General features: G+C 36.7%; 1 long non-coding RNA gene across 1 annotated transcript; it reads right to left on the minus strand.

Moving 5' to 3' along the window:
- Nucleotides 1–1,290: 1,290 nt before the first annotated feature.
- On the minus strand, nt 1,291–37,018 carry LOC149918951 (uncharacterized). The gene is made up of 3 exons (XR_016464675.1): nt 36,964–37,018; nt 6,313–6,447; nt 1,291–1,412 (listed from the first exon to the last, which is right to left on the minus strand). It is a non-coding gene; the product is annotated as an uncharacterized LOC149918951 (long non-coding RNA).
- Nucleotides 37,019–72,089: the final 35,071 nt, after the last annotated feature.

Genomic DNA, 72,089 nt, shown 5'->3' on the forward strand with positions numbered 1-72,089 from the left:
CCAAAAGAAGGTAGTGTAAAATTCATACAAAGGAAAGGAGCGAGAATCTACCTAGTCTTAAAAACATAGTATTTTCATATTTCCCACTGTTCACTGGAACAGATACTCCACTATTTAAGGTAACGGGATTGACAAAAAAAATGCAGGATATATTAGTATCATGTAGTATTGGTCCTTGAAGTCTTGCCAATCATCCCAAAGACAATCAGTTCAGCTTAACTTTGCTTTGTTCGTTCTTTTGGTTTGTTTGTTTTTACTTCATAGAAAATGAAGTAATTTCAATATTGCAAACAGTGAAAACTTCTAAATATAATTAGCGATTTAGACGCAGTTATCTCATTTTTCGGATTTCTTACTTAGGTGGATGGGAGTAAGCAGGCCTGAATACTTGGCCTGAATAAGGGACTCTGATAGCTCTGACTAAGAGGTATTGCCTCAGATGTCCATCTTCTGAAAGTCCTCTGCAGACCACTGAAACATTTACTGCAGGAATGATGGAGTAAATCATTACTGATTGTTGCTGAGCTCCCTTTTCCTTTGGTGGGCCAAAGAAAGGGCAAGATGAGGCTGGTGAATCTGAGCTAAGGGTGAGCAAGTTCTGTCTTTTGATTTCAATAAGCAGTTAATTACTGCCCACTTGTGGCAAAATGGCAATGGCTTGGTTGGGCTGAGAGGAAGAAAATGACAGTCGACAGCTGATACTAGGCTTGACTGTGTCAGATCTCCAAGATTTGATGGTGAGATCATGGTTTCATTCCTCTTCTCATGTCAGGGTAGAAGTCATCATCAAAACACTGAGAAAGGTGGCTTGTTGGAAGACACCCAACTACATAAAAAGTATTTGTGCTTCAAAAATTGAAACAATTAAATACTTTGCACAGCACCAGCACATAACAACATTAACACACCCTTGCGAAGGAGAATAGTTCATAGTAAAGAATTCCTACAAAAAGTTAAAGAAAAAATCCTGCTAAAGAGTTATATTTTACTCTCTTATTTACAGTGTAAATGTGAAGATCCTAGGATTATTGTATGTGAATAATCTGCTAGCAAATACTGTTTTAGAAATGGTGGGCCCACATTTCTTCCAGCCAACACATAGAGATGAATGCGTGTGAATGATCTATCTCCTTATACATGAATTAACTTAAAGTAATTTCAGCAGCTTAACATTACACTAGTCTTTTGAGATAGTAGTGCTAGCTCCCCTTGCAAATCAAGAAACTGAGAACTCTAAGAGTCAGGCTTGTGAAATATTAAAAAAATTTATTACCTGAAATGTTTAACTGTTTTGTGAAACGAGCAGCAACTGAAGACTGATTTGTTGTTTTAAGGCCTATTTCATGGGATCCTGCAATTCTCAGCAGCATACATCAAAGACCTTTCAGTTCAGACGCCTACAAAACTAGAAACTGGAAAATTCAAGATCAATGAAGGGAGTGGAATAGTATTACATCACTCCTGAAATATTATATTACATCTGTTATGTGTAGCACTTCTCAGCAAGGGTAGCTTTGCTGGAGTAGTTACTATGCCATTCATTCTCAAATGGTGATTTCAATACACTTGATTTTTTTTTTTCCTCCTCATTTTACAATATAGAAACTAAGGAACAAAGCAATTAGATAGCTTATTTTCAAAGATGTTGAGCATGTTTGCTTCACCTCAAGTTAATGGTACTTTTCCAAATCAGACTGTAAATCACATCTGAAATCAGTCTTCTGCTGTATTAACAACAGGAATAGCAGCCAGAGCTCTTGTCCCCTTGTTTTTGCTTTAGCCAGCAGTTTTTACAACAGACTTTTTTTATTTTACTAGAAAAAAAAATGGAAACGTTTGGCTGGTGATACCATGTTAACAAATGATTTGGGTCCTCTTTGATCACATTCCTAGCTCTCCGTTGGCAGGAAAAGTGAAGCATTCTTCACAATGGTAATTCCATGAGATGAGCTTGTAGAGCACACATTTATCAGTGATAGTCCCTAAAACCATTAGCCAGATAACATTACATTGTGCATCCATTATATTTGCCTCATCTACTTCTTTATCTACTCTATCAGCAATTAACAGCTAAGCCAAGCATACATTCTCCAACTCAATTCATATTAACACAGATCTTTAAAAACTATAGAGGAAGCATACAAGGTGTTCGTGTATTGCAGTGATAAATGTAGGGCTAATTAATTACATGATTTCATAGCTATAGGGCCAGCTATAGCTCCTACTATTAAAATGGGTTCCAAAGAATTTCCAGTGATGAAAGTGAGGATTTGCAATATATCTGTGGCACGAACTACCCACGCAGAACTTCTATTGATTCTGATGAGCGTGAACAGCAAGAAAAAGCTAGCTGCAAGAGTGTAAAATGAAAAACAGTCATAAAGGACCAATGTTTAGGGAATGTATAAATTAGTTAAAGAGCTCTAAATCAAAACAATGATGAAAAATAATGGAATAAAATATCAGAGAGTCTATACTCTGTAGGAATCACTGCAGTGGGAGCATTTGCTTGAGCTAGTATTTTATAATAACACAAGGTTGAATATCTGAAAATAATGAGCCATAATAATTGATCCCAGCTGTAATGAAAACATCACTTAGTATTTTTATTCCAGTCCTCTTCAGCACTGTTCTTGATTTGGGAATGATAAAAAGAAGCTTTAGCATTAAATAGAAAGTGACAAACAGCTGCTGACCTTTAGACCACAAAATATCCATGACCAGTATTTGAATTTTGTCTGATTTTCCTGTTAAACACCGTTGTTGTAGACAGGATGATGTTTGTTTTGTCCCCAAGACTGAAAACTGAGGATGCGAATATGGATTGGGGGATGAAATGGATCCCAGTAGGAGAGGGGAATAACCCAGTCCTTGTCAATGAGAAACGTTCCTGCCAGACTTCAGCTAGAAGAGAACTAGGACAATGGTTCTAGACTGAGGAAGATTCAAGACTACAGCTAATCTTCAATGGAATACATCTGATCTGCTTCAGGAAAGTTATGAACTGGCACAGAATTCACTGGACTGATGAGTGAACTAAAATCTCGCCAATTTTACTTACGAAATAAAATATCAATTGTTTTTCTCTTTCCTGCAGTGATCTAACATTCCAGGGTAAGATGATAGAAATAATATCAATTAAGGTGCAAATTTGCTTCAGCATAATAGCATAAGGTATTTTATTTCTACTAACTAAAAAAAATGAAAAGTTACCTTTGACAAGTAATGGGGACACTGTAGAAAAACTGGCTACAGAAAATTAACTCAGACAGACTGATCAGGAATTAATTTAGTCCAAATTCATAACTGAGTAAATTCATAGCTGGGACTCTTTTGTTCAAAAGAGAATTCTTTTATCAAAGAACATAAACCGTAGAGTTGAATGAATGAGAATCTTAGGGATTTGAATAGAGGGGGCACCTAGAATTTTAATTGGATAAATATCTTTTTTAAAAGCTATCCAAAACTTGAATCTTGATCAAGGTAAACAATAAAGCATTGTTCCATACTTGCACACATGAAAATCATATAAATAGCAACAGAAAAAATAAATCTATAACAAAAAAAATACAGAACAACAACAAAGAAATCATCATGCTGATCAGAGAAGAAAGATAAATATTGGAAAATGAGAAGCAGGGATATAAAGTTAGAATTTCCAAAAAGCCCGGTGAGTTAGAGACATATCAAAGGATACTAAAAACAAAGATGTAATGAATAAAAAGCAAACACAGTCCCTCAAAGACTATTCTGACATTAAGTATTTCTAGTAGATACACAGATAAAATTAAAATAATTTACTACACATTAATAAAGCCTTATCTAGAATTTTGCATGCGGCACTGGTTCTTAACACAAACCAGCTCCACAGCAAGTAAGCAAAGATTACATTGGTGGAATGATCTTCTGAGAAAAGACTAAGAAATTTGGACTTGACAAAGTCTGAGTGAGACTTCAAGAGACTGAGGATTCTGAAAGCTTATCCAAAGCACAGAATTCACAACAGAATAATGACAAGACTCATCAAAGAAATAAATACTGCCCATAAATAAGCTTACATTGGATAGTTTCTAATCATAAGAAGAAAAGCTGAGAACAGCTTCCCTGTAGAAGCACTGAGGCATGAGAAGTGCTCTTTACAGCAGTAATTATATATCTTTTAATATCAAAATTCAAAATCATAGAATGGCCTGGGTTGAAAAAGACCATAATGATCATCTAATTTCAACATCCTTGCTATTTGTAGGGTTGCCAACAACTAGACCAGGCTGCCCAGTGCATACAATGAGAAGATGAAGAAACGTCTCTGCTTTCTCTGTTCTCGTTGTCTTTCATACCATACAGTTTTCCTGTGTTTGTGCTTTGCCCCTATCTTTATCACTCATTATTTACCATGAGACAAACTGAGAAAAACATATGCTATTTTAATATAGCACATAACTAGCCCAGAAATTTATTTCTTTGATGTAGTAAAGCCAATAGCTACCAAAGGGTCAAAACAATAAACATTTATGAAGATAATGAACATAGTTAGTGCAGCTGTAGAGAAACAGAATATGGAAAAAAGAAACTGAAAATATAGGCAGATTAAATGCCAATCTTCTTGCTTAGGTTCATAAGCCAGCTGCAAATTGCTCATTATAACAGGCTAGTTCATTATCATCTAGCATTTCCTACATCTTCTTCAGAAGCAACTATCCCTAGACATTTCTACCAAAGGAACAACAGTTTTAGGTGCTTAAATGAAGAGGCTCAGCAGCGTGTATTTTTATGTGAGTTTTCCATTATCTTTGTTAAGAAGGAGAGCAGCAGAAGTTCATTTATCCATCAGTTACATAATTACTGAGTAGGAAGGTGTTTCCAGTCATTCTGGCAATTGGTAGTAAAAATGATAGAGAATGCTGATAAGCAAAAAAGAGAAGCTTGATTTTCCTGTTTGGGGATATTTTCTTTGTTGTTTCTTTTAATTCATTGTTTTTCATTGTTTTTGCTTTCCATCTTTTCCATCTTTTTCCATCTTTTGTACCTTCCAGAATGGGAATATCGCTCCCCTGCTGTAATAAAGCCTTGATCTACCACAGTGTACAGGTATAATTATTATCAGCTACGCAAGACATAAAGCGGAGAAGAATGAGTATTACATCTTCAGGTGAAAAATAGATGTCTGCAGAAAAAATTCCAAAAACTCAGCCATGAGCACTGCTTTCTCCTCGTGCTGCTGGAATAGCAAAGGTAGCCATGAAGTATGAACTAAACAATGAGTGAAGTAGAATAAAAGTAAACTTAACCTGACACCTAGGACTAAAAGATTCATAAATAATGAACAAATAAATTCAAAATGGTAGGAGTTTGAATTAAAAAAAAAAAAAAAAAGGCAATACTTTCATTGTGAATAATTTCTGCAACAGTCAAAATTCTTTGCATTTTAGCATCTTATACTTCATAATGGGGTCTAGACCTCAGTTTTAATACAGTTTTCTCCACTTCAGTTCAAGCTAAAAGTTTTCATTAGATTTGATAATGTATTCAGGAGAGGTACTATAGAAAGTCTAATTTAAATACTTTAGAATAAGAATAAAATGAATAAAATACAAATCTCTCCATTTAAAGACTAATTATTTTTCAGTGGCTATTCATTTACATCAGAATGAAAACAAAAAGCAAACATTAAATCAAAGATAATTATCAGAAGTATTATATATATATAGATATGTAATACCAACAAGAAAGTAGTAGTAGAAAAGATCACATTAAGTTACATGTTCATTTTCAACTCAGTAAAAAATAGATAAAACATTGTGTGAAAGTGATACATCTAAAGTGATGTTCTTTCTATGTGCTCACTTAAACAATTCATTATCCACAGAAAACAGTAAAAAAAACTCTGTCACTCACACTGTTTATGTGAGAGCAGAATACCTGCTCACAAATAATAGGAGGGATTACGACTAACAAATCATACAAAATCTCAGAGAAGTCCAAATTTATAACACCTGCAAACACAGCTTCACAGGCTACTATAATTATCTCTGACACACTGGATTATATTCAGGTGAGGGCACCTATTCCTACTGGGACTCCAAATATGTTAAGTAATTTCATAGACCATATTTTTAATGAAGGAACAACCATCAGCCTCACCGTTCCCACTGTTTATCATTGCTTAGATAGATCTGTGGCTCAAGGAGAGGATTTAATGTACTTTAGTTTTCTTTAATGAGACAAGAGTCCTTGGTGACATTTATTTATCCTTCTATAAATATCTGCATCCCTTTTCATCAAAGCCATTGATCCAGATAAATGTTAGAATACCTGTTTCACTCTATCCTCTTCTTTCCTTTAACTGCTATGATGTTGATGGTTCGTGCAACCTCAGTCCAGCTGCTATAAGAAGAGTTTTGGTTCCTTTTTTCTTCTCAGAGATGAGCATGTCACTTCCCTTTGAAACTAAAAAAAAAAAAAAAAAAAAAGAGAGAGAGAGGGAGAGAGAATCATGTGGTGGCGAATTGCTGAAGAAAATAAGTGTTCTACAATGGCTGCTTCTGAGAACGATTTGAAAGCAGTTGTCCTGAATTATTACTTCTGCACAACAGTGACAATAATGTATACATTAAAAAAGAAAATTTGAAGCATTGGGTTGTTCATAACACCAAGAAAAAAAAAAAGAAAGAAACATGCACTTAAAAATATCATAACAAAATGCTATGACTCGTGGAAATGGAATTGTTAGAGGGGAAAAATTTCTGTACCATTTGACAGAAATAAAAAGTGCAAGTCCCTAACAAGCTTGATTTCTGCTTTTTGGCAGAAAAAAAAAAAAAAATCCAGCTGAAAAATTCTTAACCCAGCCCTGATAACTATTGCAAGGAGAACTAAAGCTGCAGGCAGAAGGTTTCAGATCAACAGGAGTGTCTGGCTGGAGCTAGAAGCAGGAAAATGAAGAGAGTTCTGATGAAAGTAATGTTGCGACAAATGAAATTGATTGTGATTTTAATTTTGTATCTTGAGGAGACAATGCAAGAGAGAAAGAATATAATGAAGCAAAGCTTAGCCAAGAGAAGTTAACACATACATTTTCTATGGATGAAACAGTTTCTGTGGGTCTCCAGTGGGAGTTAAACAGTCATGCAAAGGTTGCAGTCATAACTCAAATGTCAGCTTCCATCGATTAAAGAGAAAAAAGCTTAAGACCAGCATTCAATGAACTTACAAAAGATGTTTCAAAAAAGGCTGATCCCACTGAAGTTTCCAGGATGTTTCTCTGTAAAAAAGTGAAGTGGTGGGCACCAGAAAATGAATCTGAACCTGCCTGAGTGCAAAGACACTCCCAAGATATGCCCTCCATGGAGTGACGTTACTGAATCATGGCATCACAGAATGACTTGCGTTGGAAGGGACCTCAAGGATCAAGTTCAAACTCCCCTGCCACAGGCAGGGTTGCTAAGCTCTAGATCAACAACTACATCAGGCTGCCAAGGGCCCATTCAGCTTGATCTTAAACACAAGCACCCAGGTGCAGATGACTCTGCAGACTCTGCATATGCTCAAATCCTTCTTCTGGAGGATCATGGACCAAAATCATAACCTACAGACTCAGAGAATCTCTGCAGGCATGACCATGGCACGAGTGAAACACCAGATAGATAGGTTTGAGGAAATTTGGCTTTCACAGGTTTGGGGTTTGCTTTGTTTTTTTTTTTTTTTTTGGTTGGTTGGTTGTTTTGTTTTGTTTTGTTTGTTTTTTAATAAAAAAAAATCAGTGAAATTATTGATTTTTTTGTGTGTGCTCATGCAGGCTGAGTGTGCAATTATTACTGCACCTGGACTAATAATAACTGTTTATGGTATTTTGATCAGACTGGTTCTGTGGTTCTGTGACTCCAGTGAGACTAACAGGAAATTCGTCAGCTCACATCAATTACATTTCTTTTCTGCATGTAACAGGATTTTGAGAGTAACACAAGCAGGTGTATGGGTCAATTTTGTGATACAATGAAAATTCACAGTGGAATTCACCTCTCTTAGTGGCAGGGTAGGTGCCTGCAGTGAGACTAGTCCCCCAAGAGTAATGGGGTTCAGAGCTTGATTTGCCTGAAAACACATGCATTGACTTTAGGATAAGACTGATTGCATTAGTGACTTTATAGATCTCAATTGAATATTGGGTGATAAGACTTGCTGCTGGTCCCTATAGTGAATATGCTTACTTTTAGTCAGAAGAATAGAACTAGTGAAGACCACTGGACTGTGCCAAAGAACAGGTGTGTATGAATGATGTTATCTCATGAGCTGGTATCCCTACCAGTAGGGTAAGTAGCCATACTCCTCACAGTTTCCTCAAAAAAAAATGGCAAATGAATTAAATAGATGGCAGAATATCTTTCTGAGAAGAACAAGGCTGTTAGTTTTTTGAAATCCAGGCATTCAGTATATAATAATGAAAGCTCACAATTCCTGTCAGCACCAAAAGAAGAACAGCCACGTTTTATAGGATTTAGGTACATTTCTCAGAGTTATATCAATTTTCTCCTTTGAAAAACTGGTCCCTGCGCAAGAATTTTATCTAATAGAAAACAGACTCTGAAACCACACAAGATGCACTGGAGCCTATCATTCTGGTTTTTAGCCTCATATTTATTTCCTGGGACTATGCCAAGTCAACTGACTCTGTTTTACAAAGTGGAATGCTAAAGCGCATAGGCATCTCCTGTCTTGCTCCACAGAGGAACTGGCCATGTTCATTAGTGGTAATTTTAAAAAAGGGCAAGAACTTTAGAAACTCCTATCTTAGTTGTTCAGATTTTATTTTCTTTCCTTTTGGGGCAGCAAGGGGGAGGAAATAGATGGGGCTGCAAGCCCTTTTAGCGTTGTTTTATTTTTCATTCAGAGATGACATTTGCTGCAGACCAGCCAGCACCTCTCTGTCTCTATTTTTTTCCCGAGTGTACAACTGTAAGAGTTTGATACTGCTTTTCATGACTTTGCTAACCTATGTTAGTTTCTTTAGTCATTTTTGACACCTAGATTCCACTGTAAAGAATATAGATAATACTGTGATGCTTATCTCTGCTTTGAATGCCTCTCATTTCTTCACCACAGACTTCCTCAACAGGCATTGATTCTAAATAGTTTTCAGCAGTTCATTTGCCTTTCTCTCAAAGACTTCTATGTTTGGGCCAGAGCTCTTCTATGCCGCTGCTTTCTGAACACATATAGATATTTTTATGCAATAAGTATTGTGATGGACTATCTATTATTCATTTACCAGGATGTGTGAACATAATTTCTTTTTCCTGTTGGTTCATTTGCTACATTTGTGCATAAGTAGAAATAAATTCAAGTCGGACACAATAACACTGTCAAAGAAAACAAATGAAGGAAGTCAACAATAAAAAAGTGTTAAAAGGGGATCACTAATGAGATGGGTTTTGGAGCAATGATTTTCAACTACTTCCCTATCCAGGCCTGATTGTCAGAACTGCATTTATCTAAGAACTTTACTGAATAGGCAAGAAAATCAATCAAAAATAATTTTTCTAACAAATCAAAGACAAAAAAATTCCTTTTCCCACATTATCTGCAAACCCCCAGTAATTTACCTAAAAATTTTCCATTTCAGAAACACTGGATTTGTTCCAGAAGAAATTTGGTATCTTCAAAAGAAAATAAGTAAATGGAAAACAATTAAAATTATTTATAGTGTTCTTCAATTTTTTCCTTGGAGATTTTTTGTAGCCCAACAATCTCTGAAAACATTCTCCAAGTTGACACTCAGGTTCCAGAGAAAAGATTTTCACGCCTAATAAATCAACCAGTTGACTGAATTGATTAATTAGAAATTAATTTGGGAACAATCAAATCGTAATGATTTATTACTCTGTACATGTTTGTACATGCATGGTGGTATCTGAGGGGGCACGATGCATTTATAGAAATCCTTGTTTTTGTATTTATTTCTTTTGTTCTTCTTATGAAGATTAGCTTGCATGACAAGCAAGAGAATTAGTAGGTTAGACCTATCATTTCACAGGAAGGCATTCTAAGGCAAATATCTCACTCCTTGACTTTGAGCCTCATCCTTTTGGTCAATAGTATTGCTATTCTCTCAACACAGGGTTTTCTTGAATAGTTACATTTTGAAATATTCCTCTGGCCAACTGACTGAAGGCTTTCAATAGCAGTACTGCTTCAGCAGAGTATCAGCATTGATACACAGGATCAGCCACACCATTATGCTGTCCTCAAAACCACAAACTTTTCTTGTGCTTTGAACTTAAGAAGATTGCCTGCAAACAAGACCGTATCTACAGTAAATCAGCAGGAAAGTGTCAGTTTTGTTAAATTACTGTTATAGAGTATAGCCTAAGACTGTTCTTACCATCCTATATTTTTAAGGTAAGTGATGGTTTTGTGCAGATTTTTTTTTTGCTGAAAGAATATCTCAAGGGAGAGAACACTCCTTTTAAAGAAAAAAAAAAAAAGAAAGAAAGAAAGAAAGAAAAAAAAGCATAAGATATAAAACATCCATTAAAATATTCCAGCTTTGATGCTATTTTTCCTTTTCTTCTTTGTCTTTCTTTTGATTAAAAGTTTTAGTGTTTTCAAAAACCAAGAAAGTTTCCAGTTTTCTCACAAAATACATTTTTAAAAAGTGAAGTAAGGGGGGGGGGGGAAGGTATTATTTCTGAGTGTTTGTCTAGCAGACTCCTAAAAGTGGCTGATCATTCTACAGAGCAACACATCCAAGGCCTGTGATTAATAGAATGGTGTCTTGATTTCCCATGGGAACTTTCATTAGACTGAATTTCCAGACTACACTCAATGCTGGCCCCATACAGCAGCTTGATGCCACTGTACTCAGAAGAGGGAAATGGAAGATCATCTTCACTGTGACCTATTTCCACATTGGAGATATTTCTCTGAGGGAAACAATAGACTGTGGGTGACCTACAAAAAATAATCCTTCATGAATTAGCTTAGAGTTTAATTAAAACACGTGAAAAATGATCTGTGCTGATTTACACCTCTAAATATAGTAAAAACACTGACATTTCTTTGTCCAGTTCTCTCCAGCATTTCTGAGAGGCCACTTTCATCAAGCAAAATAATTCTCAATACACCAATGAGGTACTCAAAATTTCCTTTAAAATGGGTCTAAAGTGTTCAGCCTCCACAAGGCATGAATCTTTCCCAAATAACACCCCTAAGTAGTCTGCATGTTGCATGGTTTGATAATTACTTCTACTGGTTTTGTCTGAGATAGGTAGCATAGCACCCATTTTTTGCTATGTTTTGGATCTGTGACTAGATACTTTAGCTATTTCTGAGTAGTGCTTATACACTGCCATTTCTGCTTCTGATGCTGCCACACCAAGAAGGAGGCTGGGTTTACAAAGACGATGTACAGCCAAGATAGCTGATACCAAAGAAATGCATCATATGATACATTCAGCAATAAAAGGTGAGGGGAAAAAGGAAAAAAAGAGAAAGAAGAATGGGAGGATATTCAGGATCGTGGTGTTTGTCCTCTCAAGTAACTATTATGCGTGATGAGACCTACTTTTCTGAAAGTAACTGAAAAACTGCCTGTTAATGGGAAATAGATAACAAATTCATTATTTTGCATTGTTTGCAACTTATGGAAGTCGATATTCTCTTGTAGAGATTATCTGCTCTTTCCATTCATGAGTTCTTTGCAGGTCCTTATTCCTCTAAATCTATTCATTAGCTGCAAATACTGGCAGAAATGTCTGAACAAATGTTTTTCAGACTGTGGCTTATTTACAACCAAGTCTGCTCCACATTCACTCCCATCATTTAGCAAAACATGAGAATAGGGGGCTGAACTTACAGCAGAGAATTTCTATGGTGTCAACCATCGTTATGCACAATTTTCTGTAAACAAGTTTACTCTCAATGAGAGTAAACTCTCAGAAGCTTCTTTACATCAAAGACAACACAGATAATCTAATTTCTGTTTGCTGGATAAACATCAGATAAAAAAGTAATGTTGAGAATAGATATTGCCAAATGTCTAACAAATTGTCATTGTAATAACATTTAGAATTCACAGAGCCTTCCATGAAGAACAAGGGACTGTCTGCATCTTTTTGTGCAGCTGTGAGCTTGATTCCACACATCAGAAGAAACTATTAGCTCCTTTATTTTAAAATTCATTTTGATTTTATTTATTGCTATTCAGTTCCACTTAATTTATAATCAGAGCTGAAGAGAAAGTAAATTAGCCCGGTTTATTGAGGACAAAATTTCTCCTTACATGCCAGTTTATTAAAGTCAGTGATTAAAGAGACAAAAATCAATGTAAAGGTCACAGAGATCTTTAAAAGAGTTGTTATAACTGACAGAATCATAGAATGACTGACATATAAGGGATCTCTGGAGGTCACCTGCTCAAGCAGGGCCACCTAGAGCAGGTTTGCTGAGGTCCATGTCCAGATGGCTTTTGAATATCCCCAAAGATGGGATCCACAACCTCTCTTAGCAACCAGTGCCAATGCTCTGTCATCCATACGGTTAAAAAGTGTTTCTTGATATTCAAGTGAATCTTGAATATCCTGTGGTCTAATTTGCACCTATCATTTCTTGTTCTGTACTGAGCAGTACTGAAAAGAGCCTGGATCTGTCATCTTTGTGTCCTCTCTTTGGGGATACCTATACACTGATGAGATTCTCCTGAGCTTCTTCAGGCTGAACATTGCCAGCTATCTCAGTCTTTCCCTATAGGAGAGATGCTACAGACCCTGACAATCTTTGTGGCCCCTCATTGGACCACATAACTCCAGTATGTTCATGTCTTTCTTGCAATGGGCAGCTCAGGGCTGGACACAGCCTTCCAAGTGTGACCTCACCAATGCAGACTAGAGAAAAGAAACCTCTCCCTTAACCTGCTGGCAATGTTCTTCCTGATGCAGCCCAGAATACCATTGGCCTTCTTTGTAGCACAGGCACAATGCTAGCTCTTGTTCAACTTGGTGCCACCAGGACACCCAGCTTCTTTTCGGTAGAGCGGTTTTCCATCCGGGTGGCTTCCAGCAAGTACTGGTGATCCCTGTGTGCAGGGATTCCTGTCAGCCCTTTTCTCCAGCCTGCTGAAATTCCTCTTAGTTCAGTACCTCTAAGAGGGCTGTAATTTTAATCTTACAACTGTAATTTTTTCCCTAGAGCTTGAGACACTCATCTAACATGCCAAAAAAGATTTCTCATCTTTCTTAGGATCCCAAGTTCAGTGCATCAACTCACTTGTTATGGAACAAGCAACTCCAATCCCACAGGCATGCTTTTATATATGTTCATAGTTCACTTGTCATTTCTGTACTCCAATCCTTGTCACTCCTGCTCAAAATTAGGTAAGTATTCTGCTAAATCAAAACTTGCACACTGCCTCCCATGTTCATTTCCTTTCTTATTTGTTAATTGTCTCTCTTTTGATGAGGATGCTGAAGGCTGAGCTAGTGTTTTGGAATAAAGTGTGACATAAGCACTGTATGTTCATCACAAACATATTAAAAATGATAATAATCTTGTGAATTAATACTAAAGTACCAGAGAGTAGCAGTACCAGAAGATAACAATTTTAGTCCCATGGGACTTGTTACTTGAAGATATAACCAGACACAATATATTATATGTACCCAATAAATATATTTTTTTCCTCCAGCTAGCATAGGTGCTTTCCCCCACCCCAGCCTGGGAGATGAAAATTTACACAGAGGTAAAAGGTATTTTCATTCCGCGCTACTTGATATGGTGGACCAGCAGTGCTAGTCAGAGACCAGACATCATTCTCCTGGCATCCCATTCCCCTCACACTGCAAATGCAAGCAAAGTCACTACATCAGTCCCAGTCTCCCTATCCTTTATCCTTTTGTTTCCATCTTGAAACCATAAGGAAAGGGAAGGTTTCCCTGGGAAACATCTGGAAAGCAGCTTAAATTTCTGCAGAACAAAGAAACAGGAAATATGTCCGTAGCAATGCCAGTATCTCAGAGATTGAAGAGCAGCACCTGGGAGGGCTTTGCACTTGCCAGGCAGGTCTCTTCCATAGACTTCAGTGTTTCTTCTTTGCTTGAAATAGAATTAAGTCCAAATAACACTTATTTTCATTTTCCTCCATACTCAATTTGATATTTTTATGTTTATATGCTTGAACACTGGGGGAAAAAGAAGGTTTGTTTCTAGTTCTGTAGATAACAGCTTGTAAATAATTCAAACAGGCAGCTCACTAATTACTTGATCAAGGGTTGTTTCAGGCATGTTTTCTAGTGGTCTATGTGAAAAGCAACGGAAGTGTGAAAACCTTTGTTAGTTATAAACCAAGAACTATGATCCATAAGTCTGAAAAAAGTATTCTAGCAAAGTGCTTTCAAGAAAGTGCCAAATAAGAAAAAATGAAGTGTGATAGAGTGGGTCAACTAGAAGAGATATGATGTTGTGTTCCTGACTCACCTGTGAAAAACACAGTCCTCTGAGACTTTTGTTACTCCTTACAAAGTGCTTCTAGCTCAGGTACTGCACACCACTGTCACATGGCTGCAACAAATCTTCAGTGTATAGACTCTTACTCTATATCTGTTTTATCCTGGCCAAAGGACAGCTTTCCCTGAAGCTGCCTGCAGCATTGTCAGGGGCTGTTTAGCCACCTACTGGTGAATGTCTCATCCAGAGCATTTCACTGCCTTTGCCTCCAGGTCCACAGAAATGAGGACCCGTCCTATTTCAGGTGTCAGTGTGAGAACAGTAATAACTTCTCAAATAATGATAGAATCACAGAATGGCTTAGATTGGAGGGGACCTCAAAGCCCACCTAACCCCAACCCCCTTCCATGGGCAGGTCTGCCCCCCACTAGCTCAGCTACCCAGGGCCCATCCAACCTGGCCTTGAGCGCCTCCAGGGATGGGGCACCCACGGCTTTTCTGGATAGCAGTGCCAGGGCCTCACCCTTTGAGCAAGCAATTTCTTCCTAACATCTAATCTAAATTTTCCCTCTTTTAGTAGACATTAATATTATTCATCATTCTTCTGGAAGTTTGTTTGCACAGCTTATTGTTCTGTTTAAAAGGATGACTACATCTGTTTAGGGATAATTTATGTAAAATAAGTCGAACATTTACTTGGCATTTAAGTACATTTAAGTACATTTAACATAAAAACTGTAATGATATGTCTATAAGGGCTCAATATTTTAACTATTCTAGAATGCTGGAGAAAGCTGACAACTTGGAGATGACAGCTGTAAAAAGTAGAGGAAATGATGGTGCATGGTCAAATATGGTGGTATGTAAAGAGGAGAAGAATTAAAGAGTAAAAGGTGAATCTGGAGTAAAAGAGATGGTTTTATGATAATGAAGGATAAGGAAAAAGTAATGAAGAAGTTAACAAAATAAATAGAGGTCAAAATAGTAGAGCTATTAATATAAAAAAGATTAATAAAACTGTTTTTCTTCCATTAAGTAATTATCATTAACAAATGATTTCTCACATAAGACTTAGGTATTAAATATTTCTTGCTGCCCATAGAACTAACATTTTTCTGTGCAGACACATTTTGAAGTATTTTTTCAATCCAGGCATGTAAATGTGTGTTACAAACCCCAAATTGGTAGAGATGAAATCTGCTCTTCTCAGGAGTCCCACTGAAGCTAGTAGGACTTTGCATAACCAAATACATCACACATTCATGATTAGCACTGTGTCCACAGCTAATCCTGAGTTTTTCTTGGCTCTTAACTTCCTTTCCCAGAACAAAATCTGGACAGCTTTCCTTTTGTTTAATCCAATAATTTATGGCAGTATTTTGAATGTGAACTCCTTTTAATACAGTCATATCAAAGATAAATGCAAAAAGTACTCATCGAGGCTTTCAAACCGATGTTTATACTAATACTTTCAGTTACAATAGAGCTGGGCCTTGAACTTGTTAAATCTTCAGCTCTGTTATGAAATTGATAAAAAATAATAATAGTAAAATAATTTCTGACTTTAAAATATTAGAAAACAGAATGGAAAAAAATATCTATCAGATTGCAATTAAATGTATGCTTTATCTGTATGTGGAAGAAAATGGGAATCCTTATTTACTAGGTGACTGACTGATTGATCAACGGGAAAAGAAATTTTATCATTTTATTTGCACTAAGAATCCAAGAAATCTAACTTCTACACCTTTAGTTAATGTTGGAAGGGGAAGCAATATCTGATTATCATTTGTAACATAAACAGGGAGTTAATCTGGGAAAATCTACCATACTGATGCTATCAGTATGTATATCACTCTATCAAGAAGCAGAGCTGCAGTTGGGCACGTCCCACTATTAGAGCATCCCCAAGGCTTTAGCCACCACATGCTGCTCTGCCCTGGGAGGTGCCACACAGGATGGAACAGCCCTGGAGCTTACATCAGATCTCAGGCACATCTGAGATTAGGCAAGGTGAGTGAAAAAAAACCCCACAAAACCAGCTAAGTGAAAGGAGAGGGAGCGAGAGAAAAATATTGCTTGTATTAACTCCCATACAGTAACTGTTATGAGATTAAATTCAACAGCATATTATCAGCATGTTCAGATGAAGACTGAGGAAGCAGAGGAATTGGTTTGTCCTGTTTACTAAGCCAATAAAGTAATTTATACTTTTGAAATTATAGGAGGTTTATAGTCATTAGATTTTTTATCAGATCTAAATCTAAACTAAAATTAATGGAAGTTTTTCATATCGAACTGCTTTTTAAAAATACCTTGAAAATCTTAAAAGCTCTATCTCCCACAAATGGTCACAAATGCTTTGCTGGCATTAGTGTCATGATGTAAATTGAGTTTCAGTATATTTGATTGCCATGCTACTACTCTCCATTTTAGTGATAACTTATTTAGTGTGTCCCTTGCTGTCGCAAAAAATGTAAAGCCAAGATGAAGATAATTGTTTTAAATGACAATACATATTCTCTTTATTAATCAGATATTTTTCCAGTGATTTGAGGGCTACATCATTTTGAGGTTCTTTCTCTCCTGATCATGTTCCACTGCAGATTCTAGAATAGATACGTCTCTTCTACAAATGACACATCTTTCACCAAGAGTGAAAATAATAGGAGACAAGGAGAGATATTTTTCTTACGCTGACCAACAGAATGAACTGTACAGTCTATTATCAACATTCACAGAAAAGAAGGGCACTATAAAAAAATAAGTAAAAAGATTATTTCCTTAAATGCCTATGTATTTGACAAGGATTTAGGTAAATTTCTGACACATCATTCTGTTAGAAGGCTGCTTGAAAGAGAAGAAAATGTTTACATCTTATAGACATTTCGCCCTGTGGGTTAGCAACTTGTAACAGACTTAAGTTTAAAAAAGATATATATTTATCACTGACAGGACTTTTTCCTATCAGGATAACCAGATGTGTTTCTCCTGTTCAGTAGCAACAGAACTTATCACAGACTGTCAGCGTAGAGAATAAAATGTTGTTTATAGGTAGAACATTGATCTGAAGGAGCTATTGTCATAACAACTAGACAGGGCCCTGTCTGCTCTTTCAAAGTTTTGTCGTCTTTTAGTAGTTTTTTTGGTTGGTTGGTTGTTGCTTATCATTCCTTGTCAGATTTTAAGAATACACACCATCTCAGGGTAGGATGTTTACTGAGGGAAGTACTGGTTGATCTTTGCAAGACTGAAGCAAATTGGGCAACAAGTGCGTTTGGAGATCACCAGCTGTTAATGAGAGCTGGTGACAGGCCTTGTTAGTGCACACGTAAAACCTGCAGGCTGAGGAAAAGGGAGAATGAGGCCAAAAAGAAAACCTGGCTCCAGACTAGAACATCAAATGAGCCCCTGGCTGCAGGGTAGCTGAAGTGAGAGCCCACAAAACTGGGGGTAAGCAGTCCCATGCTTTCTCAGTGTCTACTGGGAGTGATGAGCATGGGCCAGATTCAGCTGCCTCGAGACCAGCCCAAGCCTGTCATGCTGCAGCATTATCACTACATAAAGATTTCTTACTAACAGCACAATATGCTCATTTCTGAGATTAGATTCATCCTAATCATTATTCTACCTCACTCTTTGTCTGCTAATGTCCAAAACCCCTTTAGCAGATCAAACCCCATCATTTGCTCCACTAATTGTTGGTTGTTAAAATAAGAACTACAATTTACCACTTACTATTGAATACCTAATTTGGCAGTTTATGAAATTTAAGAACAGATGAAAGCACATCAGACATGAAACGATGGATGTTTAATTGCTTAGCAGAGCAGCTGCTGTGTACAGGCCGTGGGGTTGATGCACAATAGCAATCCCTTGACTCTTTCCCTTTCAGAAGTGCTAACTACCATCCTAACAGAGCACTCTTCTTCCAAGAACTTCCCAGACTGGATTCAGTAAGTGTGGAAATTCATACTTATGGGTAGATTTAAGAACAAGTCAACGTGCTCTCTATGAGCCTAACACTCTGGGTCATGAAATTAATGGCTAATCTTCAACTGAATTTAAGGCCAACAGGACCAGCTACGAAACAGCTTAAGAATGCAAGACTTTAATTCATCAAAGGGGAAATTTGTCAATGCTTGTAGTACCTATGAATCACATGAGTTCTGTAATTACTGTTAAATGTGACCTCGGTGATGCACACAAATTCAGAAATTTGTATGGGAAAACATCACAGATGTTTGTGAAGAACTGCACTGAAGACTGTAGGCTAGTTCTTCTGTTTTTACCAGCACTGTATAACTGGATATGATAAATAGTATAAACGTAACTGCTTTCATATTTCTGTAGATAATAACATCAAATACTCATTTGTTATTATCCTACTTCTGAAATGTTAATGAAGCATTACGATAAGAACTAATTTTCCCTCTTTAATCTAATCTGAACATAAGAGGTTCAGAACAGCACAATTATTGTGCTAGAGCGTAGATAGAAAATTACTCATTATTACTGATCTCCAAAGTTGAGAAATACAATATTTCCAAAGACACAAAATGTCTAAGGCTATAATTCTTATTTGCAATAATAAGAAATCTACTCAGTATCACTAACAAATTCATCATCATTTCAATACTTTCAGGTAACAAAAACAAAATCATAGAAATAAACTAACAATTTTGCACAGCATTTGAATTTTACTTTCTTTCTTTGTGTTCATTTTGATCTTCACGTTCTGAAGAACTATATTTACATTTATATATAAATATATATATTTATATTCCAAGTATTAGTGCATGAACTCATATTAAAATATATTATTTAGAATAAACTAATACTCTTGCATAGTTAAGACTTCATATGGAAAGACAAAACTTGGGCATATCTTGGTAAAGTGACTTCTGTCAGAAAAAGCAGAGATAGTAAAACTTATCACACACACAAGCTACTGACAGATTTTTGCTCTGTGTCAGATTACTTACTGAATAGTTTTTTGCCATATGCAAATTGATAAATACACTGAACCAAGTATTTATAGACTTAAAGATTTAATATGAAATGTCAGATACCATAGCTAAGATGATTGCTACACACCTCAATGCCTCCATCTGCAGGTACAGCTCCCTGCCCAGGTCTCAAACTAACATCCCTTTTTTTTCTAGTTCATTTTTTAGCCCCAGCGCCATCAGGCTTCTCACATGTTGATATTAATCCTGAAGAGGTTTTAGAGCAACAGACAAGGAGAAAAAAGAAAATGCAGCAACAGAGTGGCACAGGAAAGAGGAATATCCTCACTGAAAGGAGATGCCTGTGGAGCTCATCCTTAGGTGCAATAGGAAGCGTGGTGGAATGACATGCATGAGAAGGAAGCAAGACACCGCAAGGGGTTTGTGCTGTGCTAATGAGTGCCTTGGTAACCAACACTCCTGAGCTCTCACCGCTGCTAATTGCCCCCATAAGTTTGGCAAGCCGTCCATCCCTGCTTTGGTAGGGAAAAAAACTTGCTCTCTACCTCCTCCAAGATGGGAAGCTTCACAAGGAAAAAGGTTCCCCTCCATGCTGCACATTGTTTCTGTGCATTCCCTCCATATTGCTTTCTGTCTGAGTTACGGGCACTTAAAATACCAAGAAACAGAATAAACCATAAATCCAAAGCTATGCCTGCTGATATAGAAGTAAAGGCAAAAAGAGGGCTTTAGGGTCAGCTTGCTGAAGATCATGAGCGAATAAAGAAATTTTCAGGCACTGCTGTGAGTATACAAGGTGATTTTGATATATCCCAAAGGTAAATGTTGAAGGAAATACGCAATTAACAAATATGCTGTTTGCAAATGAAACAGTAGTTTCCAGGATGTGGTAGGATAACACACTTTCTTCCACTCCCAGTGAAAGTATATGGTATGTGGATCCTTAAACATCCAGCTGTCTGCTTTCTTTGCTCCTTGTGTGGTCTGTACTGTAGACAATTGCAGCAGCAGCCAATGCATGGGCATAGCTGAAATATTTTAAGCCTCTGAGAGAATATTGACTCTGGCACAGACAGTACCAATTGTCATTCCTAATCTCTCACCTCCAGCCTCTCCCTTTTTAGAACATAACTGTATTGCACCAGGGAAAACCTTCAAAAACTGAAGCTTGTATGTTCTAAGCGTCACACTTAACATTTAGTGCCTTAGTGCCTGGCAGCTCAGCTCTTCTTGCTTTGCAGTTCTGTGCATGGTCAAGGGCAGATTTCTTGGAAAACTTTACAAAAATGTAGTCACATGAGCTTAAGGAGCACATGAAGCAAGCAGCAAGTAATAAGCTCCCTTGGGAGCAGACAGACAGCATTTAGATAGTTTACAGATGTGACTACCTTAAAAGGTGCTTAGATGGCTGCTGAATCTGCCTTGCCTACAATCAGCATGGGAGTATGTCAAAGACTTGCAAATAGACAGTCCCAGAGAATAAGTAAAATAGGGAGTTTTCACTTGGATCTTCATGTTTAAATTCAGCACTTATCTCCACTGTGAGACACACACACAAAAAAAAAAAATGCTAGTGGATGAGTTTAAAACCCAAGAAGGTTTAAAACTCAAAACCCAAGAAGGTAGTCATCTAAAAATGTGACATGCAGAAAGGAAGAATCATCCATACTTAGAAGTTTCCACCAGCCTTATTAGCTCATTTTCCTCTTTGCTTTCCTTTTCACATTTGCTCCTATAGAAAATTGGCTGCTCTCATATAGAAAGCCCAATTTTTTTTCTTCTTCCCATTCCTTAAAGGATTCTAGTTCTGCTGTAGTGATTGTAATAAATGAAAATCCCATGGAAGTGTGCCATGTAGTCTTCTCAATATATTTCAACAGATGGTAAGCAGTACCATTCTGAACCTCCGCATAAAAATGCCTATATCCTTGGAGCTGTTTTGTAGTTGTGTGGCTTTTTGGTTTGGTGTTATTTCCCAAGGAGCTAGAAGTTACAGCTAAGCAGCCCTTTATGTAATTTTCTTCTATTTTTCCTCATTCTACAACACACACATAAAAAAATAAAGAAGCAAGATTCTCAGATTGAATGAGTTAATCGTGCCCAAAGTTTGAGAATGATGAGGATTTAGATTAACTTGTATCTGTAAGTGTGCCCATTAATTTCCTAAAACACATATGCATTTGCCACAGGTAAGGCAAATTCAGATACCTATTTCTTTCTACATCACTGTACATTGTGGCTAACTCCAGTGGAAGACAGTATAATGAAGATCACATATCAAGATCATCAGATACAAACTAGTAGCAATTACATAGGCAATCAGCAAATGTGATCACTATCTCTTCAAGGGAGCAATTTATAGAAAAAAAAGGTAATATTCACACACTCATAAGGTGACAAGATTAAGAATGACCAAAACTAATGATTAAAAGTTTTGGCTATGCATGGTACTAGGAGCACTTTAAAGCTGAAAGCTGAGCAAGTGATGCCTTTAGTTAAATATTCAGAGGAAAACCCAGAACTTGTTTTGCTGTTACCTGCATTACAGCACCAGCCAGATTTTCACTGAAAATATTAATGCACAACATTTTTGTAATCAAGGACACTTGCAGAAAGATAATGTGTTGCAAAACCATACACAAATACAGAAGTGTGTTTCTGGGAAGTGCTCAGAAGTCTTTTGAAGTTATTGGATGGTACACATCCAGTCAGGAACAGAAGCGCTATTAAAAACCTTATGATATCAACTATATATTTTAAAGAAAATTCTGATTAACAAACTGTGGATTAGCAAGGAATAATAAATACCACATGTAATTTCTACAACTGAAATACACCAGCAGCACTGAATGACTTTAAATGAAACGCATTTAGGAACATAAGACAACATAAAGATTACTCACAAAAGTGGAAAGAAACTGGAGTGATTTTAACGGATTCTTTGCTGTAAAGAAATCCTCCAATTCTTCCAAGGGACTAGTAAACCTCTACTGGTCATTGGTATCAGATGAGACATTATTAGATAAGGTAGTGAAAGCAATGTACCACATAGCCTTGAAAAATGCCTAGGTGCAGAGCAGCTGACCTAAGCAATCTGTTCTGGCCTTACAATCTGTGACACTGTGCCAGCATTTTGAACCTTTATCTTAGCTTAAAAAGAGAAACACATTACTAGGATGCTGGCAGGAGAATTTGGAAGAAGAAAAGAATAAAGGTTCTGTCTAGATCTATTTTTTTGTTTGTTTGCTTCAAGTGTAGCATGAGACTATACTCAATCCCTACCTGGGCACATGTCCTATTTTCTGTAGTAAGAGGCATTTGCCATGGTAATTGCCTCTGTTGAAACTGGTCTATCTGAATAAAATCATTCAGTACGTCTTGAGGAAAAACAAGAACTCCTATAACAAAAAGATTGAACAAGTTGTAGTCCAGTTTTAGTCATTATCATGTAATCAATTACACAGGTATATCATCTTAAAACTTGATCATCTTAAAACTTGATACTTTGACCTTGCTATTCCTATGGGAATATACCTTCGTACTATCAGTCTTAAAATAGTATGAACTCTTTCTAATTTGCAGCTGCAACTGATTTATGCTTGGCTCATATCCAAGTAGCATCGTCACAAACACATCATACAGTTAAACTAGTTCTTCTCAGATCTCAACAGTTTGTTATTGGGTATGCATAGGGGAGACAACCATCTTCTCCATCTCTACTATAGCCATTATTTTACTTCGCTAAGTCAACCTCTTTAGATTTATTCTTCTTAAATGTGCTCTTCCAGAAGTTCCCTCCAACTACTAAGATCCTAGCATAGACTCATGTCATTAGATTCAAGGTGTATGTTCTTGGTCCATTCCTGTCTACCCCTCGGATTCTCAGGATGATGCTGTGTCTCCATACAAGGTTCCACTACTGCTTTACACTACAGGTACTTCCTGTTTGTGACAGCCAGTTTCACTTATCACACTCCTGTCTTTTAAATCAAGACCATTATTTGAAATAATAAATAAAATCTGCCCTGAGACCAGTCCTTGAGGAAATTGTCTAGTAACCTCTTTCACCTTGATCATTTCCCTCCCAGCAGGACTCATTGTCATCTCCCATTTAGAGAGCTCCTTACCACATCTCAGTTCCTGTAATAATTTCCATCTTCATCATTTTATCATTTTAACTAATAATTTCCCATGTGAAACTGCATCAAATGCTTTGCTCAAGGTCAGAGAGATTCTATCTACTGCTTTTGTCTACAAAATCATCTTTTTTTTTTCTCTAGATGCATGAATGAAGATTCTTATCAACCTTCTTTGATAAGACAGGCATCAGTATAGCCTGACACAATGTGCCTTTGACCAATACTTATTCCGTTTTATCCCCCTTTCCATTTATCTGCAGGGTTTTAATTAGCGTCTCTTTCAAAATTTCTCACATAATCCTTGCACACAAGTGAGGTCAGCAAAGCTCATAAGCCACAACAAGATATTTAAAATCCCTTAGAAGATAATGTGAAAATTAAGACAAAGTGTTAATGTGGATTTGATGTGTCTGTGGAGGATGATCCTAGATAGCTTAACTCCTAACCTTTAAAGTTATGCACATTCTCCCTTTCTCTAACCATAGAAAATGGGAAATAGCATTATCTGATACTAAGTGAAAAAAACATCAGCAAAAAGAAGTAAAATTATAAGATACAGCTCTACCAATTCCCCAGCCCTTTTCCTGCAGAGTTGTATCTATCTATCATCCATAGCAGATCCATAGGGAAGAATAAAACAAGGACAGCCTACGGTGCTGCTTCCATGCTAGTCTCTCTCAGCTTCACAGGTTTGTGGCAAAGGAATCCTTGAGCCAACGTAAACAGTATCTATTTAATAGTCCTTTACTGGATTTTCCTTACCAGTTTTCTTTCCACAAATCAGTTTAAGCTTCCTGCAACCACAATGCCTATGAAGTGCCACCCATTTGTTTGTTTTGAGTTTATTATGAACTGATTTCCCTTGATGCCCCTTAAGTTTTTTTCAGTAGGACAAACATGGAACCATCGTCCTACTTCACCTTCTCCACACCATGCATCCTCTGTTTTGCACCTCATGTTCACAGAGGCATTACCTGTGTGAAAGCCAGTGCTTAACTTCAGGCATCTTCGCTTCCCTTTCTCTTTGCTTCCCCTTACCATCTTCCTGCTTCCTGAAATTATTCTCTACCTCTGCTCAAAGGACTACAGCTGTCTACAGCTGACTACAGCTACTACAGGGAGACAGCTTTAAGATCTTACAGGACAAAGGTGAGCATGTCTTTCTCAGACCAAATGTTGCCGGCTAACTTAGACTTCCTTGTCCCTGCAGAAAAAGCTGACCATTTAGCACTTTATGGGCTTCTATTTTTTTTAGATGTCTACTTCTAATTCAGCAGATAAGAACCAAAGGAACCAGCAAGTTAGCACTTGACACCTGCAGTATTTAAATCCTTTTCAGGATTTTGCCCTCACACATGACCCTGAGGCCATTTGTAAAATCTTTTCTATTTAACTTTAATTTCTGCACAAGATGATTGTTCATTTAACCAATGTAATTACCCAATTAAGGGTGAATCATCCCTCCTATTTCGCAGATTTTTCATTCAGAAAGTCCAACTGAGCCAACGCCTCAGGTAGAAGAGCCCAATCTCACATTCAGCTCAGGAGACCTCCCAAAACCCAGTTTAGAGAAGAGCAATTCTATAAACAGGAGGATAAAAACTGGGATATTTTCTGCAGTTCCCAAGAGCACACGCACCCTCCTAGAGGCTCCAACATGCTGCAGCATGGCCCCAGCCTGGCACCCAGGCCAGAACTTTCTTATTCTATTTGGAGGAAAGGGAGAGGTTGCATCATTTCAGTGCAATTAATTTGAAGATAATAAACCTACTGTGAAAATTCCATGGGAAGGGGAAACGCTTGCTTTTAGTACTTTCATTGGAAAACAAAACAAAACAAAACAGGGCATTATTGACTGTTTATTTCAATGTCACATATGCTTATTAACTTATTTGAACATTAATTTTACTGAGCCATTAAATGAACATTTGTTTCCCTATTGTGTTGAGGTAAGAATTATGTTAATTTTGTGTACACAGTGAAAAAAGTGAATGCAGTTCTTTTTTTTTTTTTTCTCCTGTGTTTACCATGAGCACATACATGCTTTAGGTTTTTACCTTTCCTCAGAAAGGATGTCTTCTGACTATGCACATAGGAATTATTCTTAAGTTTAAAACTGATTTTAAAAAGCATTCTGTATAACCAGTACCTTGAAGCCATGCAGAGCTTCAAAGCTGACAGTACATCTTAGCAACGTACCCTGTAACATTTGTTTTTCTAAACTGTGGTCTTTTTTGAAGAGCTTTTGCCTGTGATGCACTTTTCTGGCTTGTGGTTTTGTCCCACAGCTGGTATCACAAGAGAACATTGCCCTCTGGTGTCACAAACTGTGGCTTTGTCTTTTGAGGGTTCTCCACATACATTCTCTCTCACCCTATTTTTCCTCTTCCACTTTCACTGCACTGACAGCCAGAGCTGTAGCTCAAAGGCATAAGACAGCAGAGTGTGTGGAAGAGGATCTTTCCGTGTCTACAGGGAAATTTTTGCACTCATATAACAACTCCCATGAGTAAGGAAATAATCTTTTTACACTATTTTACAGAAAGCTCAAATGAGATCCCTTTAGGTTGGGTCACAGCTTATTCTTTCTGACTAATCAATCAAGTCACTTATTCATCCTTTTGAACAGGTAAGCTTTTGGGGTTTAAAGGTGAATATTAGAATTAAAGCTAGCAGAATACTGAAGCAAAGATGTTACTGACTTCATTACTGTTACCAGAATTTTTCCAGTCATTATCAAGTTCTCACTGATGGACTGAAGCGCCTCGCCTGCACTTGGGAACAGCAATGAGATCTAACTAATTGTAATGGGCTTGCCCCTGAGCACATATCAGCACACTAAGACAAAGAAAAAAAGAATAAAAAAGTGGTAAGGAAACCAAGAAATACAAATCACATGCAGAAAAGCAAAATGGTACATGGGCATTAAGTGTTGGAGGCTAGTACCAAAAGAGACAGGAAGAATTGTTGTTTAGGTATCTGAAAAGGGGTGGGAATGATGTAGTGGGAGCAGCACAGAGTTTCAATCTGCCTGGCCAGCATTGGAGGCTCTGCTTGTAGATCATTTGCACAGAGTAAAATATACAGACAAGAAAAAAGGATAGATTATTTTCCCCAGCTCTTAAATGCCAATATATTTTTCCATTCAAATATGCCACGAGTTTATTAAAGATGTTGTTTTCAAAAGGGTATTTACCACAATGCATATATCTTACTGCCAAATAATTTGTCCAGTCAAAATGCTTCGACAAGTTTTTTTCTACTAGTGACTGATGGCTCTAATAGACAATTCCACTATTTCCATCAGTGACTTGCAGCTACTCTCAAAATCACAAGCTGTAATATATGTGTACCAGTAAAACAAACACTGAAGGCTTATTGTAAAAGTGGCCAGATGGTGCTGCTCGTAATTTGCTGACTGTAACTCTGGGTGCTGCCTAATTATTACTTACTTTTGCTTACTATTTACCTACACAGTGAGATCCTACATCTAGTTTTAGACTGCTAGTAACCACTGACCTAGGTTCAGCTCTTTGAAGAACCATTTATGGACAATGGAAACATCTCCAGGGGCTACTTCTCTCCTTTTACCCTAGATACCACAGGGAAGCACTCCTCTCTTTCATTAAACTAAAGATAATTAGCTAAGAACAGTCACATTGACTTGCATTTGGAGATTTCTTTCTGTCCTTTAGTCTCTTCCTCAAATGTGCATCTCCCTATTTGTAAATTGTCTTTGCTGTCAGAACTATTGAAAGAGAGAAAGTAGAAAGCTGAGAACAGACAGGAAGATCACTTTAGAGAAATTAATTACATTAGAGAAATTAAACTCACTACAAAACAAATTAGAGAGGAAATTCAAGCTAGACTTCTTGGGAAGAGATTACAGGGGAAAAAAAAGAAAAAGTATTTTTCTGTTTCTAAGGAAAAAGCATGTAGATAACAGAAAGAAAACAAGTTCCAACAATCTTTTGAGGTGATTTAGAAGGAAATGGAGAGAGAACCTGATAAGAAAAGATGGCAGTGAAGCCAGGATGCAGTCTGCAAGCACTTTCCTATGAGGAAATTTTTACAGAGTGCAGTAATAAAGGTGTGGTAGATGTGATTTTTTTTTTTTTTTTGGTGCCATTAATGTCTTTGCCAATGCCTGCTTACAATTCCCTTGTACAGTGCCAGCACAGGCTTTTGGCAAATCTACACCTGACCAGAACAGTCATGTACAGATCTGCAGAACACAACTTCTGTTTTCTACGTTATTTCTAAAATGGATCTTAGGAGGATCTTTGGAGGGCTTTGTAACAAAGCTGAAATTATATGTTGCAGGCTATGCCACTTCAGCCTGGGTGTGAAATTCAACAATAATCTGAAATGTAGATCTCTATGGAGTCACAACATAGACAAATACTGCATTGGCAAACATCATTCAGAACAAACTGCTGACCAAATAGAGAGCAGCTGAAAAAAAAGGGGAAACAGTCTTACTGAAATTAGTGACTATGTTCCCATACCAGAGACAACACTTTCATTTTGCCCTTTGGATTTATTTGCACTTGCATGTGGCATACATGCTAGGCCTGGTAAGTCTTTTCATTTATTACTTTAAAAATAAAAATAAAAAAATCTCTAAAATAAATATTTCAAAGAAAAATTTAGACATAAATTATTATCCATATGATGGAAGGTGATGATTTGTCCTATATGTCAGAGAGCCAAACTTTTTCTACACTTCAGTTTTTCTTGCCATGTATTTCATTACTTTTCCTTATTTTTTAGGCTCTCCAATAAATCTAGTGATACTGGTACTTGTCATTCTTCAAAATCTGATGAGCTGCCTTTTTGATTGCACTGACATGAGTTCATGCCTAACGCTACCACCATCAATGAAGTAGCAGTAATCTTTGGTGATCTACATGATCACCATATTTATCTCCAAGCACGCTGTTAGAAAACATGATTGGCATCGTATTAAATAGAACTGTTTCCTCTTCACTCCTGAACAGCTGTTTCCAGAGACTGGTTATTCAGTGTTTGCAAATTACTCCTGAGAGCTACCATCCTTCTGGCTAAAGGCAGCTCTGGAGCCTTAAACTGTTACATGAGGTAATCTGCAGCCCAACTGACTTCCTCTTTCCTCCCTTTACTTGTTTACTAGATTACAAGTTTGAGTACAGGCAGATCATACATGCCTGAGAATAGGCACATGTGGGAAGAAATTCCACAGAGATGAGTAGCATTTATTTTTTCAAGGAAAGTAATAGTGAGGTCGATCCAGACTCTGTTTCTGGAAGTGAATTGCAGGATCAGCCCTATCAGACTTCAGTCTCAGCAGCTCTTCTTCACAAACAGTGTGTGTACCCATCTGTAATTTTTTTTTATTTCTGTTTTTACCTGGACAACTGATAGAAAGAAAGCTCTCACAAGCAAAGACAGCACCTGGCACAGTTCAGTGCAATCAGTGCTAAGGCTTTAAGCTATATTTTACATGGAAATAATGATTGGTAAAGGAGACGCAATTAGCTAAGTAAAATTTTTCCAGAAAATCTTCTTCCCTAGCGTGACTTTCAGTTCAAGTATTCACTGGATTCTTTTAATTCCACAACTGTCATGGAAGCAGCCCTACAGTTATTTTTTTTATTTTAGAGTTTCTCTGGCATTCATCAAAGTGTTCTCCATACAAGACAATGGAAATCACAACTATCTGGTGTCTCTAGGACACTCAGGATTGAACCATCCCCAATTACTTGAGCCAGACCCTGCACAGCTGCACCCACCCCATGCAATCGTGCCAGGTGACTGCGGCTCCTTCTCGCTGAGTGTCAGAGCCAGTGCGGCCAGGGCTCCTTTTGGAGCCTGCTCCACATGCTCTGCAGCTAAACCCTACAATCAGGACCAATCATTTCCTGGGACTTCTCTTGCCTTTCTGTCAGCTGCTGAAAGGAGATGAGATAACGCCCACTCCCACCATAAGTTCTCACTGGTCTACTGAAAGCAGTGGGCCCAAATCTCAACATCAGTTGATAGGGAGTAATTATTTTCAGAGGAGCTACACCCATGTGCATAACAGGCAGATCCAATTGCCTTCCAAAAACTGAGACCTATTACTCTTTGATAGTGCCCGTTTAATGGTTACTGTTGTTAGTTAGTTAGCATTACCAACACACAGCCTATTCTTCAGCCCGTTGCTGAATTCAGAGTGGTCTGCTGAACCAAAGCCACCATTTCAAGCACTGATCCATAAAGAAATGCATGAGCTTACAGCAGGCTGCTTTTTGGGAAAACCTAGTTTTCATCTCTTGTTTAGAGTAGTTTAGAGATGTTTTACGTGTTGCAATATTCAATCAATGCAATTAAAACAAAAACAATGTCATCAATCAATAGATACATTCATTACGTTCATCTTAATATTCAATGCCTGTTCCAGTGACACTTTATTCTGTCTTCTGGTAACATTGCTTATGAGATGTCATGATGTCATCATGAAACAGAGAAAGAAGGAAGCTGCTTCACTGGATTCTGAAGCAGTGTAAAATAACAAGAGGTTTACACTAACTTTACAAAAAGAAAAAAGAAAAAAAGCATTGCTGGTTGCAATTCTCCCCATGTTCAGCAAACCATGAAATAACTCTATATCAAATTTCTGGCACTTGAAAACAGGAAAGCAATCCGAAGACAGAGGCCTTCTGGCAATGTCTTGTCACAGACACATCCAACCTGCAGCCCGTGGGCCGCACGCAGCCCAGCACAGCTTCCAATGCATCCATCCCTGCAGTTGGGCCATTATGGCTGTGGCTCAGCCCTGCTGATCAGCCCAGCCCAGCCCAGCCTGGGAGCAAACAAACAGTGGTGTCCTATTAATGCTGTCTGGGCTGAAACCAGGGCATGAGGAAGGCACCATGCAGTGCCAAATCAGGTCATGATAAATAATTGTATGCATTTTGATTCACTGGCTAAACACAGTCCTGTGAACAGCAAAAACAATACAGTCTGGCTTTCCATTCCAATAAAGGAATTTGAGAACAGGTTTCAAGACTGCCAGTAAAGTCATCATATTTGGGGTATATTTGCAACTCCATTTTCAGTCAACATAAGTACATCACCCATATGTTTTCAAATGGAATGCATAAATTTGCAATCATTCACCCTAAAAATCTGACCATGTCTCTACTTCTATAAGATCAATTGTACAAGAGAAAAACATTCTCAGCTTCACAATCACTCGTTTATGTCATTGCTTTTTGGCAGTGTGTGCGTTTGTGAACAAATATTTTCAAAGATGAAGAAAAGAAGGAATAAAATTCCATCAAAAATCTCTGACAAACAAACACCTTGAGAACTCACTACGAGTTGCAGCCACTGCTATTGAACCAGCCCAATGTGTTAGTTTCACAGGAACAGGGACAAGTATCCCACTAGTTTTATGTTTTTCGCATTCTTGTTTTTTTTTGTTCGTTTACTTTAATAAAAAATGTTAAATACTAAAATAAGTTCTGTTACTTACGTACATTACCAATATATATTTTAATGCTCCAAAAGTAATGCCTCCTGTTTTATTATGTTTACCCACGATGTCAGTTGCTGGTACAGCAGCAGAGGTTGAAATTTCCCACTCTGTTACATTTTGTTGCTGTGCAACAGATGGCAGCAGAGGGGATGCCCAACAAAATGGCACCTGACATATAAGTGCATATGAAACAAAGGTGTGTCACTGAATTCCTCTGTGCAGAAAAAAAATGGCACCCACTGACATTCATCAATGCTTGCTGAATGTTTCTGGAGGCCAAACAGTGGAGGTGGGCACAGTAAGGGGAGACAATGAGAGTGGGTCAGCTCCGCTGGTGCAGATTTTTATGAGTGCACCATGGAGACTCTCATTCATTGCTGGTGAAAATGCAAAGCTAATGGTGGTGGCTGTGTTGAAAAATAGTGATTTGTAGCTGAGAATTTGCCCTACCAGAGTTTTTATGTTCTTTGTATCAGTTGTAGTTTCCATGGAAATAAATAGGAAGCATTACTTTCAGAGCAACCTTTGGATCTGCATCCCAAGACAGTTCCTGCTCATTCACTGTGGCCCAGGTAAGCCAAAAGATTGAACACCCATTAGACTCTAATGGAAAGGTGAAAGTGCTGACATATGGGACTTCCTTTCTTCCCCCCTCCCTCTATTCAGTTGTTCACACTGAATCAATGTAAAAATTTTCCAGAGCCTAGATCAATGGAAATATAGAAATTAATTGTTGTAGTCACCTCATTACTCAACTGTCAGTGTCAAAAGATGTTTAGCACTACTATAAGAGCAGCAGCAGCGTATGATTTCAACAATGCAGATAAGTACTTTAAAATCACAGTGCTGCTGAGCCAGGTGCCATGCGCCACCATACAGTTCAGGACTACCCTGACCTACAGAGCTGTAAGTCAGTACACCAGTTTTCAGAGACATACACTTCCTCCCCTTAATCTCTTGTGCAAAATGGAGAGAACCCTGCAGCATTTCCTCCCAAGCTCCAGCGCTGAGAGTGGGTACCTTCTGTCACCTCACAAACCAAAAGACACCTGAGCTACATGCTCAGGACTTCTTTCAACACAAAAATCTGCAGATCACATTTCACCAGCAGTGTCTGGAACACCTGATTCACTGCTGTTCAGTGGTGAGCTGATAAACTTGTGCAAAAATTTTTCTCCAGTGAGAAAAACTTCTGTACCAAACTTAAAGGATCTATAGTTTGTTTTTTTTTAAAAAACTAAAGATTATTTCTAACAGTTAGAGAAATACAAAACATCATGATGTTTGCTGTTAGTATCTCTTTGGTGGGAAGAATGTTGCACAGGGCCAAGTAGGCTGCTTCCCAGATTTTTTCAGTCTGTGTGCTATTGGAGATAGGGAGGGGTCAACACCTCCATGCTACTGGTTTCTGTGGGCAGCATACATATGGGACATCTGTCTTACACAAACAGTCCAAACAATCCCAGAGAGCAGTAAGTCAGAAAAAGACCACACATGGTATAATGTAAAAGTTATAAAATATTTAAGCCTGACTCTTCATCATTACATCTAAATTTCCAGAAGACTACTATGAATAAAATTTCATCATACCACTATGTGGCACCAGCAAGTATGAGAACAGCTGTGTGTCTACAAAGCTGCTGGATGCATTGCTTCTGAGAAACATTGTCTGGGCTGGAAAAATCCACCTCACTACTTGTAAAAGTTCCAGCATCAAGAGTTGAAGTATAAAAGTGATTTGTTTGTTACGTGTCATGGCAAAATGATAACATCCTTCCATGATAGCACTGCCTTGGTAGTTTCATCTTCACATTTCTCAACTGCATATAGTCTCAAAATTCTGCGTAGCTTCCAAAGGTGAAAGGAAGTTTAGCTCTCTGCTCAGATACACAACACATATCTGTACAGACTGGCATAGAAATAAAGAGAAGGTACTCTATTCAGAGCAGAAAGATGAACAATGAAGAGGCAAAAGAAAGGGAAACACTCTAGGTTATGAAGAGTTAAGGAGTTAAAGATACATGAACCTAACACAACCAGGAAAAATGCTCTTTGCACTGCAGCAGTGGTGTTAAAGTTGAAGATGTGGCTATGGAGCCACACCAGGAAATGCTAATGTAAGCTAAAAGAGTTATTGCTTCACTTGGAAATTCCTCCCCAGATAATAAAGATTAATACGCTCAGAAAAGTGCATATAATGTGTACAAAAGTGCTATCGTAATTAAAAACAGTTCAAGTCCTCCTAAGACAAAGGATGTTCTGTTTCACCAAAAGTTGAGTAATACTTCAGAAGCGGAGATCAGGCCTAAGCTACAAACAGTAAGTTTTATAAACTCACAACTATCAGAGCTTTCTGTACCAGATGGAACATTTTAAAGTCATGTGCCAAAATGATCTACATTGAGTCGCTGTTAAATTGGTACTCAGACATGAAAAGCCTTAGATATGGAGTTCCCAATGCTAAAGTTCTTTTTCCTCAAGAAAGTTTCTTTGGTCTGTCTCTAATAACCTTGTTCTGCAGACTCCACTTTCTCCCTATTCTTCTCTGCCTACAACACTCAAAATACCAGTCGAAAAGGAATTTTGAGTGTCTATAATTCACTGCAGAAACTTTTCAGACTGCAGGAGAGACAGATGAGACACTAACACTGACAGCATCAACAAAATAAATCCTTCAGCACCAATAAATTTTATCAGTGCTTGTTTATAGAGTTTGGGTCTTTTTTCACCTGTCCAAACTGATGACAACTTATCAAGATAACGCTACATAGGTTTGATAGTATATTTGCTGGCTGACAAATCTGTATTGCCAAATGAAACTTTAAACTCATGTAAGAAAGTAACCAACATGTCTCTTTGCTCCTTCTGCTAGCCACAAACCACAAAATGGACAGGGAATGCCTCTGTGCTGAGTTGCGTACCTCATTTCTAAAACCTTCAGAGCAATATGTAACTTTATATCTTTCTCAGTTACAGCTCCCAAATCCAGTTTCTAACTCAGACAGATAAAGAACCTTAAAACGACATGTAGCTGTTTCCCTGTAGGGGTAGGAGGACAAGCTACCAAAAGTTTGTAGAGATGCAGATGGGCTGATGTGGATGGATGATTATGTTTGTGGCAGTTGAAATCTCATGAAATTTCCATGAGAGAGGAAACAGACATGATTGCTACTGTGTTCTACTTTGTGCTCTCTAGTCTATATTCTCCTTCCTTGGACTGGCCGTTTTTCTGCATAGAAAAATCCTCTTGAAGAAGAACCCTTCTTTTGGGTTATGTACAATGTCCTGAGGCTGGACTTTAAAGAAACTTTTTGGTACAGATGGTAAGACTGAAACGCTAGTTCAGAACCTTAATGATTAGCCTTACATCTTCTTGAAAGTGAGTTCAGAAAGCTGTCTCATTTTTATTTCTCTGTGGGGAACAGAGATGGCACAACGCCTGTAGTCTGTGATGAATGTTAGCAATGTAAACTACTTCAGTATCTAATGTCTTTGGAGGATTCATTTGCAGATTTTCATGCTTTGGCTAAACACAGCCAGGAATCATCTGCAGCTAAACTTTAACATCTTCAACACTTCCTCCTGTGGTAAAACATCCCTGTGACTGAAAGCAATTAAGCTGCTGAACAGGGAAAGAAAGAAACATGTCTGTCACTCTTGGTGCTAGGGGATATGACAGCATAAACTTCCGAAAATCATCCTCTTCTGCTGAAGTTGTGGTCACTAAAAATTAATACTAACTGGTTTTGAATATTCTCTGGTATTCGAGATGGAAAAATTTCCCATCAGAAAGTACCAGTTTAACAGCACTAAATACTAAATATAATACATGCTTCCAAACAAACAGTCCATAGAGACAGCTGACATTGATGTGCTTATGCCCATGAGGTAGACAGTGTCCTTAAGAAGAGGGGCGGAGGACTAGCAAACCTGGTGCACAGCTGAGACAGAACTTGCTCCTTCCCCAGCCCCAGATCATAGAAAGGAGAAATTTATTCAATGCCAAAAGCAAACTGTGGCACCTCATTGAGTATTACAGTGTTACTGTGGGAAATAGGGCTCATGTTAAAGAACTGCCTGAGAAAATCTCCCCAGAGAGCATTGTCTATTTAGCAGGAGGAGTCCCTAGAGCTAATTCCCAGAGCTTAGGTTCTCCAGCAACAAGCAAAAGAAGTGAAACTCTTCTGGATCACAGGCTTCAGAAATTGAAGAAATAAAGGGAACTGAAGACGTAGTAATACTGGAGTAATAAAAAGGGATTTGACTCATCATTCATCTTTCTGACAGCTACATGATTATATTGCATGATACCGTGCCATTTATGCTGTGGCAAAGATCCCTGCAGTGAAAAGAAACTACCTGCTTCAGGTTGTTACATGTAAATAGAAAATAAATAAAAGTAACGTTCACAATTTGGGGAGATGCACTCATCAGAATCTCTTTCAACATTCACCTTTTTCCCTTTGTTCTTCCATTTAATTATTACACCTTTACATCTAAATGCACTTTTCCTGATTACTTATTTGGTTGATTTTTTTTTTTCTGTAATCTCTATTAAGGTAAAGTATTTTAAGAAATGGGTGGTTACTAGCATTCCAGAGGCAACATGTCTACTAAACTAACTTCAACAAAGACAAATGATCTCTTTTATGGATGAGAGAGAGCATGAACTCTCCTTTATATAAGCACATACATCTATAGGACTAAGCTCATTACAATAATTTATTATAAATAATAGATAAAGTTCATCATCCTAGCATCAAATGGCTATTTAATTAACTTATTTAAATTTAAAATTCACTGAATTTTTTATTTTATTTTTTGTATCTTGGCTGGAGAAAAATATATCACAATTATAAAAACACTCAGAATAGAGATTTTCCTATGTAGTATTTTTCAGCAGTGTTGCCACTAATTTCAAAGGCGAAGAGTTTTGATGGATATTCTGTTTGTTTGTTGTTTTTTTTTAATGCAAACCAGACACAAATAACAAAGGCCTAAAGGCAAGCAAATAAACCTCTAACGGTAGTTAGGTAATTTCAGGCAAAATTATGAGATTATTTTCTTAGCAAAGTAATGGCAAACACTTGTTAACATACCTCTCTCCTTATATTTAATCAAAACCACTACATTTAACAAAAATTCTTGCCTTGTTCCATATGACTCAATGAGATGGAAGATGAGGAAAGTGACTGTCAGCATTGTGCTGCTTTGCTCCCTTGGCTGCCAACAAACATGCCAACCTCTTTCTAGCATGGCAGCCTCGGGGGGCTGTGCTACCTGCAGAGAATCACTGCAGGAGGGCCACACTGGGTGACTGATCCATCCCAGCAGTGCTCTGTGCATAGGAAAAAGAAATAAGCTCTTAAGGCATAGAAGATTACTTTTCCACATGGAACAGTACATAAACTTTAACGTCTCTGTATCTGCAAAAAGTTTTTTAAAAATTTGATTCAGGATGCCACAGGAAAGCTAGGGTGTGGTAACCAATCTATTATGCCTAAATCAGGCTGGTTGATAGACCAGAATTCTGCCACCTTGAAGAGAGATCAGTTAAACAGACACAAGTGTTTATATAGAACTATATAGAGAGAAATGTATACACGTGTACACACACATACACATGGATCTCTCAGAAGGCAATGCCTCCTATTTTATATATTTCCATTGAAACTACAACAAATAAGAAGAGCATAATAACGATATTTGATAGAGCAAATTCCCAGCTACTAAACCCTGTTTTTCAACAGTCATTGTTGGCAAATTTGTGCAGATGAGCTAATCAGCCACTGCTGAAAAACACCACCCACTACTTCATTGTGCTTACATCCACTGTTTGGTTTTCAGAAACAGTAAGCAAGTGTCAATGAATATTAATGGGCGCAATATTTTTGTAAGGAGGAATTCACTGACGTACCTTTGCCTCATACACACTTCCCTGCCAGGTGCCATTGTGTCAAGCTGCTCCTCTGCCACCATCTGTTACATAGCAACAAAACGGAGTGGAACATCATTGGGAAGGCTCAACATTTACTACCATACCACCAACACTCGCCTCTGATGTCATGGGTTAACATAAAAAACAAACAAACAAAACAAAACAAAAAACGGGAGTCATTAGTTTCAGAGCAGCTATTGTATATGCAGTGTAGTAACTTTGTCCATATTTCCATTGCTTCTGTAATCTTGGTTTTGAGCTACCTGACATTTTAACATGGATAGTTGATGATAAACTGGGAGGTATCAGCATCTGTTTAAAGAATAATTCTTCTCTGTGCTCTGGAGGAGGCAGTGAAGAAAGGAAATGACTTAAACTAGCATTGGATGCTTTCCACATGGAGAAAGAATAGTCTCAAAACTAGATAAAGGTTTCTAATTACAAGTAAATAAATTCATAGACTAGATGTCAATAAAAATAATGAGAACACAACATCCTAAACAAACTGAAGAAAAATGAAGAAAATCTTCTGACAGAACTATGCAGCGTGGTAAACCATGAGAGAAAAGAGCTGGACTTCGTCTTACGGGTCTCTTGTAGTTCTAGGAGTGAGGCTCCTAAATGTCAGTGTTGACTCAGAGATACAAAGTTGTGTCAGGAAGGGCAGCAGAGACAGCTCTCTGCCTGCACCACGGGGAACATCTCTCTGTGCTTGCTGTTCCCTATAACCATTCCTCATGCATTCATCACTACCTCGATAAGAGATCAGGCTTGAGGGAAAGTGAAAGTTTGACTGAAGATTCCATAGCCATCCTTGCATTTTTTTTTCTTCTGCCTCTGTAAAAAAACTCTGTTCTGCCTTTCTAAAGCTGGCTAAAAAGTGCCCACTCTTCATAATTGAAAGTAGGAAGAAAAATAGTACATGGAGTCTGTGTCCAGTCTTTTGTTTTCATTTCAATTACTGAGACAAAATTTTCTGGAAAGGGCAGCATCCTGGGCAGTGCCCCAGTGCCCTGCCTTGGGTCATCAGGAACAAGCAGAAATAAAAGCTGCATTCTGCCACAAGGTCAAACTTGCTGAACATTGCCTCTGTCTGGATACAGAACTAGTAGCTGTGACCACTTCCTTTTCCAAAGGTGCCCATTTTTCCCATTTTGCTATATATCTACTTTTACTGTAAAAGTACTATGTTGATATTCATGAAAATGTTTTGCCTCAGGAGGCCTATTGAGGGATTTATTTTTTTATTGTACTATCACACTTATTTAAATATTATTTAAATTCACATCTCATCATCCAAACATGACAGAGCCTACAAGGGAATATATGATATAGAGCAAGCTAAAGTGATTTTCAATTTTTAATCCTTCTCTTCTCATACTAAACAAAAAGGATGAATGTGTCTTCAGTAAGTGAAACATTGCTGTGGCATTATTAATTTCCAGATGGTACTAGCAATAACTGAATGAGTTCATATCTCTGATGTAACTCCCATCGCATTAATGGCACTACACCAGGCATTAAATCTGCACAAAATCTATGCAGGTCAAACACAGAAAACTATGGTGATGTGAGTTTACTGTACTCATTAAAAAATAAAGAACTGAAACTTCTAAATTTAGACAAATAATTTTATAAACCATCACACTAGCATGCAATACACTTCAGTTATGTATTTGATATACTAAGCAGCAGCACGTAATTGCATACTGTTATTTCATTACAACTAAACATAGAATCTTACATACTGTTATCTGAATTAAGCTATATTATATTCCCATTCATAGTACAGAAAACATATCTAGGCTAAATATTATGAGGTGTGGGGTTTTGGTTTGGTTTGATTTGTTTGTTTTCTCTTTACTGGACATGAAAGATGAAATAACCATAAAAACAGTAAAAGAAGCTGGAGCTTAGGTAAAACATCTAAATCACTGAGTTTCATATCACTGACACCAAAAACTGCATGAGGGTGTAAAACATAATAAGTCACAGACATGGAATGCAAAATGGAAGTGATGGTCACAGAGCAATGAAAATACATCTAGATTACAAGAAAAAGCATCAGCAGCATGGAAGTTGCACCCCAGAGATACAAGTAATTACAGTGCCTTTAGCAATAATAGTTGACAAAGTTACCGTTATTGGTAATACTTCCAAAATTGTTTTTCCTCGCAATTTAGAGCATTATTGGTATTATTTTCTCTGCTAAAACAGGTAACATTGCTGAAGACAGCCTGAGAAGTCATGTTTAGTTTGAGAAAACATTCTATTTCACCCAACCCCCAAAAATCCAGCTGGGCAGAGTTCACAGCAAATTCTGCAAGTCAGAGGTAAGCTGGTCTGGATGAAAAGCCATTCCTGCACAGCCTTTAGAAAAGCCTGCAGATATACAATAATGACCACCATGAATGATGTTTTCAGTATATCCCATTGCTGATCCAACTCCTCACATAATTCATGGGAATTTCACAGCATTGTTGGAAGTTTTTAAAACTCACGGCTGAAGTTTCTGAAAAGACCTTTATAAGACGACTGTCTTTCCTTGTAAGATTTGAGATACCTAGTCTGCTTCACGGCAGATTTTCCCCTTAAAGTCAAGATTATCCTTGATGAGATATGGCATTTCTCTGGTAAGGATAGCACAGACGGTACTGTGACAGTGTATTCTTTCCTCCAACCTGACCTATCACCCATAGCCCATAGACCAGCTCAGAGCAATAACCATCAGTGGCACTGAGATGACTACATCTAGCTCAGGTTGGACTCTGAGGAGATAGATAATAACACAGTAGCCAAAATCTAAGGGCTAACTGAGCAAATCTGAGGGCTAATTGAGCAAATAATGTTGATATGCAAAAATGACTAATAACAAATAACCTTGCCTTATAAATAGGAGACAGCCCAGAGCCCACTGAGCTCTCTTTACCGTTGAGTGCCCCTTTGAAGTTCCTCCTGAGGATGAGAGACTCTCAGGATGGATACTTGGTAGGTGACTAATAGCATACTTTGTAATCTTAGCTAAGTGATATAAGGGACTGATAGCATATATCATCATTTAGACATAACTGTTTGCCAAATCTGGGATTAAGATTGGATCCAACCATACCCAGACTCCTCTGAGGAGTTAGAAAATGAGGTCTAATTCTGAACATAACTCAATTAGATTGTCTTCTTAACAGTTTTGTCTGACTCTGTCCTCTGTGCAATAAACGATCAAACATATCTTGCCATAGAAATGTGTAAAGTGGCTGCCTTGTAACAGTAAATATGTTGCTGCTTCCCTCATAAAAGTGAAGTTCATCACTCATTCTGCAACAAGTGTTCATCATACATACAATCTGTCTGAAAGCACATCTAGTCTAACTCCAGCATCAGAACAATGAACGCACAGCCACAGGAACAACTGTGACTTTCACTGTACGTATTGGAAAGTGTGATACATTTTCAAAAACAATTGATTTCAATGTCTAAGGTAAAAAAGATGATTAACTCTTTCAAAGTTCTTCTCTTTCTCAACTTTGTTGGCATTATACGTGCTTTTCTAAGCCTGAACATTTTTACACAGAACAGGACAAGATGGAGTGGAAGCTTTTCAGTGAAGGAAAATATTTGCATGTTGCTATTTTCTTATTAACCCATATGTGTATTTTATTAGGGCATTTTAAATTAGGATATTTTTAATTAGGATATGTGCAATTTTTTCCACATGGAAAAATTCAGTCACACACGTTTGCTTCATATGCACCTCCATGGTGGATGACATTCTGTCAGACTGCCCCTCTGCTGCCATCTGCCACATAGTAATAATGTGTAATGGAATATTGATAGGGAAGTTCAACCTCTATTGTCTCTACCACCAACGTATTCTTCTGAGACAACATAATAAAATAGGAGGCATTACTTTCAGAGCAGCCTTTTTAACTGTGGGAAGGCCAATGCATATAGGATAACTATTTTTAAGAAATTTCCTATTAAAGTTGACCTTTTTTTTTTTTTTTTTTTTTTTTTCTTCTATGTATAAACCTTGAGTGTCACTTCACCTTAATCTAACCAGGATGATATGAAAATCTGATCACCTCTCCTTCTCTGCAAGGGTGGGATATGACACCATGCAGACATTTACATGGCATAAAATGCCAGAGAATTTGACATAAAACTTCTATGACAATTGACTAATCCTTATTCATACTGGAAATATGGCTTTTGTATTTTCTCTGACCATAGTTTAATGAAGTTCAGAGAACAGAAGAACGAGATATATCTCACCTCCTACTGACAAATAAAGGTCTTACAGGACTCAAAACATATTTCTTTTTCAAGCTTTCCATTTCCATTTAGGTCTTTTTGAATTCTTGGCCTGACCGAAGTTCCAAAGATATAATAGTAAAATATTGTGAGATAGATTGACATAGATCAATACGTCAATAGTTAGGGAGATAGACAAAGATAAATAGATAATGGATGAATGGATGGATGGATGGATGGATGGAGGGAGAGAGGGATACAGATGCACACAATATATCTGGAAATGAATCTAAGACATATTGTCAATATCTTTAATAGAATAGGTTGCAGATATTTTATGTGTGTATTTATATGCAGCTCTAAGTTCTTATCTCATATTTGACCTCTAAGACTTTCTATGTATGATCAGTAGCAGGATTTAGAATCCTGGTATCCAAACACTGCCTGTTAATATACCTATTTTTCAGTCATGGTTGGAGGCATTTTGTACTATGTCTGAATATACAGTTCTTAAGATCGCTTGGTGAGGAGGGAATTATTAGAATTAATGGAATTTATATTTGTACACCGGAAAGAATAATTGGTTATTTCATGAAGTGCTGCAAATGATGAGTGACTTGAATATTATGTTAGTGAACATTTACAACATAGTGGATAATTTTGCAATTACAATTTTTGATGACATTATTAAAGCTAGGTCACTTACTGCACTAATCTCTTCCGTTGTGTCTCCTGGTATAATTACATTAGTTACTAAGTACAGTGTTTTCAAAAGAAGCTATGCTTTCCATTAAATATTTCAACCTTACCTATAATGAGATCAGCTTTAACAAGCTGCTATCAGTACTGTAGGAAGATTTGATAACAATGAATTAGAGCATTGAAGATATAAGTTACAACTTTATTTTTAACCATTCCTTATTTTTATCCAGTGAAGTTTAAGAAAATGCATATTTGAATCTTTTTTTCCAAAGTAGATGCAAATACACACTTGCAAAAGTAAATTACAAAGGAAGAGCAATACATCTTCTGACTCTTCTTATGTGTACTTAAATTGCACCTGTCTGAGAATATTTCTTTGAAAGCAGGATTCCTATTGTGGGTAAAAGAAAGTTGGTGAAAATAATATGCTATATTCAGATATTTAAAAAAATATATACAGGACAAGCTACTTACAAGACATTTTGGAAATAGAGATTTAGTGATTATATAGCTTTTGCAACATAATGAAGTAGATGCTGCATTTCCTTAGGGATTTATGAATTGTAGCACATGAAATAGTATCCCTGGGCAGGAGTAGAAACGGAGAAATTCAAAAAACCCAAAAAGAAATAAGAGAGAATAAGATTGTCATTAAGGTTAATAAAAATTAAAGTGAGGTAATGATTCACCCCAGATGTATTGGATGAAGTTGAAAAACTGCAAATGACAATGTAAACTAAGGACATAATTTGAATAGTCTTTCTCATAAATCTGATGGAAAAAAAGCTAGTTAAGAACACCTTAGGGGAATAGATCAATGAGGCTGTCTATTGAGATTATATCAGGAATTAAAGAAAACTGCATGGATTGATTGAGGTGGTATGACAGTAAACTGTTGTGAGGGTTAGAATCATTAGTGTTTCCTGCACTCGGAAGGAGGTATTTCAAGTACACTGAAAGAAAACTTCCAAAGGAACAGATCTGGACCAGATGCCTGTGAGCCTAACTGGGAGTTCTGCCACCGGCTTCAAGGACATCCCTGCAATCACAAATATCTGCACAATAAAAAACACAGACTATATATAATTGCACAGAATTTAAATGAAATGTAAAGGGTGAGAATGTAACAAGAACTTAAGTTCTTCTCAACATCTTCAGTTATTCAAAGCCACAAATCAGTACATAAATGAGATACAGAAAGCTTATTTACAGACCATAGAAGTAAGCTCTGCCACTCACTCATTTCCTACCTTTTTAAGCCCACATGCCTCACCACCAAGGGGCAACCAGAGAACAAGGCATCTCTTCATAACCACCCAATACATCCACTGTGAAAAACTGAGAAATCTCAAAGGACTTAAGTGAAGTCTTGATGGTAAAATTTGTCAATCTCTGTTGTACAATTAGGATTTGTTCAAGGACTTATTTTCAAGGATTTTCAAGTTTATAAAGTTAAACTCAGGGCTTGGCAAGGATGGACTGCACAAATAGAAATTGATGTACCCCAGACAATTCTTGATGACTCAGTAGACAACTCAAAACTGTCGTGCAGTTGATACATTGGAGGGAAGAGAAGCCATCCAGAGCGACCTGGACAAGCTGAAAATGTGGGCCCATGGGAACCTAATGAGGTTCAACAAGGCCAAGGGCAAGGTGTTGCACTTGGGCCAGGGCAACCCCAAGTATTTATACAGACTGGGAGAAAAACTCCTTGAGAGCAGATCTGCAGAGAAGCACTTGGGGATCCTGGTAGATGAGAAGCTGGACACGAGCCAGCAGCGGGTGCTTGCATCCCAAAAAGCCAACTGTGTTCTGAGCTGCATTAAAAAGGGGGTGGCCAACAGGGAGAGGGAGGTGATTGTCCCCCTCTACTCAGCTCTTGTGAGGCCCCATCTGGAGTACTGCGTCCAGGCCTGGAGCCCCCAGTACAAGAAAGACACACAGCTCTTGGAACTGGTCCAGAGAAGGGCCACTAAGATGATCAGAGGAATGGAGCACCTCTCCTATGAAGAAAGGTTTAGGGAACTGGGCTTGTTTAGCTTAAAGAAGAGAAAGCTCTGAGGAGTTTTCATTGTGGCCTTCCAGGACAGGGGGATGGTTTTAAACTAAGACAGGGGAGATTCAGGTTAGATATAAAGAGGAAATTTTTCACTCAGAGGGTGGTGAAGCACTGGAACAGGTTGCCCAGAGAGGCTGTGGATGCCCCATCCCAGGAGGCATTCAAAACCAGGCTGGATGTGGCTCTGGGCAGTCTGGTCCAGTGGCCAACAGCAAGGGGTTTGAAACTAGGTGATCTTTGAGGTCCTTTTCAACCCAGGCTATTCTATGATTCTATGATTTATGTATTTATCATGCATATTCTGGTCAAAGACTCATAAAACTCTTTCTTGATAAATGTGTGAAACTACTAACTACGGCTGTATTTCTACTGTTAGAACTCTCCAATGCACTATATCCACCTTCCCCTGGTATCACCTGACTGATTTCTATGGAATCTTAATTCATTTCAAATGCTTACAAAAAGCCATAGAAGTATATATTGCTATGTGAGAGATAAGCCATTGAAACCACACAGGGTTAAAGTGACATTGTAGGCTATAAAAAAAAACCTGATAGTCTGTCCAGAGTAAGGAAGTAACAATTTCTTTCAAAATTAGAAAATTATATTAACATCAAGCTGTTGCTATTCCACGTAGACTTAGCTCCACTAAGGAGAAAAAAAAGAGTTTATTTCTATTAAGAATACTATTACTCTGATAAGACCATATATATATACATATGTATATAAAAACAATGTTTTGTGCAGCACTTACGGAGAAAATGTAAAGAAATAAAAGTGGAAGCTGGACTTGCTCTTTAATTTAAAAGCAAGGATACAAAACCACCAAACTAGTAACAGCCAGTCAAACAAAAATCCTAAGTCCTAAATTTATTCACACTGAAAATCACAAGCCCTACTACAAAAATCTCTGAAATTAACCTTCACCCTTTCAGAAAATGATAAAATGATGTACAGTACAAAGACACATTAGATTTTACTGCTTCACACCATTTTCTTCTATGTTTACACTATAGTGAGGAAGCACTTGAATTGATTCACTTTTCAAAATCTCAGGAGACTGAAAAGCTTTTAAAGGAGGCTTTCTGCAGACTTTCTACATTTGCTTTCATGTCTCTCTGTGCACTAGCTACTGTACATCTTCAATAGTTTTTCAGAAAGTTTTTTAACTGACAACCACCTCAAGATTACCTAAATAATAAGGTGAAAAGGAATAGTTACTAAGAGCTGAGTACTTCATATTTGCTCTTCCATCCATCTTTATATGTGTCCAATGGCTTTTCATGCTTGCTTGAAATTGAGGTAAGTAAAAATTTTGTGTGTATCCTAAAACCTTATCTAATCCTTTTATATGGATAGCAAACCCTTCGAAGAAAGAAGGACTGAAAAAAAATAAGAATTACACATTTTAATCTTTGGTATCCTACTCCAGAAAGCTTTGGCAAGAGTAGATTTTCTGCAGCACACTCTGACCCACGATTCTTCAGTGTAGATACTCCTATCGTGTTTTTTCGGTGGGTTAGCTGGCTTGCTTTTGTTTGGTTTGGCTTTGTCTTATACTTCTATTCCTGTTTTGGCAGACACAATTAGGTTTCTATATTATTTGTCCTAGCACTGACCTTCCAACAGCATAGAAATCCTTTCCTACTTAAAGCAGCACTTTCCAAGTAAACAGCTTTTTGTTATTTATTAGGAAGAAGATTGGGAGGTATGTTTCCATGCCTCCAAAGACTTTGATCTAGCCTGTAAGGAGGAAAGCACAGTGATATACAGACGTATTTCTTAGTACTCTTCATGAGTGACTGTTTTTTTCTGCTCCAATGAGGTGAGAGCATTTGGCACTGCTTTAATCAGGCACAGAGACAACGGACATTCAGAGAGACAGTCATTCAGAGAGGTAGGCTCAACTGACATAAAGCCAATTGATTTATTCATTATAAGGTCAGGAAACATATCAGTGATTTTGAGGTCTGATTCCTATATGCCATGACTTCCTAAATTAATTCCCACTTAAAGCAGAGCACACCACAAAAAAAAATATTGAATCATGGTTTTAACTTTTCCAGAAAACCTACCACAATCACTGTTGATCTGACAAACGCAGATCAGGTTTAAGGTTTAAGCTCACAGAGCAATAGGAATTGAGATCTTGTATATTCAACAGGGATAACTGCTTAGGAGTTGTAAAATACGAACATGTATCACACATGAGTCTTGAATGAGCTGTGACAACCATCCCAAAAGGTTTATATGTAGATCAGGAAAGACAGGTATTGTGCTGATAGCTGACTCTAACAGTCAGTGTTTCTTTTCCAGTGAAGCTCAATGCAATGAACTCTAAATGTTTTCTTATCTGAAGTCAGATCATAATTTACCTACGGCCTAGAAAAGAAGAATATGATTTAACAAAGTAGGAAATAAGATTTTTTGACACAAAAAGAAGTGTATTTTTTGGCACCTAAATGGTAACAAATGACTGGTGATAGACAGTGGTAGAAATTTTTTAATTAAAATCTAGTTTTGGTGAAGATATGTTTGCTTTCAAAATTTACATTAAACATTTTTTCATAGTACACTATAAAAATTGTAATCCTTTTTTATAAATACTTATCAAAGTGTCTGACAGAACGTATTCGTTGAAAAGCAGAAAAATACAATCAGTATATGTATTTGCTTAGAAGATCACATCCATACCCACCTATCTTGTTTCCTCCAGATTTTTCCTGCTGTTAGTATCTTCAAGAATCATACAGACTCATTGAGCTGGGAAGGGAGCTTTGGAGATTACCTAGTTCAAACCAAATAATTTACTGTAGTCCAAACAGTCTGACAAATTTTGTCTAGAAAAGCAGTTATTTTATCAGGTGAAAGTGGCAGTCAGCCCTTAAATGGGGATTAGGAGAGGTGGAGCCAGGCTCCCCCCATTCTGATCACACAGCTGAATTGCTTTCAGTTGTGTTTCCAGGGCTGACCTGGTCCTTTCCTTAGGTGGTCAATCGGTGGTTCAGGTTCTGACTCAACAATTCCCATGCAAGTAACAAAGCTGAATTGCTGGATTTCTACATATATTTGAAAGAGAAATATCTTTCACAGTTTTTCACCTTCTGCAGTTTTACCTAAGAAGACAAAACTCTTCAGTTAATTAGAAAACTAAATGGCTTTTATTTTTTCCTAAGGAAAGAGAAAAATAGAAATATTCTAAATTAATTTTTCATCATTCCCAGCAGTCAGAAATTCTCACTAAAAATCCTCTATAGATTTTCCTTCTCTCTTCACCTGAATGAATGCAACAACTGTAATTGAACACATAGCTCTGAAGTTCATTGTGCACACCTGGTAACCAGCAAGGCTCAAATTGTTTGTCAGTATTTTATGATTTTTACTGCCTTATTATAAATATTCAGTGTCCTAATATGGCTGTTGTTTCTGACCTGACTGGTGAGCCAGAACATTGAATAGTTGCTTAAGAAAACTGGTACAGTAGTAGACAGGCTACACTAAATAATTAGTTAAAAATGCTAATTGAAACATACTGGCAAGAAGTGATTGTATGGGCTGTAGGGGTGAACTATTAAATTGCAAATAGCTTTGAAAATGCAGGAAGGAATAAGCCTGTTTGAATGAAAAGCTGAATAAAGTGTATTTTCCTTGCAGATAATGCATTGTATAAGCTCTGTGTCCTTTCAAGCTCCTCAAACCAAATGGAAGAGTCTCTGAAAAAAGCTAAAAATAGTATTATTTCAAAATGACTGTTTTCAAATAATAGCAACTCGTAAGAAAAATCAAATTGCAATTAAGTAATAAACTGAGATCATGTAGAGGTCATAGATAGTGCTCACTATTTGAGGAGCTTTAATAGTTTTTATTGTTTTTAACTTGCTGCTTATTTGCTTCATAATTAAGGCATTTAAAATGTTTTAGAATGGCAGAGAAAATCACTAAATATTTTTATACTTGAATCTAAAACTTGTTAATTAAATTTAAAATAAACAATTCAGAAAAAATACAACCACACTATGGCTTCAGTGCAGGGAAAAGTTTAACATATGTCTTCATTTTTAATTCACTGTGTTTTAAATACATGCTTGAAAGTTTACATGTAACTACTTCACTAATACATGACTGATAGAAGGCTGATACAATTAATTAATTGTTGAAGGGAAGGTCATGAATTTGTTCCTGTATTCACCATTTTACCTTCTCACCCTTTATGTCAATTTGATTGTGAGCCTGAAGCTCAGAATCACATTTACCATTATCTTTTTGGAGTAAAACTCTTTGCATTAATGAGATCAATGTTTTATTCTAAAAACATTATTCCTTTAATTTTATTGTTTTTAATTTAACTTTATTGTTTGGGTGGTTAAGGTTTCTACTGTAAGAAGACTGTTATTGCTATGATTGTTTAGAGGAGAGGACTTGAAAGTGCTTTGCTACATAATTGTGCATCTTTTTGGAAGTCAATGGCTCTTTTTTATGCACTGGTCTGTTCAGGCTCAAAAGCAAGTACAATCAGATTACACTGAAATCAGTGAGTGCATTATAGTTAAACTTTTGTGGGTAAATGGACAAAATAGAAAGGAATATGTGAGCTTTGCACTATTTAATGTGGATTAATTTTTTCAGGTATAATTTTCATAAAACACTTGGGGCTTCAGTGTTTTTGGATGGATTTCACATATTATATAAAACCATATATTTCCTCTTCTAGTTTCTCAAGAAACCATAGAATTAACAGTCACAATGAAATGTCAGAACAACCATTCATTTTTTATTTATCAATGCATGTATTGAATTACATGCACTTTTATTTCATTTTACTATTTCATTTCTGAGATTCATCTAATCTAGTCTATTCTGTTCTATTAGTATTGATTCCTGCAAAACTCTCTGAGCTTTCTTATCCCAAGAGGCTAACAGAAATTACATTAATTTGCAGGAATAATATTCCAAAACGCTGTTTTAACATGACCAAGTTTCTGGGTGGCTAACTATGAAATGATTGCTTTTTTATAGCTGTTTAATTTCATTCCATAATGGAAAACCATTATACGGTACCCAAAGGCTGATATGATAAGTGGTTTTCAGAGCTTCTAATTTCATAAGTATTTTTGTCAAATTAGATGTAGAATATAGAAAGAATCTTCAGAAGTTTTGCTCTAGTCTGCCAAAAGCTGTACGTCTATCTCAGAAAAACCTGAAGTTTTTGTTACATATTGATTGGCAGAGGTTATGTCTCCAACTGGCTCAAGCTATGAACTGAATACATTCATTTTGCCAGTAAATTAAATTGCTGATAGCTTATCTGAAGGCTTTTGATCTTTGACTCTTACTACTTACAGAAATGGAGCAAATACCTGTGGTAAATACTCCTATTTTAAAATACCAAATTAAATATCTTAGGCTAGTAACTGGGCACATGTACTTCTGGATACAAAGAAGAAATGCATTTTGAGCACTCCTGAGACAGTTTCTTCTAAGTGTTTTGCTTCTGTTTTCTGCAGCTGTCCATTTTTATTCCCACCAACTTCCTGAGCACCTTAGAACTATAGATTCTCCTTCTGCAAACGTTCTGTATGCCCCTTTATTGAAGCTGTTTTTTCTTGTTTTACTCATAGATAAGCTTTACTTACAGTCCTAAAGTATTCTTCCCTGTTATGAGTGACTTGTTGGATTGATTTTACTGAAAAAATAGTGATAGACTGAATTTAAAAAAAAAAGGAACCAAAAGGCAACAAATCACTCATAAAAACACATTGTCACATTCTTATAAAACGAGTATTTACTGATATCTTTCCCTTTGCAAGGTTGTCTGAAATAAGTTAGAAGAGGGAATTTTCTTGCAAGATGATGTGGTTCTGTTAAAATATCAGTTGTAAAACACTGATGACATTATGCACTGTCACTACAAACTAGTATCTTCAGGCACACAGTATTGGATTCATGGCATTCTAAAATTTGTTTCTGTTAAGTAGACTGAACAATATAAGCAGAAATATGTGTGTATTGCATTTTAAAAAAAACCTATATTAATATAAAATAATGAAAATTGTTACTATATAAAGAGTCAAATCCAGGTTCCTCCAAAATCAATAGGTAATTCTTATCCATTGGTAGGAGAAATTCATCAGGTAACATCATTAATGTCCATTAGCATCATACTAAACTTGAACAAGGCTTTCCTGTAAGTAGAAAATCAGTGTTATAAACCATACTACAATTTTTTTCATGATGAGCTTGTCAAAACTCATCATTCAAAATGAAGACATAGAAATCAGTCTTAGAAGTCCATCAACAGTCATTTTGAAAGTTAGCATCTCAAAACTGACTTATTAACATTACTAATTACCACTCAGAAGGGAAAGTTGCCATAGTCTGCAGAGAAAGCACATATTCTGTTTTCTGAGCATATGCCTCAGACCAAACTCACTTCACATTGAACTACTTGAATATAAATGACCTACAGAAGTGTAGATATTTAATGAGCGATGTGTCAAGAAACGTTACACAGCTTTGACTCTGTGTTCTTACTAGAAAGAATAAAACCATACCTCAGTCTGCAAGAATTAGGTTTTTCACTGTATCTTAGGCATTCCAGTACTGTTTAGATGTGACATGAAATTCTTGCAGGCAGGACTCTTTTTATGTCAAACAATGTGGGTGCTATAAGCTGAAAACATTAGCTATATCGATAAAATTTTCTATCACTCTTCAGTTCTCTCAAACTGATGATATATTAATATGACTGTTTTTTCCTGTGTTAGTCTTGAATTTTTCCATACTAAGGATTCAGCTGTGACTAGGAGTTATTTAGGGCTCAGGGAGATAAAAAAAAACCCTGACACAGAAGAATACTCCTTTTAAATGAAAATGTTTTTCCATCATACAATTCTGTTCCTGTACTGCCAGAATACTGTGTTATAGGTCATATAAAATGAAAAGTCTTTATGCTTTTAGAATTAAAATAGAAGTCTAGTTACAATAATTATTAATTTAATAATGTTCTTTACTTTGCTTCCTGGTCTTGTCCAGGTAAAAACTGCTCAGCAGTAATGTCTGTGACTGAGGCCCTTCTCAGTTGTGCACAGTTGAAGGGGTAAGAAAGAAAGACACAAACTTACATACAGGAAATTTGATTTAACCATAAGAAACATAGTTTTTACCTATCTATCTAACCATCTATCTATCTAATCTATCAGTCATTCATTTTTACTGTGTATGAAGTTGAACACTCAAACAAATTTGCTATAGGCTTGTAGGTATTTAAAACCCAGCTGGTCATAGTCCGGGTCAACCTGCCATGTGAAACTGTGTAAGCAATTGGATTGAACTAGGTAATCTCCAAAGCTCCCTTCCCAGCTCAATGAGTCTGTATGATTCTTGAAGATACTAACAGCAGGAAAAATCTGGAGGAAACAAGATAGGTGGGTATGGATGTGATCTTCTAAGCAAATACATATACTGATTGTATTTTTCTGCTTTTCAACGAATACGTTCTGTCAGACACTTTGATAAGTATTTATAAAAAAGGATTACAATTTTTATAGTGTACTATGAAAAAATGTTTAATGTAAATTTTGAAAGCAAACATATCTTCACCAAAACTAGATTTTAATTAAAAAATTTCTACCACTGTCTATCACCAGTCATTTGTTACCATTTAGGTGCCAAAAACTGGACTACAGTAAAGTATTTGGTACAGCATCATAGAATCACCAAGGTTGGATAAGACAACCAAGATTGCATGGGAAATTATTAGTTACACAGGAGAAAAGGTAACTTAGTTCAAGAGCTGTAATGTTGAGAAGAAACATTTTAAGAGAAAAAAATAACAGGCTACATTCTCCATTTAGACTTTTTTAAATATAACTAAATTTCTTAATGGTTTGTCTTGATTTTTATCTTAACATTTTCATTTTCATTAACACCTCAGTGGAAGTACAGATTGTGTTAATACAATTTGCTAGTGAGACAAAATTGGGAGATATTATAAAAGAGTCTGAACATCATTCAGTAAGCAAAGGACATTAAGAAATGAATTTGGGTAATGGTAATAAGTTAGAAAAAGAAATCAGATGAAGTCAGTTAAAATAAGATGGAAGGATTTTCTTTTAGGAACAATTAAGTGAATACATTATATAAACTTGCTGGCAATGGCTCTCTGAAGCCCTTGTCTACCCCACATCCCCTCAAACGATTTCAGATCTGCTCCATCTAAATTATTCTTAACAGACGACTATTTTTTTAACCCACTTCCTACACCTGAGATCTCACATTCTCCCTGTATAACACATTAGAGATGTTTTTCCCTGCTGTCAAATCTACTATTAAAATGTGTTCACATGTTTCCATCATTCAAGTCCTTAATGAAAATGTCAAGAAGTGCCTGACATAGATAGACTCTTTGAAACCTTCCTTGGTTATATCTACATTCAAGAAAGATGGATTCTGATGGAATGATGCAGAAAGGGGCTACAAAGTTTAGAACTACCAGAGAGTAAGTAGAGAAAGAAAGTAGAGAAAAAAGAGATTTTCACTCAAGAACAATTTTGGTAAAATAATAAAAGGGAATAAACTGGACACGAATGGAGTTAGGATAGAAAGCAGGCTTCTACCCAGAAGAATAATTTTCTGCAAAGAACATCAGGGACCAAAAAAAAAGTATTTACAGAAGAATCTTGTTAATAAAGTTATAGAAAGGGGTTACATAAGATAACTGGAGCAGGAATCGATTGTACAAGAGGACACTTCTCCTAGAAAGAGGGCCCCTGAGAGTTTAGTAAAGACAATTCAAGTTCCTGATCCGAGTTCAGCCAGCAGGAAAAATGCATAACAAAGGAATTAAGAAATTAAGTATGCCATATGCTGTCTGTCAGAGGGAGGTGGTAGGCTAGAACTGTTAACAGGTATCACTATTGTCTTGACTGTGATACCAAAAGATGGTCCCTAGGCCAATAATTTTGAAGTATTAATAGACAGGGAAAACATTAAATGGATACAACTATAGTTTTGTGACAAGGCATGGTATGTATTATGAAATGCTGAGTGTTTTGCATTTAGAGTAAGTAAACTGGAATCATTCAAGCATTTAGTTCCTCTGTAATGCACAAGCCAACAGGTATCAAGCTGTGCAAAATGTAGATGAGTTCTTCCTGATTACATTTGACACTATAAAATTTCTAAACTCCAAGTGCAAAGCACAGTTTATGGTGCTAAAGGATTTTGCTCCTGTTTCTCTGAGAAGACAAGATTACAAAGAATAGACCTTATTCTGATGTAAAGCTGTGCGGGCTGGGAATCTGAATGGCAAGCATTCATTTTCAGGGTACCTTTCTAATCCATTCCAGGGCAAGTTTTAGGTTAAAAACTCTTTTGTTGTGGTTGCAGAGGAAAAAAGTTCTTCAGTTATTCACTGTGATGACACAATAATAACATTTCTCATCAACATGACTGCAATTTTCTAGATTTGCTCAATGCTGTTAGTTGGGTCTCCATCTTACCAGGTCAGAATGACATTTTAGATGCTTCATGTTCAATTTGTCACATAGGAGCTGAAGAGAGTACAGAAATAAAATAAGGGTTTTAACAGTGACTTTCAAAGGGGAACGCTGTCAGCTAACATTTTCTCGGTACTGTTAAGAGATTAAGAGACCTCTTTATCTGTTTGAGACAAGTGCATAATTTGTTGGCTAGCCCTTCTATCACATTCATGTTTTAGATTACTTAAAGCTTCAAAGTGATTAAGCTATATTATTACGATACAGAGAAACTTATCTGTAATCATAGGCTAAGTAAGGGTCAAATTGTAAATTTGGACTTTAAATTTTTATATCTACTCACTGAATTTCAATACAGAATCTTCCATAGTCTAATCTGCATATGTTAAAAAGTATAATTATGAAGCAGCCTTTTGTTCAGTGAGTTTAAATGCAAATATTGTTTTTTTCCTGAGCGCAGGGATTGGTTTGTACAAGTGAATTGCAGTTTAACCAAAACTGCTATGCTCTGTTTTACTCAAATTAATGTAATTATTATCTGGCTAATTACCTTGCAAAATTACTTGTTCTGCTATTAATTAACTGGGAAATTTATTTCTGGATACAGAAGAATATAAGAACATCAGAATATCTGCAGCACAAAATACTCATTAGAAACAGATCAAGGAGACATTAATGATTTCTTTTAAAAACATTTTTTGTAAGAAAACCCTTGAGTCACAAGAAATTAGTCTATTATAAGGATTGTGAATTACTTGTCAGCCTTAAAGAAGGCAATCAGATTAATAGAAGGAGCAGAATACAGACACAAGTCAGCCTTCATATAGCTAACATTTGGCTCTGTCCTCTTATCTGTAAACCTTTCTATTTCTAGCCCTGTCTTGTTTTACAGTCTCTGATGGTATTACTCATTCAAGTAAAGAAAGCATTTCAGAAGGATAATTTTCAGTTACCAAACAATCCCCAGCATGAAAAAAAAAAAAAAAAAAAAAAAAGTCAGTAAAATTTACATCATCTTATGCAGAAAAGATAGCAAGAAGAAAGTTCAAGCATCTTCCCTGCAGCAAAGAAACACATTTCTGATAGTTATTTTATAAGGGTTGTAGCTAATTGAGAAGATCCATACACATACACAATTACCTTTACTTTCCAAAGCTTCTCATGTCATTTCCATTACACTTTGCTGTAAATTAAGTATTTGCTGATGCAACACCACAGTATAAATGAGTACAGAGGCAAACTTGACATATGCTCAACAATAATCTGTGCAGAGATAAGAAAACTTTATATTATTCACAGCCTATAAAGAAAACCATTTGAATGTTACCACTTTTTATTTCTTTGCAATCAAGTGTGCTGATTTTATAGCCTTTCAAACTCTCATCATTTCTGAATCTGCTAATCCTGGCATGAATGACTAGGAAATACTGGATTTCCAACAGGAATGCTAAGGTCCCAAAACACCACTAAGCAGTGCAAAGCTTTCTGCATTCTAAGTCTTCTCTCCCATTTGTCCTATAGACTTCGCTAAGGTTTTCCAAGAAGTTGGATTTAGACTCCAAAGGTATTTTCTCCAAACAACTCTCTAAAGAAGAATAGAATGTAGACGTAGATGACATTTAAGGAAGAAAAAACTGAAACAAAACATTCACAAGCTCATACATGGATAAAATATAAATAAAAAGGAAATTCTGAGAAACTGTTCTTTCACATGTATTCCTCTATCACTGAACTTAGCACTTAGTACTGGAAGAACACGTTATTCCTATTCCATATGTAACACCACCAAACGCACCAAATGCAGATGGGGACTGTGATGAACTTCCTGAAGCCTCATCTATGGCTTTATGTCTGAGGGGCTCTCAAAATGAAGCAAACCTTTTTTTTTTTTTTTTTTTTTTTTTTGGTATGAGCACAACTAGGTAGAAAAGATATTGTTGGCATGTAAATAACAATTCATTAATCTGATCAATATTTTTTCAGATGGTCCTTGAGCAAGTGCCTGTGATTATTCCTTATCCTTGGAAATTACAAGCATTTGTAAATCAAACAGAAGTCCACAATGCTAGAAGAAATGATCAAAAGCCTCCTTTTGCCAAGTCTTAACTCAAAGGGTTGCTTGATTATTCAGCTGTGACACAATCTGTTCATCAGTTCTGATTATTTACTATTTTACCATTAACTAGTTCATCTTCTTCAAGACATATATCTCTGTGTAGCTCTGACATAAGTAGAGAAACCACTATGAAGAGGGTCTCCAAGGGCTGTATACAGAATATTGATCAACAGGGTATGTTTGAACACACACTGACTGAATTAAATGCAATAGTCTGTCAAAGAGATAAAGATTTGCAACTATAATTAAACTGGAAGGTTTACAGCCTTCCTTTGAAATTAGTTTTGTTAACATTAATAAGATTTTCAATATTTTCATATATCTGGTTTTATAGATCAAATCACAGTTATTCAGGGAATTAGATGTCCTGGGATCATATATTTTGAGGACAAATCAGCAGATTTGAACAGGGCTACTTTTCTTAAAGCGTGATATGTCTCCAGACTCCTGCTATGGAATCACCTTGAAATCTTCTTAAATGACCTGGTCTGAAGGCCTGATATTTTAGCCAATGGAGATATTTCTCTATGTGAAAGATGTATAGTGCATCTTGCCTCTCTATTAACTCTAGCAACACTGTCAAGTTCACACGCCCCAAAATTATGGCCTATTTCTGTCTCTCCCACCCACCATGTGATGAGATTATTTATTAAAAAAATCAAAATTAAAGAAGTACTGCTGGTGGCAGCTCTATTTTTTTTTTTTTCCATTATATTTAGAATGTAGAATGTTCATTATTCGAGGCCTTCTCCAGAACTAGCAAAATCAGGTTATATTTTTCAATGGCAGCTTTCTACTGCCTTCCTGTGGATCTGAAAAAATACAGCAAGCCTTCTTACAAACTCATTCCTACAACTTCCATAACAATGAATAACATTCTGCTCCAAAACAGTTCACCCCTTATCAAGCTGTGCTGGTACTAGAAATGAGCATGACTTTGGTGAATGTAAAAAAAAATAGTGAAGCTGACAATGCACCACTAGTAATTCATAAAGTTATAATCTTGTGGTTCCCAGTAATGGGCTTTGACTTGGGTGCTTGGTGTGGCTTGAGAAATATTTCTTCCTTCCAAAATATCTAACGTGGGAAAAGTGTAGAGTCTGTTGGAAAGTAGCTTATCCTCAAGTTTCTGTCTTTCTGTAAGCTCCTTCTCAATGACTGACAGCTATAAAATAGAAAGAGGTTCCCTTGGAAGTGGAGGCACACTGTAGCTCTGAAGTCTCTACCCCTCCAACTAGAACGCACCTACAACACCTGATTTTCCTCATGAAAACTAGATTTGTTATTGGATGGAAATGCTGATCCTCTCAATTAACAAACACTTCTAAAGCTCATTAAACACAGGTCCCAGGTAAATCTCCAAGTTAACATTCTTATTTGATGATACACTGCATCTCATTAAAAGGAATGTTTTGTTAATGCTCATTTGAGCATATTACCAACAGCACAAAGCTCTATGATCTGTTACCAAGCACCAACAATATTTATCTTAAAGCCACTGACAGACCAATATTACACATATGGAAACCTCCCACAGCTTCAAAATCAAAACACTGGCTTATGGTCTAGGTTAGTTTCATATTGAAATAAAAACTGCAATGAAAAGGCAGTTGGATTCTCCTCAGGATGTCAACCATCCACTGCCAAGAACTTATATCAATCTTTCCAAACACATCCCAGCTATTCCAGAAGCTTGTTCCTTCAGATTCATTGTAACTGATTACTGCCTCTGGAGTCTTTCTGGAAAACAGGCATATTTTGGCATATTCCCTAATCTCATTTTGTGTAATTTTGCTCAGAATATGTTTGAGATTCCTGGAGCAAACAACACATCTTCATTCCCAGGATTCCTTTTTGCTTTTAATTTTTCATGGTGCTTGAAAACAAAAGGTTTCATTCACAAATTACAGCAAAAAATAAAAAAAAAAAAAAAAAAAAAATCAACCACCTAATTTATCCAGTTTACATCTTTTTCATTCTTTAATTTTGTTCTGTAGGTACTTAGTTCAATATTCCATTATAATTTGCATTTATATGAGTAGAATTTTTCAGTCTTTTCTTTTACATCTTGTGATCCTTCTTGCTGGCCTTTGGTCTTTTTTCATATCCTGTCACCCTCTTATCCAAAGTGCTAATCTTAGCTGTAACTGTCTCAAACCTTTCATCCAGAAAGATCATTGAAGTCAGTAATTTATCACTTCCCTATTGTAACTGCAAGAGCAGTTCTAATCTTTATCTCATTGATAGCTATTTTGTCACCTTGTGGCTCTAAAGCATTCAGAAATGGCATTTGGTACATTAGCTGCAGATGGCATCAACGAGATTCTAAAGAAATAAATTTTCTGTGCATTTTTACTGTTATTCCTTGGTATTAAAATGCTCAATTTTCAGAGGATTAACTTTTTTTTTTTTTTTTTTTAAGGAGACATCTATATCAGGTTTTATATTTTTCTGGGAAGATTTTTATGGATTTGGAGCTAATCCAAAATTCATCTTCTCTGATGAACAGCAAGTCTTGCTCCATTAAGCTTCAGCATGAAAACCAATTCCTTTCACAACCATTGTTTCTCTTAAATGTGGCTGTGGGAAAGTTAGACTTTTTGCTAAACCATCAGAGTTTGTGGCTTCTCAGTAACTATTCTACTGCAGCCCATGTCTAATCACAGTATACTGAAGAAGCTTAGTGGTGTGTTACAGCAGACTGCAAATTAGCTTTCCTTTCCATTAAAATACTCTTGGTTTATTCTTTCCTGAGTGTTTATCAAATTGATTGGCTGAACACTTGGACACTTGTGTGTTTTGTTTGTCTAAATGATTGATATTTAAATGGCTTTAATTGCATTAATTCCACTTTTCTATGGCTGAGCAAATGTTGATTGCATCTTTTAAAGCGCAGAGGGAGCAAATTCATTTGAAACTCAGAAAAGAATTTCATTAATATGTGTCAAGGTAGTTTGGATTTCAGAGCAGATCTTGTTTCTTAAATATGCATTGTGACAGCACAAGATTATAAGACATATACAGTCCTGTGAAAGTACCAAACGCTTTAGCCAATTATCCAAGAGAAGTCTTTAGGCTACAAGGATAAACTTTGTGCAAATGATGAAGAAATCACTATAAGGAAAGAAGGATTACATTGTTTTAAGGATTAACCAGAAAGAAGTAGGGAAGGGAGAGAGAGACGGTAGCTTAATGGTGCTCTTCAGAAAACCATTAATAGACTTCCCTGTAGGCACTGGTAAAACTGAAACAGTTCTTGTCACTGTCTTAACAAGATGGAAGCATTTAAATTCCCCCTTCCTCTGTTACTGAGAAAAAGAGTTGGAGGGACAACAGATTTCTTTGATTTACTTGCAAAGTGTAAGCAAAAAAGCACTGAACAAGCTATTCCTAAAGAATACTATTTCTCATTATCTTCATCTTCATAATGTTCATTATTATACTTCAATCTGATCTTATTTGTCCGCATATATCCATGATTTGTAAGGAATGGCTGAAAATTGTAACAAGTAATATTCCTGATCTGGATGGCAAATAGACTTCAACAGTTCCTATTTGATATTTTGTTATATATAGTTACTTAGACCATGCAGTGTTGCTATTCAAGTACTTTTGTTTGTTATCAATTGAATTCTTAAAGCATTCTTAGCCGGAAAATCATGATTAATATTTTCATTATCAGTTAAATCTCATAAATACTCACAATGAAAGCTCCCCCCAAAAAAACACTGTTTCCTTTCAGTTTTGTATAACATTTGCAAAATGTTCAAATTGCTTTTTCTTTTACATAGAAAAAAAGCAGCTCTAGGTTAAATTTAAAATTAGACTTGAAACATGGGTATGGGGTATGTAAATTGTTACTAAACATCATTTTCAGACTAAAAGCAGTATCTGTATTACACATCTATGGAATATTCTATCCTCCTACAATCTTGGGTGTTGAGTAGTTTTTAATGAGGAAAAAAAGAAATTATTTCAAAAATAAACTTTTGTCTCTTCTGTGACAAGGAGAATTTGTACAATGAAGAGAAGTAAATCAATGGAACAGTTTACCACTGCATAGGATTTGTCTAACTTTACTTAAAGGAATAATTACATTCTGGGATGAAGAATAGGACTGAGATTCTTCAATTGCAATAAATGTTCCACAAAGGTCCGTTCTTCCTCTAGCCATCACATCATTAGTTGATCCTGTGAGTGAACAAACACTCAGCTACTGCTATTATGTCAGGGTACTCTTACAGGGTATTTTCTTTCTTCCCCCGATTAATTTTCCATTTCAGACACTTTCTTCAGCCAAGTATCTTCAATAGTTTCCTTTCAACATTAACATAATAATTATTGGCGGCCATATAAATAAAAGTGGAAGAGAGTAATAGTGATTTTATTTGCTGCTAAAAACATCTCAAAATTAGTAATATGAGATGGAAAAGGAAGGACATTTCTTTTACTTTAGCTCACAGAAATTGATTGCGTGCTTATGTTGTATGTCATAACATACCATATAGAGGAGGGAAAAAATTAAGGTAAAGGAAAGAAGTGCAATAATAGTAATGGTGGAGGTTAACTGTGTGTGCGGCTGGGCAAACTGATTTCAGGACTGCTGACCAGGAGTTTATAGACAAAGCATTTTCTTTGTGCTTTACAGTTATAAGCATGCCTTATAAGTTAAGACAGTCATCCTTGACAGCTTAGACCAAAAAAAAAAAAAAAGTAATGAATTCTTGTACTAACTTGCCTATACACAGCCAGGATACCTCATGCACATCATGCATAGTTAGTATAAGAAGGTTTCACTGGATGCACTGGATCTGGGCTTCCATAATTAATTTTCCTTCTGAGACAAATATATAAGTTTAATGTTATGCCCAATCCCTGTGTGTCATGGCAGCTCCCATCAGAGTCCCTTGGAACAAGCAGATTTTCTGTGGAAACCCACAGGCCCTCAGGTCTCTCTACGGAACAAAGATCAGGCACACCAAGGTACATTATCGTCTAAGAAGAAGGGGAAGTTAGGAGACTTATCTCATACTGAAGTCAATCTAGATCCACCTTTCAGCATCTCAAACATCTTCACAAATCCAGTATAAAATACCACCGCTCCATTCCAAATTTGCACCAAAAACCAGAGCTAATACTCTCCAGTTCATTTCATAAGTAACAGGTAAAAGCAAAAATATACACAAACTTAGCTCAGTGAACATTTATGGATTTCAGGACTTAAACCTGCACAAAGTTTTTCAGTAATTTGAGTATATGTATAACTTAGTATTTAATAAAAGATCCTATAAATGCTGTTCTTTATTGTTATTTCTTTACTTGATGTGTGATAACTTCAACACTAAATGCATAGAAGCTAATGAATGAAGTTCACCTTTTCTTCCTTCCTTTAAAAATTGAAAACAGTGTCAGTTAAGTGACAAGCTGGGTGAATGACTCATGGTTTGGTAATCAGGTTTAGTCTGCCTGGCATACTTGCATCTCAGCTGCTTCCAGTAGCTTCAACAAAATGTAAATATTTAGCAGCCCTATTGCACAAACAAAAAGCTTCCCTTGCTTTGTCATGCATTATGTACCCAGATGTTTCTATGTGCTTAAAAAAAGAACTAATGCACAAGCAAATGGACTGATATAAGTACAGCAGTAACATTAGTTGATTTTGCAGCTTTCTCTATTTTGGATACCAAATTTGGGGCTAAAGTGAAGTGCTGACATAAGAACAGAGAAATCTGGCTCAGATTCCCAACTCCCTTCCTCCATATCATTTGCAAATTGTCCAAGAGCAATCCATATATTACATGACTTCACTACACACAAAGAACAGTTATCTGAGATGGTTTCAGACTGGAAGAAATGCAGGCCTATCAGCGTATATGTCTCCTAGAATAATTAGCCATGTTATGTGGCAAGACTCATTAGCCAAAGTGCAACTACCTTACAGAACTGCGATTACTCCTCTGAGACCTAAACTACTGTTTAGATGGAACAGAAGGGATGATAGCCCTGCTCAGCTATAAAAAATAACACAGCTGGCAGCAGCTTCTGTATTGTCCTCTGCAGAGCTATGGTTTAAGAATTTGTGGATCTCAGGTTAGTTGTTAAGAGATATTTAAAATCTGAATGGATAAAGCCAGGAACAATCTCCTGTATCTTTAAAAGTAGCTCAGCACTAAGTCAGAATTTGGACATTGAGAGATCCTTTCCAATCTATTTTTTTTGTGTGTTTGTGATTCTATGATTCCTGCCACTCATCCCCACTGCTTTACCATAGAAGTTCCCAAATCCTTCACATAAATAAAATGAAGCTCATGCTCTGAATCAGATGCGTGATCTAACTTAAAAAGCACTCTAAATATCTACACTTCCTACAAAACATCTCTGTGCTGAGCCAGGAGACAGAGAAGGGATGGACTAGTAGGACATAGGAACCGTGTAGGCTGATATTGCTGCCAGAAACAATGTCAAACGACAGCCAATGTTCTCCAGGGAGCTGTCTTCATGGGTATAACTCAATCTAACACTGAGTCTTCACTGAATAAGTTATAGTACATGGAAAAGCCCCACTGAACACATTATTATTTGAAAAATGCTTTTTGAAAAGAATTTAATGCTTTTTTTCAAACTTTAGAACTATGAAGTAAAGAAGGAAGTCAAATACAAACTTAAATTGCCAATTACCAGGGAATAGAGTGAGTTCCATTTTCTCACACAATGAAGTTCTTGTTCATGATTGAGTCTGTAAAATGTCACAGCAACACCAACTGGTAACAACAAAACAGAGGTAACAATGATAATGATTTTTACCATCTTTGGTGCTTGTTGCAAAGATTCCTGAAGACTGTATTCCCCATAAGCTCAGAATAGCATGTTTCTTCTCATGCTCTTTACTTAGGAATAAGGACGTTTACTGGTATTCATCACTAATGTGAGGCAAGGAGATGTCAAGGGTAAATGCCCCTAGAAAAACATTAGAAGAATGTCTCCAGTAATACAAATGCCTAATATTATAATACAAGAGTTTTAATAATACTGTGTATATGGAAAGCACAATTTTAGAACATGTCAAAAATGACTGTATGAATGTGAGAGCAGCATAGAAGGTGGAGAAATTGAGAGAAGGGCCAAAAGTGAGATTTTTAACAATGGACCCAGTGATACAGCCAAAATTCTAAAACAGTCAGGTTAATTCTGATCAAAGCCACATTTTGGCTTCAAAATGAGTATTTACTCATTTAAGCCATGACAAGTATGTTTTTTCTTTCAATGCACAAGCATTACTTTAAGATTATGAATGAGAAATCTTGTTCAAAGACTCATAATCCTAATGTTTGGAACTGAGTAGCCTGAAATACACATCCATGGGCTAGTCAAACATATATTATCTCAGCTGAGCTGTTATCAGTGTACCAGAATAACAGTGAATTTTATGATCTTCAAACATATTACTTTATCCTTTAACCACAAAACAAATAGCATCTTTGATAAGTAAAAATAATCTTTTATCAATGAGACTTATTACATTAGGTCAAATCACAACTATGTTTTTTTCCCTACGTAAAATCAGGGACACTTATTTAAATGCTTATATCTTACCCAGTTCCTAGAGCTCACAGAGAAATCCCCAATGATTCAGAAGCAAAGTTTGATTCTATAATGAACTGGACTGATGATTTTGGGCTAATCATGTCATATTAATAAGTGTCCTAGCTTCAAAGGAGAGTTGCATATGTTCTCTGCACAAAAATAGGAATTTGAACATCTTCATCCAATGAGGATCTAATTCCTTTCAAAAAGCTTGAAATGGATAGCAACAAATTATTTTCTAAAGCCATAATACTCTAAAAACCCAAAAGATTCTCCTAGAGACAGGAGATTAGGGAAGCTGTATGATGCCTTCCTAAAAAAGTATCTGAGGTGAAGTAAATTTTAGTCTTGATAAGTAAGCAATGTTGGGCTACGAGCAAAAGAAAATGACAAAAGTGATATCCACCCTTCAGATAGAAGATAGAAGCTGTAATTGTTCAAAGTACCCAACTTGATAAAATTCCTTCCAGAAGAAGTCTCTGCAAAAGACTTAGATTTTGCAGGACATAATAAGAGGTCCTGAGAGAAAATAAATAAGCTTTTACTACATTTTTATCTAAATTACTATTATTACTTTAACATTACAGTCTCAGAACTACAGGACAATGACAAAATTGCATCAAATTTCAAAAAATAGTGACATTTCACAGATGTTCAGTGGGTCCCATGAGAAATGGTAAATGTACCATCTGCAGAAGATAAATTTACGGCTACATTTGTAGTTTTTCCCTTTCTAAATACAGCTAATATCACAAATACTGCAGTAAGGATGCAAGTTCTGTTTAATATCTTGCCTAGAAGAAATACTCCATGCAATCTTGCATTCCATGATCTCCAATCCAAGGCAAAGTTGAACACTACTTTTTATGAAGATACATGGAGCCATGATTAGAGAGAAGTATTTGGCAGGACTTGATAAAAGTCTGACTGAAGAACTAAATGTATGACAACCATTTGCTCAAGCCCACAGGCAGTGAAATTCTACCTAATCACCATAAAGCCAATGCTATGGGTTTTATGAGTCCACTATCATTTTTCAATGAAAAAACTAGTTAAACTAGTTCTGCCCTTCTACATTTCTTGTAATTCAATTTAAATTTATGTAACATATGAAAGTTGAAATCAAAACAGTTAACGACTGACCCCAGAGATCTACTGCACATTTTAGGAACACACAGCAATACTCTACATATTCAATCAATTGCTGTTCTGGCAGTAATTTTTCATGAGAAGCTGAATTAACAGCCAGTAATAGAACAGCCCTGTTCTTTTTTTTTAATGTGTTGTAAAGGCTAAACTTTCAGTGTTTCTATGGATTAATTAAAATTAATAGACTTCTGCTTCTATTATCTATGCAATCCAGTCCATGAAACCAGGTCTAGAGGGCAATGTGTATGAGGAGCAACTGAGGTCCCTTGGTGTGTTCAGCCCAGAACAGAGGAGCTGAGGGGAGGCAACATGGCAGCCCACCATTCCTCAGAGGGAGCTGAGGGGCAGCGCTGAGCTCTGTTCTCTGTGACAGTGACAGAACCCAAGGGAACAGTCAAGTCAAGTTGGGGATTAGGGACAGGTTCTGCACCGTAGTACGGTGGGCATGGAACAGGCTGCCCAGGAAAGTGGTCACTGTCAGAGTTCAAGAAACACATGAACATTCTCAGACAACAGATTTGAATTTGGGCTGGTCCTGTATGAAACTAGGGATTGGACTCAGTGATCCTTGCGGTTCCTTTCCAACTTAGGATATTCTATAATTCTATAATCTTCACTGCAAATTTAATTACTACCTGTGCAGTCCTCCTCTGAATGCTCTGTTCAGTAATAACAACTTGGGAAAACCTATGCAGCTTGTATTGCTAATGGCCCAATGCATTCAGAAAATGATGATAGAATAACTCATAAATCCTCTAATTAGTAATACATACTGGTGTCATAGTTACCAGAATGGGTGCAGGAGTAAAGAAAAAGATTAAAATAGTAAAAAATGTCCTTAAGTACCAAGATTCAGAAACAGAGAGGAGGCAATCTCCTACCAAATGTAAACTAAAATAGAAACAAGTATTTTTAGGTTAATCTATATAGATTTAAGAACCATGTTCCCTGTCAAGTAGAAATACACATGTAGAAAAATCCCACAGGACATGTCTGAAAAAGACTGGGGGATAGTTACTACATCTGGTCATTAGAGATTCTATGTAATATATTCTTCCAGCAACTTTGAATTTCCTGCCTTACTCCTGGGTAACTATCCTTTTTTGGAGACAGACTAAGAAAACCACTATATCATCTCGTAATTTATATTACTAATACTGATTTGCATAATAGACCCCTAAAACACTGAATGAGCATCTAACAGAAATTTTATGCTTCAATATAAATCTCTAAAAACTATGTAGGGTTACATCATTTTTTGAATAATAATAGGTTCAGCATATGTGTACACTGTAATAACAGAGGTGGTTATTGTTGAGCACAGCAGTGTGCTTCTGTGGTATTTCAACCAGAACAGGTTAATTTACCTCATATCTCCACCATAGCATTTTTCTAGACTATTCCCTCAAGTAAGTTTTACCCCAATTAAAGTCGGGTAGTTACCAGCAGAAAATTGTCTACCAGATATCTGAAATGCGCCATTAAAAATATCTGCTTTCAGCATAACTTCTTTTCCCCTTGAAATATTTCTTATTAGACCTGTTGCCATGCTGAGTGATGGGAGTTGCAGACAGATGTATCCTACATTCATTCTGTGCTGTCACTTAGATTGCATACTCCTTCCAGAGGCATTGCACCCTCCATTCTAGTGAGGAGAGACAGTACATCTTGGCACTCCTTTGGTCACTGTGCAGACAGAAGATGAAATACAGCTCTGAACTATGCTCACTAAAGAAAATAAGAGCAAGAAAAACTCATGAACAGAATAAGCTCTGAGGAATGCAGTGGTATTAGAGAATCTAAAAGTTTCCAACGGTTAATGATATCTGAATGTTCTAGTTTTTACCCTCAAATTCTTTATTTTCTTCCATAGTTCATTTAACAAAAAATAATCTTTTTCTCGTAGGTCAGTTTCAAATGAATGATTTTGCCCATTCCTTTGGCTTACATGATCAAAGACTTTCTGCAATGGCCAAAACATGGCATTATGTGACCATAAGTGAAGCAGCCAATAGCCTTTCACATTCACTGTGCCACAATATTTTTAAAAAAACTATTTCACCCTAAATTCTAGCACAACATTGGGAATTCATTCATTCACTCCTCAGAAACAGTCCCTATCACAATTCCTTTGTCTAAAAACTCACATGGGGAAAAGTCTTACAGCTAGAAACTATTCTACAGTTGAGGAACTGCTATTTGTTAACATATTCCTCTTTGCCTGTTAGGTATGGGAAACTTTGTCATCTTGAGTTGTATAGTATCTATCTATATGTTGTGCTGAGGCATGAAACGCTACTCTTTGACAACTTAGAGGGTGAGCCCTCTGTACTGAACACCATCAACAATGTAATTTTAACATTGACTGAGTTCACAAAGCTGTTGCCTACATACATACCTAATACCTGCCAGACTATAAAAAAATCTGAGAGCATCATTATGAGCAAAGTTAAGTTAATGGTGGATCCAATAGTCCCATAAATAAACATGAATTCCTTTTCCAGCTTACAGAACTGAACATATTAAGAAGTGTTAGTTTAATCAGGTTTGCCTAAGCAATTTCCTAATTAGCTTATGTGTTGTAATATTAATTCACTTAATTACATCTTGCTTTGCATATTTGTGTTATTTGTTCATTTTATTCTTGTTTACAAAATACACAAAATGGGAAACCTCTGTATTTAGGCATTTCTACACTGATAAAAATGTTCTAGATTTAAAGAGTCACAAGGAAGGTGGATGCCTGTTCCATCACCTGCTACCACTGAGAAAAGTTTGGTTTTGTCATCCTTGTGATTCAGACAGGTGCAGGCTACCATTAGTCAGCCTCTTAGCTTCCTCTTCTTCTTAACACCTCCCCAGCATGGTTATTGGGAAGTGACTCACACAAAGCTAATGCCTTGCCATTCTGCTTTTCTTTCTGTTTATCTTACTCCATAGCCCGTATTCAACTCAGGAAGTGCATCTGGATAAGAAAGCTGACATAGTTGTACAGTGACTCTGCATGTCAAGGTTTAAAAATAAAATTATAACATATAGCAACTGTCAGAGCCTCTAAAAAGCTATCACAAGAGCCAGAAACTAATTAAATCAAAAGCAGCTAGTCTGAGGCCCTCCTTTGCTTTGACTAATTTCTTTTTATATTAGAGGAACGTGAGAAGGCACAGAAGCTGCTGCAATTGCAGCACTACCATATATTCCTCACACACCTGCCGCTGTTTTGAGCAAAGCAGAGGGGACAGATCCAACAATTCACTACTGCTGCAATTCCTCCAACAGAAGACCTCCAGTTCATATAAAAAAAATACAAAGATACAGGATGACTGCAAGATAAAAAAAATACAACATTAATGACTAATTGTAGGCCATTTTTAGGTCTCCTGCTATTTAACAGGACAATGTCAGTGAAGTGTCTCTAGACATAGAACAAAAGGGGCAAAACACAATAACCAGCAGCAGGAGTTCCTTCATATCCTTCACCATTTTCAATGTCAGCTCTCAGAAATGCAGAACTCAAGCAATTGAATTCCCATCATCAATCTCTGAGTATTTTGTATTAAATAATTTAATGATTACAATTCTGGTTACATTTTTCAAAAAAATGATTATGTTAATTATTTCTTGAAGTTAATTTTCTTACATAATTAATACCCCATTGAAATATCTAAGGTAGCTATTTAAATATATTGGACTCTATCCTCCAAAATCCTACAAACTTCAATTCAGTTTCTTGCTTTCTAATCAAATAGAGTTTTAATTAGGTTCCAGTGAATCTATATAATAGATGTAAATAATACATAATAATAATGTGAATAATAAGTAAATGGCCACTGCAAATTCAGCTTCTCAGTCTGCTTGCAAACAATTACAAACAATTCTCACCATGTAACATGATAGCATAGAACTGAATTTAAAAAAAAAATCACTTTTGAAATGTTCATAAAGTTTATCATTGTCAGTGAGAGTCAAGGAAGATATGTTCAACATTAAATATCACAGAAACAGAATTAATTCACTTATGATTTCTCATTGGTTACCTCCCTTTCTTTTGCTGAAATCTAGGGAAATGTCTTTGTCTTAAAATTTGGCTCTTTAAAATAATAGTTTCAAAAATCATTAACAATATTTTGCTTAGTATATTCTACATATGAATAAGCAAGTTGTTTGGCAAAGTGAAATCAACATATACTTTGACAGGATTTTCTACTAATTGTTGGCTTTGAGAGCTTAAATCAGATATTCATTTCCCTTATGGCTTTAATGGTCTTACACACTATAATGAATCTATGATGGAAATTGACTGTAGCTACATGAAGGTATATGGCACAAAAGGCAGTACAACCTCAGGTGTTCACAGTGCACAGCAGAACCCATGTAGGAGGGATTCTCATTCCTCCATTACAGATATAGCCTACAGGTGACAGTGCTATTGCCAAGAATAGATCAGGTCAGTCAACGCTGAATTTTGCAGCCTTTTAAGGATAAAAATTCTTCTACAAGTGATTTTTTTTTTCCTATATCTCAGTTTAAAGTTCAAAACTGGTAGCCTGTTGCTACTGCTTGTTGTTGTATCATCTACTACCATTGAGAAAAGTTTGCCATCTTTGTGATTCAGAGAGTAAACAAATCCAGATTCCTTGTCTTCCCTCATACGTAATTAGCATCCTGTTTTCTCTGGATTACTGGCTGAAATCTGTCCCACTTCTCTCAATGTCCTTTTGTAAATGGAAGTCCAAAATTGAAGTTTTCCAGCTCAGTCTTAATAGTACCAGGGAAACACATACAATAACTTATCTTAGTCTGCTGGCCATGCTTTTCTTTTATGTATATTATGTATTATGTGTATTATGTATTAACTTTTATGTATAATGAGAAAAGACTGTTTACTAAAAAGTGTTTGACCCTTCTGAATTAGCAGAAATTGTGGAACATTAGGATGGAATTGTAGTTTGGTGCAAACCAGAAAAATTAATTTATTTGAACTTCTGAATATTGGCTTGAGGATTTCTGGTTCTCAATATTTTGTACTGCTGATTTATCAAATATTTAAGAGGATTTTTTCTCCTTCTTCCCAGAATTATTTTCTTTCTCAGGATAAGCTTTATTGACTTTTTAAGATAGTGTTAAGTATCTGCAGAAATCTAGGCAAAGAAATGTGCTTGTTATATAGTGAGTCTTTTAGTTTTTCCTGTTCTCTATTCTAACCCTTTAAATTTAAGAAGACAGTTTCTATCCCATTACATCAGGTGGGGCCATTGCCTTACGTCACAAAGAAGATGCAAACGTTGCTTTTTCAAATTTTTTACATTTGATATTCATTTATTTGCTATTACTTCATTTGTCCCTCTTTTTATTTTCTACACAGAACACTGCATAGCCTGAAAACGTGATTACTATGTAGGCACAGTAACAATACAACTGGATCTGAGCAAAGTCATGTAGCACTTTCTACAGAGCCTTCAGTCAAACTTGGTGGGTGGATGTGTTTAAAGAATAAAAACATTAAAGTGTTGCCAAGTACATACATTTTTCTGCATCTCTGAAACATATTTTCTTCCATTTGTTACAGAATTTTGTTTCATTTCTTATTGTTTAAAAGAGAATCTTTTCCCATTCCTTCCTTTGATTCATTACAGCAAAAGTATTTCTGCAGTTTTCTTCTTCATGTGGACTGACTGCTTTGTAAGCATCATAGCCTGACAGATGACATTTCCTAATTTCCAGAGGGAAATGTCTAGAGTGTAAGCTCACAGGACTGCGTAATAGACATTACAACTTTGAGCTGTTTATAGCTGTGGCTACTTGGATACCTTCTGTTTGCTTCATTTCCATGAAAAAAAAAAAAAAAAAAAAGTGGTTCCTAGAGGTCCCCGTATCTGAAATTCATGTGGATGAGATTTTCCTCTAGCTTTCAAAATAAGTCTCTAACCATAACTTCAGCTGTGGGACTGGGAACATCTGCTCAAGAGTTCTGAGAACTGCACAGCTAAAGAACTTGGTACCAAAAGCTGAATTCTGCCCTTCACACTACAGGTATATACATGTGTACACACATAAGCAAAAAACTATCTCACACATGAGGCACAAGCACATGTGAGCGTCTGTATGTTATTGATACTGCTGTTGATTCAGCAATATCAAATTACACACCTAGAGCAAAGCTCATTTTCCACTTCCAAAAGCAGTACAATAGATCACCTTATTATTCTGCCATAAATTGAGTATGGGTTTCAGTGTGATTCTTTGAAATTCAGACAGCCTCTTTCACTCACAAATGAAACAGCACACAATGCTTACCAGAGCTAATACTCCCACATACTAGCTTTATGCTTCAGTAAGTTGAAGAAGAAAGCTTGTCAGCCTTTCCTAGTTGTCATTAAGCTAAATGAAAAGTGCAGAGGTACCTGTTTAGCATTCTGTTGCTCTTTGAATATCAACTGTTCTTGCTTCTAAAAGTTTCCTCTCCTTTTATTTTCCTTACTAGCAGTGCAAGTAGATGTTTGACAGCCTCTCCTTTGGATGTGGTGCATTTCACATTTCTCTGCTCATCCTGCTCCAGTTCTCCTGCAGCAAACAAGGACAGAAATCTGGACCACAACTTTCTCAGTCACTGAGCTGCTTGCATTGTGTATCCCTACTGGAAAGTCCAACAGAGTATATGAGCAATCTAAAGCATGACCACCTGGATCTTACACAGCACATCTCTTCAGCCCTGGGGTAAGGCAACTGCTTGGGGAAGAGCTTCAGAAGTGCTCAGGCAACACATACCTGGCTGGTGTGCATACAAAGGCCCCAGTTCTAGGCGCTGCAATTTCTGGTCCCCAGGATACTTTAATTATTCTGGATGCTGATCTGGCATCCAGCACAGGAAGCCAAAAACGGCTCCTTGGCTCCACATATTCAGCACAGCAGAGAGCACGGCCACTGATCCAGGGTCTGTTTTCTCCCTGCCAAAGTTTCATCTTTCTTGACTCAGCAATCTCCAGCTCCTAGCTTCAGCTCCAACTATCCCATTAACCATTACTCTCTCTGCTTTCAGTCTTTTGAGAAGATAATCATACACCATCTTTGTGGGAAGTTGTCAAGCCTGCTCTGTGCACCAGGAGGAGAAAGAGCTGAGGCAATAGTTGAGCTGAGGCAATAGTTGAGCTGAAAACAGAAAAAGGTGCAGTAGCCAGGACACATCTTACTGATATGTATTAGGTTTAACAGGGAGCAGGAGAGCAGACAAAATATTTTTGTCTATAATACAAGAGGATCAGAGAGAGCCCGCCTGACAGGGGCTGCAGAGGGCAGTCTCAAGGGGGACAGCATTGCACACCTTTGCCTACAGAGCTTTCCAAAATCAGCTGAACTGTATTACTCCTTCCCTGCCCAGTCCACCTTGGCCATCCCCATCTCTACACCTTAGTCATGTGTTTGCTTATTGATTGCATCTTTATATCCAATAGCGTCTTCAAGTGCCTGACATGTACCGGCTGCTTCTCTGTGCCAGGATGTGTAACTGCATTTTGGACAGCTTTTAATTGCAAACAATCCATATGCAATTTCTGGTATTAAGAAGCAAACAGCAACTGTTCTTATTGCCATCTTTGTCACTGCTATGGTTACAGTTTTACTTTCAAACACAGAAAAGAATATGTGCAATCTTTCAAGGACTGAATCCAACTCCAAGTGATCTTGTTCTGGAGTAGAATGATTTAGGCGGATTTGTGGGCAGAACTTATTGCCTTGATTTTAATGTTTTAGA

The sequence above is a fragment of the Phasianus colchicus genome, chromosome 2 (genome assembly GCF_987193195.1).
Source record: "Phasianus colchicus chromosome 2, bPhaCol1.hap1.1, whole genome shotgun sequence".
Lineage (NCBI taxonomy): Eukaryota > Metazoa > Chordata > Aves > Galliformes > Phasianidae > Phasianus > Phasianus colchicus.